Here is a 54,804-nt window from a genome sequence, read left to right as displayed (position 1 = left end):
GACCACAAGGAGGTGCTAGTAACCCGAGCCATGAGTGGAGTGGAATATTGGACTGATCACCATATGATCAGAGCCTAGTTCCGCGTTGAGATCCGTCCACGCCATCCAAGGAAGGCCCAAAATAAGAGACGGAACGGCAATGCTCTCAAACATCCAGTTGTCACAAAAAAACTCCCCCCAAACTCCCTCGACCCAAACAACACATGGACTGAGTTGCACACATTCATCCTAGAGGCGGCCTCCGAATCAAACCGGGTACACCAAAAATCTTCACTAAGACTGATTTTAGGAGAGCACTGTGCCAACATCCACACACTACTACAGACCAAATGCCTTGCCCACAAAGCCGTCCTTTCCGACCGAGACTCTGCCACTCTCCAGTGCTCCCTCTCCAAGGCCAAAGCAGAGTCCCAGTGCGCTCTCCATGCCATGGAGGACACCTGGTGGGTCCAAACAGCAGATGAGATCCAAAGCCGCCTCGCAGACACAAACAACACCCAAGAGTTTTATGATGCCGTCAAAGCCCTCTATGGCCACCAAAACAAGCCATCACCCCGGTCAGGTCTTCTTATGGCAACACGCTTTTCAAGGACCACCAAAAGATCTTGGAGAGATGGGCAGAGCACTTTTTTAATATCCTCAACCACATCAACCCCACAGACCCGCTCATCCTCGAGACACTGTCTGATATCCTGCCCATTCATGAACTCGACACTCCACCACCATTTTCTGAGGTCGACCAGGCAGTCAAAGGCCTGAAAAACAATGAAAGTGCTGGACCCAACGGCCTCCAAGCTGAGATGCTGAAGCAAGGGAGATACCTCCTCCTTCACTGCTTGCAACTTCTCATCAAGTCCATCTAGCTGTCCATAACCATCCCACAGGAATGGAAGGACGCGAATATTGTAGTTATCTATACAAAAAGAAGGGTGACGAAGAGGCTTGCGGCAACGCACAAAAACCAGACTCCAACAGTCCTTTGAACTGCAATATGCAGACGACTGTGCACTCATGGTTCATACCCCAGAATCCATGCAGCACGCCCTCAACCGGGTCTCCTCCTAGCGCTCTGTCGGCCTCCAAATCAATACTTAGAAGACAGAAATAATTGCCCAACTCTCATCCACATGCACCTCACTCCCTATCTTCATTATCGGTGGTATTCACCTCAAAATGGTTACTCCATTTCACCTATCTCGGTTCTGCTCTCTCCCCTACGTGCTCTCTTGACGATGAAATTGACACTCGCGTCAACAGAGCCTCCTTCCTTTGGATGCCTCCAGGCCAGGGTCTTCAAAAACTGTAAGCTCAAGACCCACACCAAGGTGGGAGTTTGCAATGCCGTTTTTGATTCCACCCTGCTTCATGGCTCAGACAATTGGACCTCATACAGGTGGCAAATTAAGATCCTGGAAGCCTTCCACATCAGATGCCTCCAGCGCATCCTAGGGATAACCTGAGAGGACAAAGTTCTACATACTGAGATCCTCACCAACACAAAGTCGTCCTGCATTGAGGTAAGCATGGCCACATGGACACCTCCACTGGCTTGGCCATGTGGTCCGCATGACTGATCACCTGCTCCCCCGTCGAGTTCTCTAACGCCAACTCAGCGCAGCTAAACGCTCCACTAGAGGACAGAAAAAGTGCTTCGAGGACCACAGCAAGGACCTGCTGAAGCACTGTAACATCAATTCCTTCAGCCTGGAACCCCTGGCGCTGGACAGGTCCAGCTGGTGGTCCACTTGTGGCAGAGCAATCAGCACCTGGAAGACGCCATCTCACAGTGGAGATGCGAGAGATGCACCCAAAGACACTCCCAGACACCAACGCACAGCTGGGATAACGCCATCCGAGACCCAACACACGTGTCCTATCTGCAGCAGAGTGTGCGGCTGTCGCATTGGCATCCACAGCCAGATGAAGTTTCACTAACGCCAAAAGTGCTAGCCCACCCACAAGAGGAGCAATCGTCATCATCTTTTTTTGATAGACACCCAAGAGAGAGATCTAGTAACTATAGTAGTATTTTTCGATACTCTTCGGTTCTTTCGGTAAAGTCACGTAGGTATAAAAATACAAATAAATAAATTAAATCACGACATTTCGATTGCAACACAAGCAATCATCATCAGGTGTTAAAACCACAGCAAGAAAATGTTTTGCTGAAGTGGGAGAGAGATACCGTGGTAAGAGGTTAAAAAGGTAAGAGAGGGGGGAGGGGGGTAGGGGAGCGTTGTGTGGACGCTAGGAGAGGGAGACGTGAAGCGAGGACGGGGGGGAAGTGGGCGGAGCTGGGAGTGGGATGCTGAGAGTGCTCGTGATACACCAGGGGAAGACGCTACTACAAAGCAGCAACAGTACCAATAAAGGCAACAACTCCATTGCAGTAGCAATGCCAAACGCTAGGGAAGCGATTAACTCAGCAAAATAGACTATTGGCCGGTAAATATGGTGCTGTTGTTTTCCCACCTGATGATTTGCTTGTGTTGCGATCGAATCGTCCTGATTTAATTTATTTATTTGTATTTTTATACCTACGTGACTTTACCAAAAGAACCAAAGTGTCTGGATCCCTGCAGTCATGAAAACTTAAAATCTAGTATTTTTCGACTGCACATTTCAAAGGGGAGGGAGGGGGAATAGGACATCAGTGGGGGCGACAGGCGAGGCACAAAGCACCAAAAAGTCTTCCAAACGAGCTACAAAGTGTTTTCTTAGCCCGTGCTGCAGACGTAATTGTGCAGTCTGGCTTGTCTCCATGCACGCTGTCCAGGATTATCCTCAGCGTGTGCTCTTGCAACAGTAACGGTGCAGTCTCCGGCTTGTCTTGATACAGGCTGCTCTGCAGTTTTCTCAGCCCGTGCTGCCAAACTGTCTTCATTGATTAGTTGCTATCGAGAGCCGCAGCTCCTCCGTTTGTTTTGCACGCCACAATGCTGCTACACTTTGTTTTATCATAGCATTTTTTCTCGTTAACAAAATGGCCACCAAGGCTTTGCGCCAGAGAACCTCCCGTCAAAACTAAGCAACCGTTTGCATTGCTCGAGGCAACCACGGATGTGCAGATGCGTGTCGTGGCTCGGTAATCATTAAAATCAGCATACATTGTAGTTTTATTTACTTTCTATTGGACCAAGGATACAAACAAATAGCGATTGTTCTTTCTGGGACCGAGTTTGTTGGCTTTGTGTACCTTGTTGAAATGTAAACAAGTTTGTTTCAAGTGTTATAAGGCAGACAATGACGTTAAGGCAGAGGGAGTGCGCATATATGGGTGCTTTAGACATTAATACAGGTAGGAACAGTCCCACACTGCCCACCAGGGATTGTCTGTCTGTCTTGCATAACCACGCCCTCGATTTGTATTTCATAGAGCGCTTCGGTTGGGCTCAGCACCACGTGACACGCCGCCCCACGTAGCTTGCGCCGCGTGACACGGATCGCACGAATGCGTTATGCAACCAAGTTCCGACCTGCCCACTCCGAAGGAACTTGTTATTACAAATGTTATCAGTTCAGGACAAAGTAACTTTATACTATGATATTTCAGGCGATACGTCACGTAGATGTTTCGTGTGCGATGTTTACTTTGACAGGTAGGACTTAAAAAGGAACATTCAAATCACCCCAAAAAATATAGTACCGTTTCATGCGTCATGTCAGTTATGCAGAATTGAACAAGTTCAGGAGAAATGGTCTTTACAGGTTGTCCGTCCTTACAGTGCGAGTACGTTGGGGAGAAACGCTAAGGTAGAATGGAGGCGATGTTCAGGGAGGGGGTCAAGGATTTCCAGGCCGTGTTAGACGCAAACGGTCTTCCTAACAGCAGAGTTTTCAGGTAGATGGTTTAAACACAGGTACCAGAGTTCAGGTAGTTGTAGACAGGGGACTCCGGGCTATCAGCATGTGTGGTGGTCATGCCCAAGGAGGTAAACGTTGAGGAACAGAGTAGAGGCAGAGTTTCTCCAGCATTCAGCACAATGCAGCTAGAGACGGACGCGTCGTCACTGCATCAGAACCCAGGGGTCTGAAGCACCAAGCCACTCGAGCACAAGGCCACAAAGAATGTCTAGTCAAGCCTCCATAGCGTTGTGGGGTGGGTGTCTTTTCCAGGGGAAGAGCACTTTCGGCAATGTCGACAGATGCTCTAAGGCTACAACCTAGAAAGTCAACCCAACCTTTACTTATAAAGCTGGTTAGAGTTGGCAGTATTCGGTTTCTCCCCCTTTACCCCACATTCTTGATGTACCTTTGAAATCGTTTGTTAGTGCGATGCAAAGTCCCTGGAACATAATGTCCACATTTGCGTGTTTTAGGGGGAAAGAAAGGATTCATCAAGTAAAAAAAAAATCTGGGATTTAGATTCTTTAAAGCATGGCAAAGTGCTCTTGTTTGAAGTCAATGGCCTAAACCTTAGTACAAGTTGCTGCTTTTGAGGGACTTGCCTTGGGGAAGAAACGTGACCAAATGCAGGACTAATACCGTCTACATATTGCACACATTCATCGTAAAAGGTCAGAACAGTAGTAGCGAATTTCAGCATTTTATTGTTTTGACCACAATGGTCTGCAAAAGATATGCAAGTTCCAGCAATTACAAGTAGTCATCAATAGCTACTTCCGCCGAGCGCCACAGCCCGGCTCCTGCGCCTCCTGACGGCAATGGCAGCAGACAGGAGCGCAATGACGCCTGTGGCAATGACGAGGAGAATGGACAGGGTCCCAGCCGAGGCCCACGACGAAGAGGGAGCCTCCAGCCACAGCAGAGCAGCGTCGTTAACAGGTGCTTCTTCAAAGAGCACGGGGCCCTGCAGCGACACCACGTGCTTTCCTACCACGCTGAAAGCGTCAGAGATGGCGTTGCGCTCTGGAACAAAAGAAATCGGTTGATGACCACTGGCCCATACAAAAGGACATCATATGCTGCAGGTCAAGTTCGCCAGAAAATCAAACGAGTATGTCATCATGGCATGCCACGGCGTGTTAAAAACCAGTCTGCAAAGTCACAGCAAATGTGCTCTAAATAGAAACGATAACATAGCAACATTACCACCAACATGAAAAGCCCTTTGTCATCTGGGTAAACAAGCGCAAGATATTCAAGAGGTCGCGGTGGTGCTCACGGTAGCGCCTGGTCTGTCCACACTGCCGATTGCACTCGGTGAGGAAGTTGGGGCTGGAGCTGTCGCACACCACGATAGAGCAGTGCAGGTAAACCTGTGGCAGACAGAATGCATCGTTCCAGCAAGTAAAGTATTCCATGTTTTACGTAGTCTTTTGTGTCCTCTCCAGTTGGACACAGTACACGTCATCACTCCATGGTGACCTGGTTTTTAATGGATGGAAAGAATCGGGCACTCACGAGGTCACGGGTGGTGCTGCGGTCAGAGTTCATGAAGGCGAAGGCCTGGAGTGCCAGACGCTTGTTGTGAGAAGGCAGTGGCAGGTCGGCGACACCAGGGAAGAACACACTGCAACAAGGAGACTGCACGGGGCAGCTGCACAGGAAAAAGTGCCGTTTACCCTCAATTCAAAGCAAGTGTCATGCATCGGATTGAATGCAGGTATCTGTATTTGCAATCTGCACGCAAGGATGAAGGCCAGCTTTACAGTCAAGACAGCCCAAATTCCAATAGGCAGTGCATCTGTGCAATGCAACCATCACTGCATGTAGTCGGGCCTTGTACAAACCACCAGCTCTGGGAGGCAGAGGGTGGCTGTGTTAACATCCAGAACATCAACCCAAGGAGCGTTGTGGCCATCGATATTTTGGACGGCACTGCAATCTTGCTTAAGCGATGCCAGTACATGAACTGTTGTCATTGAAGGCGACTTAATTAGCACAACTCTGCTTACGTGGGGAAACAAAAAAGACAACCAATGCCTCGAACCAGGTTGCCTCTGCAGGCCCTGCTGTGGCAGTGAGAAAGGGTTTAGAGAGCACTACCCCACCCAGCCTCACCCATCCACCACAAGCTTCCACTGCGTGGGGTCGGTGGCATCTGCCGTGGGCGTGGCCCAGCAGTCCTTCAGGAAGAGCACCAGCGTGGGGTCAGAGCGGTGCAGCAGTGACGCCTGCACGTAGAGCGGCGTTCCCAGCAGCGTTACCAGCGGGTACTGCCAGGGCTGGTACGGCGTGGTGTAGGAGTTGTCTGGTAGCGTGCAGACATGGTTAACAATGCACGTGGATTAGTGGTGTAAAGGTTCTGTTTAGAGCACATTGGACAAGGCACAACACAAAGCCTCTAAAACGCGCGCATTACTTTTGAATTGAACTAGGGGACATAGAAACCGTGGTTGATAGTTAATTTGTATTTTCATAATAAAGGCTGTCACCCTCACCTCCGCATGTTTGGCTACATAGTGTATACAACGGCATTTCTAAATGTCTGTAGATGCTGTAAAGGGCACGGTTTCACACGGAGGGGTGGGAATCAGGTGCTAATACAGTTGGCCAAGCTATTGACAATCATTCGTTCAAGCAAAGGTGACATGGACAAATGAGGCTAAGAAAGCTAGTCCAATTTTCCTTTAAACAATGACCTCAAGTAGACCGTTTTGGTTGATGGGTTGTGCAAAAAGACGCATTTTGTAGATCCATAGGAATTAAGGGCTTTGTTATCCCTTTCAATGGTGGCCCCACATTAACATGGTTTCAGCTGGTAGATTGAAAACCTCACCAGAAAATAGCATTTGAAGTTACACGTCGTACCATGGAGAATGTGCAAGTCGTTCTAGTTCACTTATGGCTAATTATAAACTCTGTTGGCAGGTTCACAATACTCTGGCAGCACAGCCTAGCACGTCGTCCGTTTGTTGGAGGGGTCAGCAGTTAGTCCAGCAGCCATGGCGAGGCATCCAAAAATTAAATGCAGCCAGCAATCAGGTGAAAATTAAACCAGGGTTGAGCTCTTAGCTCAGCACTGAAAAAAATAAGCATGACTTACAGCTGGCTTCGAGCCAGAGCTAATGTTGAATACAGACCCAAGTCTTCCCTGGGTAGAGCGGCATCACAACCTGTGTTCCCCTAAAAAAGGTTGGATTTGCCCGCTCAGAGCTGTAAAGGGTGTGGGAGAGGGCAGCACTCACCAGTGAAGACCTGGAGCAGCAGGGAGAGGGGCCCAGTGGCCGTGGCTGGAGGTGGCGGTGGAAGAGTGCTCACCTGCACTCCAAGCTGCAGGTCTCCACTTCCAAGGAAGCGGCATTGAAGAACCATCCTGGTAAACAGACACAACCAGCCAAAGGCATGCACAACGCCCTCACGGCAGCAAGAGATTGCAGGAGGGACACAGCGGACCGATAGTGTTTTGCAGACGTACCAGTATAGGGACCACCTTGGTTAATACCGTGTTTACATTAGCCACAAGCTATATTCCTACTACTTCAAGATGTTAAAGATTCCGTGACGAGGAAAAGGCGCCCTTGTGCGTTCAATGTCCCAATTTAATAAATAAATAGTTGAATAAGGAAGCTGATTTGTCACGGTTCTGCAAATATTTATGGTCGCAGGGACAGTGGACATTTATGGGGGTGGGTCTCCTCTGCAAGACTCATGCTTGACCCTGATGAGCATAGCACTTGCAGAGGGGTGTGGCAGTGCTTACTTGTATGTGGACGACTTGGTGATGGCGACGCTTCCATCAATGCAGAGCTCCCGCTCGGAGACCAACATCAACTCGTACACGAGCTCCTGCCCACTCCACTGGACACAAACGATAATGCCATTGAGCGATCAAGTAGAAGAATGATAAGTGGTACTGGCCAGGAGTCCAAATTAGCAACAAATTATATATTAGGAGCCACCCAAATTCTGCTTTAGCACTCGATTCATTTGACATTCAATCATAAAGTGACCTTGCTGTTCGTTATCAACTCGTGCACGATTGTGCTCTGCACATCAAAGGAGTTGTGCATCGTGAAGGGTCCCGATGCAGCACTTCAACAAGGTCAAACAACAACCATCAGGATGGGGGCAGGGCAAAGCAGAGTCCAGGAGCCCAGTACCTGCACAGTGGCACCACACGCTGCCATGGGTACGTCAAAGACTGCAAGGTCTGCAGACACCAGCACGGGGCTGCACTGCGCACTGCTACTGCCAGTCAGGTGCACGGTGCTCAGGTCCAGCGGCGGAGACGTTAGGTTCCGAGACACGGGCACCACAAAGCGCCCATCTGTGGTGCACACTGGGTGGAGCATGGCGGGGAGGGTAATGGAGATTTTGGTGAATCACGAAAGATGCCCCATGTAGCCCGGGGTGATGGAACAAGTTCAGGGAACCAGCACAGCAGGATGCTACCGTGCCAACACAGAACCTCACAGCAAGAGCCTAGTTTAGGTAGTGAATTATGGAACCTCTGTTTTGAGTCGGCTACGTACCAGCTTCATTGTAGAAGCAGCGGCGTAGAGTGGGGTCGTAGCAGCAGCCACTCCGTGCACAGACGTCCGTGCTCGGGACACTCTGCACAGAGTTGCATGGGAAGTTCCTGCTCTGACCAGAGCACGTGGCGATCTCTAACAGCAGCAGGAGCACAACAGGTCATCGTATAAAACCCCACACGTACTTAAAATAAAACGGCATCGTTTGAGCCACGTGTCAAGTATGTGAATGAGTGTTACTTGGCACATGACCAAATCACTCGGGCAATGCACCCACTTCCAGAAGCGGAGCAGGGTTGAGTGTATAGCAAAGAATGGAGAAACACCGTGCTCACTGGCTGTAAAAGGCTATGGCAGTGCAGCACAAATTGTTGCATTGCAGGTTAGTGCCACTCAACCTCGGCCAACAAGGAGCAGCGTGGTTATTCATGGTAAAACTAACCCTCAAGACCCAGGGCAGCACCAACCAGCAGTGCATTAGGATAAGGAGTTTATATGGTGCAATTATTGCAATCAGCCATTGGGGGAAATTGCATTGAAAAATGATTCAAAAGCAGCAAGTTTGTCCAGTAAAAGCCAAGGGCATGAAACGCATCATCATTGCAAAAGCACCAGGAGAGATGATCTGGGTCGATACAAAAAGGCAGCCGTTGACCCAGCAGACCCATTCTAGAGCACCAAGTCATAGGTAGTGCAGTCTGTGGGTCCGATTAGCAGCGTCAAGTCAAAGGTACTCACCGCCAGCTCTCGCCGATCTTAGGTTCTCAGGGCAGTCGATGGTGAAAGCCCAGACGAGTCTATTCAGCCCCTGCCGCATCTCCTGCAGCTCCACCTGGATCTTCCTCCTGCCGTCCTGGTGAAATCAGCAGCCCTCAACATCGGACTCGGGGCCAGTTCTCCAGGAAGGCTTAAACAAATCAGTAGATTGTGCATTCGACATTGATGGGCGAGGCCAGGCTAATGACAAGTAAAACTGTCAATAGGAAATCCGCCACCACCTGCCACCCAAATTAAGACAGGCAGACCAGACCGCACGTGGGGGTTGCTTTCCTGGGTCCGAAATCACTTTCCCAGGTTAACCCTTGTTATTGTACAAACGGATGCTGCGCTTATCTACGCGTGTTTAATACATTCTCCATATCCACCTTGCCACAAATACTCCATTATTCTTCCCACAAATTCACCCTTCACACGGGAATCACGATCCCTGGGCAATTAGCCCATTGGGTGGCAAATACACATTTATTATTGGTTTCACGTCTATGTCTTGTGCAAGTAACCCCAAGTAGCACACATCTTTCTGGCACAAGCTCGTATGTTGGTTTGGTCTGACAACGTTACATTTCATTGTTGTAGATCATACATGGTCAAGTAAGCCCCGTACGCAATATTTGTCAGCTTGGATAGGGACCTTCTGTAGCAATACAGAGCCGTTAATTCTATACCAAGTGTAGTAACGCTTATGACTCGTTCACACCGGAGTTGGAGGCACACTTGTTTATTTAACACCACACGTTGTGACATACACACTGAGGGGGTATCGGCCCCCTCACCCGTCTATCTGAGGACACACCTCTAGGCTAACCCTAGCCTGCCTCTGAGTCCTCCTCTAATGGGCTAGGGGAGGCTATCTTGGCCCGACACTGGTCAGTCGGGCCCGGTACCCAGAGTCCAGACCAGCACTGGCTCTGGCTCTGGTACCACGCCACTGGCTCGAGCCTGCGCGGTCCTGATAAGGACGGCGTGCCAGGGGGAGACCAGGGCTCTATCTAGGACGTCTTCCGTCTCCTCTTCTTAGCTAACACAACACTCCCGAGCCCCTCGATACATTCCCCTTTTATACCCAACCCCTCCCTGAGGGGTGGGGCCCCGGGGGATCATAATGACCGAATCGACCCCCCAGGGTGTCTGGCGCGGACGTCGCAGAGGGCACCTGCTCGTGCACACATGTAGCCCCGCCTACTGTGTTTGTTTACCATAGGCTGCCATGCATAACGGGCTCTCTCTCTAACACCCCTACATCAGCACACATCTTTCTGGCACAAGCTCGTATGTTGGTTTGGTCTGACAACGTTACATTTCATTGTTGTAGATCATACATGGTCAAGTAAGCCCCGTACGCAATATTTGTCAGCTTGGATAGGGACCTTCTGTAGCAATACAGAGCCGTTAATTCTATACCAAGCATCAAACTGCTCCGATTCCCATCTTTGCATTGAATAGTACTGCGAAAGCTGCATCCATTGGCAGACGTGAATTACATCAACTGAAAGCTTGTTTTGCCGTGTATTTTGTGTGATGTAAACACCAGTTAACCGTTCACACATTGCCTCTATTAAGGTGACCACTTGGGTGACATGGACGTCTAGATGGCATATCCTTTACCGTTAAGCACCGGAAGAGAACATTTATGCTAGAGATAAGACGGAGACTAAAGACAAAAAAGCAATGCAATGAGGCAAGGCCATGGGGCAAGAAAGGATACTTAGGATTGGTTTAAAGAGTAATGTAGCGACATGGCATACTACAATGAACAAGAGCACAAATGGCAAGTGCAAACCAAGGTAAATCTGATAAAAAGACAAAGATGGCATGATCTTGATAAGATATATGGAATGAGCATTGCATAGATTGTCCAGGGATACCAGTCAAGCGAAAGAGCTGCTGTATAATCTAGAAACAAAGTCGCTACCACCGAGAGATGATCAAAATAATAATACATTGTAGGAATAAATTTAAAAGGCAATGCAAACCAACTGAAAACAAATTCCAGAGTGGACGGCATTACAAAAAAAAATCTTTGAACTTTAAAAATAAATGCACGAGCTAAGCAAACGTGGAGGGGAAAATACCAGAGTAGACAAAATCAAATTCGATTCTGGCCAGACAATATCGGTGGGCACGTGATGGCCGATCGGTTATGGATTGCGAAACAATTTCGCTACTACCACAGCAGTCCCAGCAGGTACTAGCATCGACGCAAGTCAACGGTCTCCTCGTGTTCACCTCCACGCGCACGTGGCAGGCATCACCAGCAGCGGTGAAGTGGAGCGCAGCACCGTCCCTCGCAATGGAGAAGCCGCAGTCCCCGTGCACAGACTCCACATCCACGGCCTCATTCCGCACCGCTGGAGACATCAAAAACAAAATTAGAGAAACCTGCATTTGGATGGATTGCGCACCAAAAGTTCACGTGGGTAGCGTGACTGCAAGGAGAACAAAGTATGTCGTCAGTGAACGCGAATAGGAATTCTCCACGGTTCCAGGAACGTCTCCAGGACACAGGGAACTCAATACACTGCTGGAGTTACGCTACTCCCAAACCTGCACAACGACCTCGTCTAATAGCTGAGTGTCAGTTTTATCGACAAGAGCGCCTAAGTCGACAACGGAGGATTCCGGTGCGAAATGCAGACGATGCAAGTAGAGAACCAGAGTCTGACCGGAGTCACCAGGTTCAGTTTATAACAGAAGGTATCGCCTTGCATGACATGTTCCAATGAAAGGAAGGGAGAGCCCATTGCCTATGCAAGCAAAAAGGAGGCATTGATAAATAATGGATTCAACCGTTTAGTAAACACATGCACCATTAGAACCTCGTTTGCCAGTAGCAAAATATGATAATTGGCTCCAAGGAAAGCCGTCTCGGGTGTGGACCAATCAATTTCAAGGACAGTGCATACATTACCAGAGTTATGTTTTTGTTTGCATTCAGACTGCAGGTATTGTGGTCAATGCGAACATTACTCCTTGTAAAAAAAGGTGTCAGTTTTGTTGCCAGATAAAAGGGTAAAAAACCAATTGTCATAAACACACGCATTTATCCTATGGAAAAATAAGGGTTGATTGTCGTCTGCTGTATTAGACTAGTTGAAATGAACCCAATATTCTTAAATTTCCCATCGTTCATAAGAACTACATTTCACAACGCAGAGTGAACCAAAAAAAACCTAAAAAGCGACACCGAATAGGAAAACTGCAGAGGTCATAACGCATCAAAAACGAAGCAGTTGGGACAAACAAGTGGCCAGAGAATCTCAGCCCTGAATCAAGTTGCTAGGATCCTTGAGAAGCGTCATATAGTCAATCATACAATGGATCAAGACGATTAATTATGTCATCACGATTGAAGTGAAAGCTGGTGGACTCACTCCGTACAAAGACACGGTAGTCGCTGTGAGAGGAGCTGTTCCATCCCACAGAAAAACCAAGGGTGGAGGAGAGGCATTGCGTCAGCAGACCTGGGGGAGGCAGGTCAGAAATTAGGACGTCAACATCAACTGCACCTTATGGAGCAATTAAAAACACAGCCCGTGGCGGTTGCTGGGTGGGCGCACATCAGTCCCTTCCCTTTTCTGTGCACACAAGTCTGTAAGGTGTTGTTATTTGGCGCAAATTCAAAAGGTACGAGCACGACTCGACAGTATGAACCTCACACCAGGGATTGTCAGCCTGCAGCTTCGAAGCCGCTGGTTGAAATATGATATTTTGGTTGTAGACCCCTGCATTAGATTCTTGAAATTGTAGTGGAAAGTTGCCAAGGTAGAGCCTGATAAATGCAAATTATCAACGCGAGTGTACAGTTCGTTGTTACTACAATGGAAAGGAACAAGGCCATGATGATTTTGCCACGCGAGTTTTACTTATAGTCCTGCGCAGTCAAATGTTGTACAATTTACTATTTTAAGTAAAGTTGCAAGGGCCGTGCCAATCAGTCACCAGCCATATTTTTGAAAAAGTTATTATCGTAAAAAAGGAACGTGCAAGGGAGAGTTAATGTCCCCGAACGCCCCCTTTTCCATGCGCCGGAGGATTATTAATTATCCATGTGCCGGCCTATGCCCAACGGCAGCCATCACGTCGCGTTACGTGACCGCTCCAACGGCAGGCGCACAACAATTCACCCCCCCCCCCATCTCGTCCAGGCAGCGCTCTGGTTGGCAACTCGTGTCGCCGGTAACGCTTTTCCAGTTCACCGAGAGACGCCGCCATTACAGTCTTGTGCATGGCGGTGTCCAGACACACGATAGCGGTATTGAGAGAATGCGCGATGTGGTTGTCATGTGGCGACAGCAGCAGCAGAAGCGCCCCCTACCACTCGGCTCCCCCAGCATCCGCGGTCCCAGCGACTGTCGAAGCCTCGCGTGGACGGAGCCCAGGCAGAGGAAGCTGCGGGGAGCACGAGACACGTGACCGCCAAGACGAGAGAACGCAGGGGGAGGAGAGAGAGGCAAACACCGCACCCCCCCCACAAAAAAATAAGTGGCCCTGTAGCGATTTTAGGAAGGGCCTATTCAAGGGCCAGCACGGTGCACGAAGGAGTTGGTGTAAACAGCGCCACGCAAAGCCACCTTTGGAACCGCACCACCCACAATGGGGCAAGATAAACATTTCAGGACCGCATTTCCACATTTTTATCTCAATGCATTTCTCCATGCAGGTCAGTTACCCAAAGCGATATGGAAACGCCCTCTCTTACAAACGTACATAATACTTCATTATCCAGAGCTGTTGATGAACATCCCCGAACACCACTCAGCACGCCCCTCCGCCTCCTCACCTGGTCAGGAGCAGGAGAACAACTCGCAGAGCCGCCATCGTAAAACAAATCATCGGCTGCGTCGCTTCGCTTAGGCCATGGACCCCTTTTATATGGAGAGCCCTCAGCGATCCCGATCCAGATTGGATCAGATCCACCCACGCATTGTCTAATCAGCGAGATTTTATCAAAGCAGATCGAGTCACTCATTGTCTCATCAGTAGAGGTTTGCTCGATCTCGGCGCACGTGCATGGATAGGGGCTGCACCGCAAATCACGCGGCACGTACGCAGGAGGAGTTAATTGGCTCATTACTGAAACTGAATGAGGCCGCGCGCAGATAAAAGCCCCGAGTCGGGACAGTAGCTGCGTTGGCTCTGCTGGTGCCGTGCTAAGTCTCGGTTTTTTGTTGTCCTTGCGATGGAGACCACGAGGGCTTTGTTTGCGGTCTTGGGGTTATGTCTTGCCTCTGGTGAGCAGAGTTTGGTCGAAAGATTATTTTACAAACGTTTTTATTTGTCGTGTAATGTAACTGCCGTGTTTACTAATGTTAACACCATAATATACACGTACTAACGATGGGCTTGGTAGTGTGGCGTGGTGGTTAATTCACTGTTCTATATACCTGAACACGAATTTGCGTCCTGGTAATGTTAACATTTGCGAGATGTGTCTAGACCTGGGGCTTTGCCCTAATTCAGCCCGTACTGATCTGTATGGTCAAACTGACGACCGCAATGTGCGAGACTTGATCCAGTAGTGGATTGCCAAAACGTATTCTTAACCTGTCGTGACGCGTGTATACATTTATTGAGGTGCTACTGGGGAATTCGAACTCTTGTATTAGCAGCTCCGTGTGTGGATGATTGACTCGAGGCTCTGAGACTTTCTACGTCTTCACTGACCACCTGTGTCACTGTTTGGGTAACACTCGCGTCTCGTCCCGTGCGGCACCGCCAGCTGCAGTGGCCACCTCCGCCACGGTGAGTGTGGTGTGTGACGAGGCGACGCTCACGCTAACCGTGAGCAGGGACCTGTTCGGCACGGGTCACCTGGCCCAGGCGAGTGACCTGTCCCTGGGAGTACCAGCCTGCCCCGTCACTGGGAGCGACGCCCTCGCTGGGACGGTGACCTTCCTCTACGCACTGGAAAGCTGTGGCAGCAGCCTCCAGGTAACTGGCTGCTAGTGCTGCTGTAACATAATCTGCGCAATCCAACTGCTTTATGTTTTGGCAGAGTGTAGATGCAGAAGAATTACAATTCCGCATTCGAGTCGAGCCAGACTTCTTCAATAACAGCGGGGTTTGTCGCTTTGAAATCCTCTTGATATTTGTAGATCGATCATTGCATTATTGTGTAAAGGTCCGTTCCGGTTGACCAGTCGTACATTAGAACGTTTTTATTCTTCCATAATACATTGGGAATCTGCATTTGCCATGGTTTGTGTGGGTGTTTTTATGGGTGACATGAGCTAGGTGAATTATTTAAACCAAGGAACCGCTGCATTGGGTCTTTCACCAAGTAATAAACCCCACGTCTTCCTCCCTTCTTAGATGAGTGCAGAGCTGCTGTCTTACGAGAACTACCTCTACTACCGCCCCACGTCCAACACGGGCATTATCCGCACAAACTACGTCGCCGTGCCGGTCGTTTGCCGCTATCCCAGGCGAGTTCACCAGTAGTCTCGTTGAAATTTGCTTAATTTTGAAGTCCAGCTGAACGGCTTGCAATTCTACCGGTGTCTTTTATAACTTAATGCAATTGCGTGTTCTTGTGCTTTGCGAGGCCTGAGTTTCAATAAAGCCAATGTCAGCGAGTTAATCCACCGATGGAAAGTCTCCCTGTGCTGTCTGTCGTGGGGGTTTTTAGTGGCAACATTACTGATGGGTTCACATTAAACGCCTGTCATGGACTGCCTCAAACATCCAGCCTTGCAAGTGTCCACGCCTGAAGTGGTGCATGTGTAGGGGTGATACGCGCTGGCAGTAGGGATCGTGGGGCAGTGCGTGGTGATTGGCTGTGTAGTGGTGACGCGCGCTGACAGTGATGGATCGTGTGACAGCGCGTGGTGATTGGTCGACTAGGGTGGGTGCTCACATCGCGGTCCGCATAGGCTCCGTCTCCTCGGGAGCGAAGGACTATAAAAGGCGGTGCGCGCGGGCGCTCGGGGAGTTGGTGACCAGTAAAGACGGAGGAGGAAGAGATAGAGCCCTGAGACACCTAGTCCCGCTGTCCTTGTAAGGACCGGGACCCTGTGTGGCTCAGAGGTGGGACCTTGGGACCCGGGGCCGGACGTCCGTGTGAGGGCCCGGCCGCGGGACCCAGTGGTCGTGACCCATACCCAAGCTGGGGTGGGGTCTGTAGGTTCCCCTGGATGCTACGGGGCTGGAATGCCTGTGTGTGTAGCCGGGTGGAACGTGTCGCGTGAGCTGTAGTGACCACACGTGTTATTGTGGCAAAGACAAGTGTTAATAAAGTGTGCTACCCATCAAGTGGTCTCCTGCCGTAATTTACAATATTACACATGCATTGCATACTGTGTAAACCACGGTTCCCTTAATTATAGTCCATTCCCCCAAGTCGTCTACTTACTCTTATTTGGTCTTCGTCGGATAAAAGTCTTGCAAGTTGCGATGTTAACTATACTATGAAAATATGGTTCTGTATCTCTTCGCTTGTCTATTCGTTGTAAGATGTTAGCGACATTGCAATAATAATCTGGTCACAAATTGGTGCAGTTGAGCATCACCCACCTCTGCTCATTGTAGAGAATGTGTACCTGATCTCTTCCGGACTGCAGGAAGGGGAACGTGTCCAGCAATGCCATCAAACCCACATGGATCCCCTTCAGCAGCGCCAAAGTTATGCAACAGCAGCTGAGCTTCACGCTGAGGCTCATGACCGGTCAGTGGTGATTTGAGGACGTTGATTGCCTATTATGCAAATGGCTACTACCAGGATGGCAATTTAGACTATAAACCCTTCAAGATGTGTACTTGGTATTGAAGAATAGGCCAGATATATGCCTGAGGTCTCTATACTTTATCTGAGGTTTAAGAATAGGTTTACCCCTTTTTTTCTGGCACAAACTGTGCTGTTTGGATGTTAAAACACCAAACAGACCTTTTTTTACAAGGAATCGTGTCTACATTAACCACTAATTGTGGTCAGAATGCAAACAAAACAACTGCTAACATATGCATTGTCTTTGAAACCGATTGGTCCACACCAGACGGCTTTCTGTCGAGACGAAAGACTGCCAGAAAGAAAGCTGTCTCTGGTTTCCACCAAATGAGTTTCAAAGATGATACATATGGTTAATGCAGACATGATTCCTTTGTAAAACGTTTCAGTTTGCTGTTCTAACATCTTAACACATGTTGCCAGAAAAAAGGGAAACCTATTCTCATTTTGGTACTGGCAAAGGGAGGTACCATGATTTATCTTGGTTTCTTCCACAAGCAGTGGCGTGAGCAAGCACTTTCCTGGCTGCGCTTTTAGTCTGCACTCGGCCTTGGCAATTGTGTTTTGAAGATGTCTAATTGTGTTTTCTTTCATGAAGACGACTGGAGTGTGACGCGACCTTCCACCGTATACCAGCTGGGCCAGACTCTGCATGTCGAGGCGAGCGTGCAGACACTGAACCACGTTCCTCTCCGGATCTTCGTGGTCAGCTGCTTTGCAACCCCGGTTCCGGACAGGAACTCTCCCGTCAGCTACCAAATAATTTCTAACGCTGGGTGAGATTTCTCTCTTAATCCCACCTAATGCATGTTTATGCTCCTTGTCTTAAAGGTGACATTCCACTGCTTGAGTATATAACAGAGCCTCACCTTGGAATGCTGAAATCTTGCTCTGATGGTTAAGCCTGACCAGGTGTATGGTTAATGATTTTTATCATGTGGTGTCTGTCGGTACGTTACTGATGAGAGATGTGGTCAATGTGCGTCATTGGGGACTGATTTGGTTTGCGAGTGGGAGGGGCCCCTTAAGAGGTGGGCTTGGCGCACCCTCTGCCGTATTATACAGTGGAAGAGGAGTACTACGTCTCCTAGCGCTGGCTTTCTGCTGGCCTGCCCTATGTAAAGTCACGTGTCGTACATCTACGGTGCCTGTGCAGGTGTCTGGTGGATGGCAAAGTTTCGTATGATGCTCACCTTGCTTCTGGCTTCCTGCTCCGGCAAAGTGACAACGTCCTTCGCTTCTTCATAGATTCCTTCCGCTTCCTTGCGACGTTGACCAACAATGGCGATCAGGTGATCTACTGTCATGCAGGCTTCTACAGAAACCACCTTTTAGCAACGTGGTAGGCAGTGTGGTTGAGTAATAACCATCTTCCTCTTCTCGGTCCAGGTTTTCGTCTTCTGCCAGCTGAAGGTTGCAGATGTTGCTACATCTCCTACGGCTGTCAATAAAGCTTGCACCTACAGCCCCTCGGCTGCATACAGGTTGGTCTGCTTCCTTGCATTGCCCAGCAATTTGTTTTTTAGTGTCTTCATCCAATAGCTCAATCCATGCCTTGCATATGGCCTACATATTATTGCATGCCTGTGTGCTTAACTAATATCCCTGAGACCTGACTTTGGTTTCTAGCTGCAACTAGTATTAAAACATTTCCTGTGCAGTCCCACGGGTCTTCTCTTGTTTAGATGTATTCAGGTGATTTATTGGTCATAGCCTGCACTTGTCTTGAGTTTAGCAACTAGTGTAGCAGCCTGCAAACGACGTCTGTCATTCGTTTGAGCTCCTTTTGAAAAATCTCAGCCTCATAGCCAGAGTTCAAATATCACTCGTGGCTAATCTCGGGAGTATCAACCGAGCCTCGCCTTCATAGATTTTTTTTTTCCTCAAGCTGATCACCACTGTACGGTGCTTGCCCTGAACGGGTGCTCAATCGGCACTTCTCAAATGTGAACGGATACGAGTGTGCATTGCCTGTGTAACTACAGACGACGTTTGTGTGCAATGCAGGTGGGTCTCTGCTGATGGCTCGGACTCGGTGTGCAGCTGCTGCGAGTCCACGTGCCCCAGTGGAAGAAGGCGCAGGGATGTGGCAGCAGTGACTGGTGAGTACAACCGTCGTATTCAGCCATTTAGTCTTGTACAGAAAACCCTTGAATATCAAGGCAGTTACGTTCTTGGAAAGTGTCAGAAAAGCCAAACTGCGACATTCACTATGGTAAGCCTTGCCTAAATAATGGTGTTAGGTATGTGGCACTCAGGAATGGAGGCATCGCGATTGAAATAAGTAATGTGCCAAGTAAACTAAATAGAACTAATTTCGATTTAAAGCTTTTGTGACTGCAGGGATTCATATTCTTGGTTTATTCCGTAAAGTCACGTAGAAGGGAAATAAAAAAAAATAAACATTAAATTGTCATAGCTTTTGGATTGCAACACAAGCAATCATCATCAGTTGTGTATGGGCTTAAGCCTGGGCCTTCGCCACATTACTAATGTGGTCCTCTCACTCAGGACCGTCGTATGCGGTGGAAGATGTGATGCTGGGCCCCATCGTGATTGCCAAGCCCTTCTCAGATGGTGCCGAGCCAAGCAGCCCTGCAAAACAGCAGCAGCCACGGGTTTCTACATCTGCATCCAAAGGTAAAGCTACCAAATTCTTTTATGGCACATTTTTTCCAGTCTCGGTTAAAAACCATTTCTCATACTTTGATACTGGAAAAAAGGTCCCATGATGTATCTGCTCGCCCAGGGATATAAATGCTCTGATGCATGGACTGTCGTTGTACTGTTTGCCTTTTGGCGTATTCTGGTTCGACTCGGACTCACCCATAAAGAAGGTGGTCTGGTGTAGACCAATCCGTTTCAAAGATGATACCAATATAAAAGGAGCATGTTCACCAAAAGTACGTGCGGTTAATGCAGACTTGATTTAAAACCTGAACATCCATGAGGCAATGACGCTTTAAGGTTGAGCTCTCATGGTTTGGCAGTCTGTAATACTTAATCTCTATACGGAACTTTTTGCAGTTTGGGGAGGAAGCAATTTGTTTATGGAAGTCTGCTTTCTTACTCCTTTGAAAGGGCCTATGACATCCAACTACAACCCCCTTCCCCAATAACAAGTTGAAAAGGTACAAAACATTGATATTACAGCAGTGCCCTAAAAGGTATGACCAACAAATATTGCCATGATCCTCCTTAAATGTGCTTTGGTCGTCAGATGTAAATATGTTTACCATACCTAATATGATATTTGTGATTGCTTTTTTAATAACATAACATGTGACGTGCTGAACTAAAGCCATCCACCAGTGTGAAATGGCAAACCTTGGTGAGTGACAAATTTGAACAGTACGCCTTTCACACCTTGACCAAATACTTGGATAGGTCAAATGCCCCCACAACCTCCAGCATGTGGGAAAAAACCCTAGCTTTACGGCACCGCAGTTAACCACCAGCCCTTTCTCTCAATTGTTTTACAGGTGCTGCTCCCGTCCTTGGTCTGGGAGTGGCTGCGCTGGTGATGGCTGTCGCAGCAAGCGCCACGGTGGCTGTGTTTGTTTCGAAGAGGCGTCACACGACTCCTTCAAAGGGATTGGAAACGAGCTTCTGATCTTAAGTTGCTTTGCTTAAGTTGTGATAAATAAAACTGATGCATTACTTCTTGTCTTGTGGGGTCTTTGCTTGGCGTTTCGAGCACTTTGTGTAACTACACCATAGCCCAGTTCATGAGGGGGTGAGCATGGAAACAATTGTGGTCTCCAATTCATGCGTGCCAGGACTAGTAGGATGTACCTAATAATAATGGATAATGTTTTTTTTTTTTAAGCCTTCCCAATTGTCCAAACTGGCAGTCATTGTTGTCCATGTACAACGGAGCAGTTGAACAATTTCAAGTAAACAAATCCATTCCTATGTCACTTTAATCTTCCATAAAATGGCCCCAGAAGTTTTTAACCGTGGCAGTAATTGGGCATTGGTACATTACAAAGACGGATAATGTACAACAACCGTGCAAAAAATAGGAGCATTTACTATTGTACTTAAACTGGTTGGAGTTTTACATGTGGAAATTTGTTTCCAGAGTGCCCCCACGGCCTTAAATCAACATATTACCGGTAGGAACAACAGTTCAACACTGCCCACCAGGGATTGGTGATCTGTCTTGCATAGCCACGCTCTCGATTTGTATTTCGTAGAGTGCTACGAAATACTTGGCACCACGTGACGCGCCGCCCAACGCAGCTTGCGCCGCGTGACACGGATCGCACGAATGCTCTGTCCAACCAAACTCCTACCTGCACACTCCGAAGGAACGTGTTTAGTCATCCTCGGGATGTGAGCTCAGAATCTCTGTCCATTGGATGCATGTCAAAGTTACAACAACCAACAATACAAGCTATGGGAGTGCATAGTATCTTGAAGGTACATAAATTACACTATACAAAGTATATACGTTCAAATAGCATGAATACACCAAATCCCATGATTGTGCAAATTGGCCCCAGACCAGAGTTTTGTGGTGGTGGTTGTGCAAGGTGGAGTTGAACTGGGGGTGCGGGCTAAAGTAGTGCAGCGTTTGTGCTACCTAGCTTTACAACCGTTGCATTGGATAGACTTTGCATTGACGTTCTTGCCACAGCCGCCACAGAGGAAAAACGGGCCTGGATTCAATTCAAAGAACCCAGCAATTATCAAAAGCCAGCTCCAGTATGCTGGGAAGCCTGGGCTGGCTGGTGAAAAAACAGGAAAGTGCGAGGGGTGATGTTGCTATTTGCAAGTGCTTTCATAGTACTTGGTCTCTCCACTTTGAACAAGTGGTAACACTGGAGAGACTGCATGTGCAAGGAGTTATTTTCATAAGTGGGGCGTGTGATCCTTCCAGTTGACAAATGTAGTCTTTCGTGCTATGATGTGAAAGTCGGGAGCAGGGAATGTTGAGGTCTTGTTACTGTGCCACGTTAATACCCCCAAAGAGTCTCCTACGGACGAGGAGATGTTTGCCACATAGATCATTAACAAAAAGCTTGTCATCTCATGGAGTTTTGCAAAATCTAGGCAGAGCCAGCAGGCCTGGGGATATGTTTGTACCGTGACCAGGGCACCTTGGGCAGCCTGGTGAGACCTCTATGAATAATTCTTTCCTCATTCGTCAGGTATGCTCGTGTGTGAATTTAAACTTAATGAGTCTTAAGTGAGAGAGCTCTTGGAGCAACTCTTGGGGCTTGCCAGATCTGTCCATATCTCTGCGGTATAATCTCATGGGGCACAAATATGTCTATTTAACTCTTTGGTGCTTAAAACCAGTCAATGATTGGATAAACTAAAGCCCCAAGCTTCTTAACGAGGGATATATTTATGGCATCTCTAATCTGAAAGTCTCTGAAATTGAGAGTGGGGATATTATATCATCCGCAAGCTTTTGAAAGACATCACCCTCCCGTTTGCATGTGTAGTGACATAAGAAGGGAGGGGCTGCTGTGGGCTCTGGGACCCTGGGCAGGCCAGGCGCTTAAGCCTCTTGGCACCAGGTGCTGGGTTCCCAGGTGGATCCAGACGCTTAAGCCTCTTGGCGCCAGGCGTTGGGTTCCCAGGCACTTAAGCCTCTTGGCGCCGCCAACGGGGGGGGGGGGGGGGGCTGTGTGTGCTCTGTGGGATGTCTGGTGGCGCACACGGCCCCACCACTCGTTGGACTAGGCATAAAAGGGGAGTTCCCTGGACAATCAGGGCCAGTCGTAGCTCAAGACCCAAGACACAAGACCAGCCATTTGAGGACCCTGGGATGTTGTGAGAGCCAGTGGTGGGACTCTGGAACTCCCGACTCTACGACCTTGTGAGGGCGAGTTCCAGAGCGTAGCCAGAGTAGAGTATCTAGGCTGTGTACCTAGGCTGTGTACCTAGGCTGTAACAGAGTATCAGGACTGTTGGAGAGTTGGAGTGTTGGATTGTAATAAAGAAGTTACCTCTACAAGTGTCTCCGGAACCCGTTACATTTGGCGTCAGAAGTGGCAATGGAGACAAGAAGTAAGCCACGTACCTTCAGTCCTGACGGCGATGTCGAGGAGCAAGCGGCGACGGGGCAGCCAACTCGGGCCGACAACGACGCCGCACCACCGGCTGAGCAGCCGTCCACCACACCTGCCGATCCTCCTCCAGCGTCGGGAGCAGCAATGGAGGAAACGTTGCTTCGCCTCACTGAGCTGCTCCACGCCACCGTCTCCATCCTGGACGATATGCGTCGCTCACAGGCGGAGACAGGAGGGAGAGAGGTGGCGCAGCGGCCGCGCCATTCCGCCGGCTCCAACACAAGTATGGCAGCTGTTCCCGCCGCAAATACATCCGGGTGTGTCGTCACTTCTGCCGGGGGAGCAATGACCGCTGGGAGCGACGTCACTTCCGGGCCCAGCGTGGGCCAACCAAACGACGCCGCGTCATCAGCGCTGCATCCCTCACCGCCGGGTGACAGCTGTTTGCAACCAAACAACGCCGCGTCATCAGCGCTGCGTCCCTCACCGCCGGGTGACAGCTGTCTGCAACCTAGCAACGCCGCGTCATCAGCGCTGTGTCCCTCACCGCCGGGTGACAGCTGTCTGCAACCTAGCAACGCCGCGTCATCAGCGCTGTGTCCCTCACCGCCGGGTGACAGCTGTCTGCAACCTAGCAACGCCGCGTCATCAGCGCTGTGTCCCTCACCGCCGAGTGACAGCGCTGCGAACGCGAAGCCAGCTTCAGCCGGGTTGCCAGGCAACGAGTGTGGGGCTCACGTCCAGCAACGCCTGCCGGACCTCAAGGCATTTTCTTCAGAGGGAAGAGAGTGGGCAGCGTTCGAACGCCGGTTCGTCTCTCTTATTGAGACGTCCAGCTGGTCGGAGTATGAAGCGCTCCAGGGCCTCCCGGCCATGCTCGACGACGACTGTCTCGCAGCACTCTTTGAGGTGCCACGGGCGAAACGTGCCACGCTCACGGATGCCCTTCATCAGATGCGGCTGATTTATGGACCCCCGTCCGAAGCACGTCACCGCTTCGATGCGAGGAGGAAGAAGGCCTCCGAGTCGGCGATGGGGTATCGCAGCGCGCTGCTGGCCATGGCGCGGGTTGCCTACCCTCGCATGGATGAAGACGCTGTGGAGTCACTCGTGCTGCAGAAGCTCATGAGCTTGGACAGCCAGCTTCGAGTTGCCATGCAGACAGCCGACGACGACGACGACTTCATGTCGCTAAGTGCTGCCAGGTGCATCCAAACACACCTACATTGCGATGAGGACACGACCATCGCCGCCTGCACAGGCCCACCTGATGCACAAGCCTATGACGTGCTTTCGGGGCCTCATCAGGCCTTCGTGGCAACAGAAAATCGCGGATCGTCCAACTTGCGATCTCAGCGAGATCACCACCAGCGGGAGCGGCCAATCTCGCGCCAGGACGGGGCGTCCATCGTCTGCCACAACTGTGGCCTTCGGGGCCATGTGGCGTCCGGCTGCCGGGTCCCCCGACGCCGGTCTTCAGGACCTCCGTCGCCTCAGCCACCACCGTATCCTCGGCATACCCAGGCGAGTCACGACACCTCGAACTCTCGGCCCCCACTTACAACAAGCACGCACCCTCACACCACACAGGGGGGTCATGCTTCGGAGGAGGGGGAATCGGGCCCATCATTCAGCAACCAGGCGCTCGGACCAGGTCAATGGTCCGAGTTGGCCCATAGGGTCGTTGCTGCGGCGGCAGGGTCCTCTGCCGTAGTGGGTTCCATCGAGGGCGTTGATGTTCGTATGTTTATCGATACGGGTGCGTCGGCGACCATCATTTCAGACATAATTTATAACATTCTGCCCGATACATGCCGTCCCTTGCAGCCAGTTGATGCGCCATGCTATGCCGCAAATGGGGGTTCGTTGGGCATCACCGGACGGATCAATGCTCAGATCCGCATTGCTGATGTCCAATTAGTTGGGCCCATTTTGGTCTCATCAACCCTCGCCGTTCCGTGCCTCCTCGGAACAGATTTCTTGGGGAAGATGCCCATTAAAATTCTCATTAACAAAGGGTGTATTGAGCTCCCCTCCGGCCGACGCATGGCCTTCCTGCCCACACCCACTCGGTTGCACTCCGCATCTACGACGGTGCAGGCGTTGGCGGCCTGCACAATTCACATTCCTCCCGGCTCTCAGATGTTAGTTCCCCTACGGTTTCGTAAACCCCTTGACTATGACGCGTTCATGGGGGGTGCTGTGATCGGGCCTTCGCGTTCAGCTGAGCGTGTGTCGGACCTCGTGTGTGCACAAACGCTCGTGCGAAGCGACCACGACCCCTTTATCCAGGTCCTTAACGCGGGATTGGAAATGGCCGTTATCTGTCAGGGAATGGTGCTTGCTCACGCGACGCCAGCCCCGCCAGAAGATGTGATCGTGGGTCACGTAGGGGGCGAGTCTTCTTCCGTTGCCAAGCCAGGTCCTGACACAGGATAGCTCGACGCGCTTTGCTCCACTTCTGCCGATTTGTCACCAATACAGCATGCTAAATTACGCACGCTGCTGAGCGATTTCGCCGACGTTTTCAGTCAAAGCAAATTCGACATTGGCTGCACTAAATTGCTAAGCCACCACATCGACACGGGTGATGCCGCTCCAATTCGTCAAAACCCATTCCGGTTGAGCCCGGCTGAAAAGGAACATGTACGGGTGGCCGTCAACGATATGTTGGCGGCCGATGTCATTGCGCCATCAAATAGCCCATGGGAGGCGCCGATCGTTCTTGTTAAGAAGCACAATGGGAGCCTCCGCTTTTGTGTTGACTTCAGGAAACTTAATAAATTTCTGTGGCCGACGCCTACCCACTTCCCAGGATGGACGAGTCGCTCGATGCCTTAGCAGGTGCGCACTACTTCTCCACCTTGGATCTCCCCTCGGGGTTTTGGCAGCTACCCCTTGATGACGCATCCAAACCAAAGACGGCCTTTCGCACGCCGCAGGGACTGTTCCAATTCAACAGACTTCCCATGGGTCTTCACTCGGCCCCGGCGACGTTCCAGCACCTGATGGAGCTGGTCCTCGCTGGGCTCCAGTGGGATTCTTGCCTAATCTACCTCGACGATGTAATCGTGTTCAGCAAAACTTTTGATGAACACCTCACGCGATTGAAGGCAGTTTTCCTTAAAATGCGGGCGGCTAACCTCAAATTCAAACCGCAAAAGTGCCACCTCATGAGGGATTCGGTTCGTTACTTGGGCCATATTGTCAGCCGCTCGGGAATTGCCACGGACCCCGAAAAGACAAATTGCGTGCGCTCATGGCCAACTCTTACCTCTGTTGGGGAGGTGCGGAGTTTTATCGGCTTCGCCTCATATTATCGACGATTTGTTGCGGGATTCGCATCCATCGCGAAGCCCCTCCACGCATTAACGGCCAAAGGGGTAAAATTCCGTTGGGGAGAGTTAGAACAGGCATCGTTCAATGCCGTCCGAAAAGCACTGGTCGATGCTCCTACCCTGTGTTATCCAGATTTTACCACTCCGTTCATTCTGGATACAGACGCCAGCAACACCGGAATTGGAGAGGTGCTGTCGCAAATTGTCAATGGAGTGGAGCGCGTCGTCGCCTATGGCAGCAGGGTGCTGTCGCCCGCGGAGCAACGTTACTGCGTGATGCGCCGCGAATTGCTTGCTGTCGTTTTTTTCATAAAGCAGTACAGACCATACGTGTATGGCAGGCATTTCACAGTCCGCTCCGACCACGCGGCACTACAATACGCCTTGCGAGTGGACCAACCATCTGGACAGCTCTCGCGTTGGCTCGAGATCCTCCAGGACTTTGCGTTCACTGTCATTTACCGCAAGGGGATTCAACACGGGAACGCCGACCAATGGGCACTGTGCTTGTTTTTTGGGTGCGGGGCGTTGTAAGCAGCCTGACGGGGTACCGCCCCCATCCCTTGCGGCCGCGGCCGGAGATGGGGTCGGAGACCACGGGGCTCCATCCACGCAAGTTCTGCAGGACGCATTGCTGGGCCTCAGGTTGGACGACTGGGGACGTCTTCAGATGGAAGACGTCTCCCTCCTCAAATTGAAACGCCGCGCTAGGGATGCCGAGGGTCACAGGGGGCAGGGGGGCCCCGTATCATATGTCATCCGGGAAGGCGTCCTCATGCATTGGGATGGGGGGTCCCAATCCCACACGTTGGTGGTGCCCACCTGCCTGCGGGGGCGACTTGTGTGGGAAACCCACAGTCGCCTCTTGCACTTGGGTGTTCAGAAAACACTAGCTAAAATCCAATTGGAATTTTTCTGGCCGGGCGTGGCAAACGATGTGGCTGACCTTGTGCAAGGTTGCACAGAATGTGCACGGCGGAAACCACCTGCTAGGCCATCCTGCCCGCCACTCCAATCCATTAAGGTTTCCCGGGTCAATGAGATCGTCGCATTGGATATTTTGGGTCCATTTCCCGATACTCCTCGGGGTAGTAAGTACCTTTTGGTTGGGGTCGAATATTTTACCCGATGGGCCATGGCCTGGCCACTCCCCAACCAGTCTGCAGCAGCCATTACGGAGGCCTTCTTCCAGGGCTACGTCCTGGATAAGGGTGCTCCCGAACGCCTGCTGACCGACCAAGGGAAAAATTTATCTTCCACCCTGTTGCGGGATGTGTGCAACCTGCTAGGGACACACAAAATCCGCACCTCGCCATATCACCCCCAGACTGACGGTATGGTCGAGCTATTACATAGGACACTTACCTCCATGCTAAGCAACCAGGTGTCTGAGTCACAGACTGATTGGGATCTCCACATACCTGGTGTCTTGGCCGCCTATAGAATGGCGCCCCATGCTGCCACGGTATACTCGCCGTTCTATCTTATGTATGGTAGGGAGGTTTGCCCCCCAATCGACGTACAATTGCGCATTAAACAGCCCGCACCTAATGCTAAGATTGCCGACCACATCCGTGCTAATGTGCGTCATCTCGTGGATGCCCGGGAGGCTGCTCAAAATAACTCAGAAGCCCGTCAGCTTGCCAACGAGCGGTTGCGGAATCTCCGCACGTCCCGCCACGTTTGGGTAGAAGGGGACCGCGCCTGGCTCCACTACCCGCAGGTACCATTGGCTACTTCCTCAAAACTGCTTAAGCCTTGGAGAGGCTCAGTTGTTATTATTCGCGTTCTCCGCCCGCAGTGTGTCAGGATCCAGCATAGAAAGCGACGTTGGTTCGTGCACCCGTCACGTCTAAAACCTTACATTCAACCCTACACACCTCCTTCACTTCTTCGGGGCCGAGAGTGCGACATGTCTGACGAGCCGCGCCGCGATGATGTTGCTTCTAACTCTCGGGCAGGTCCCGCTGTCCCGCCCTCAGGTGCCTTGGGAATGAAACCCGCCACGGCCGACCCAGCGAGAACAAGCTTGCCCGCGGGATCAGCGACCCAGGACACAAGTGCAACAGCGGGTCGTCGGTCCCCTCCCGCCTCCGTCGCGACCGATGGACCTGCCACTCGGACTCGCTCCAAACTCAAACGATTTTCATGACCCCCGCCCAGGAACTCTCATCCCAACGCGACGCCACTCACCTTGCCATTATGTATAGTGGGCAATTGGGGCGTCCGTTCATCCTGCATATGTGTTTATACAGTGTTGTTCTGCATCGGTGACCACAGGAGGGGGAGAGGCGCTTTCTTCTCATTTTTTTTTCTTGATTTGTCACACACTCATTCTGATGGTTAACAAATAATTTATTGTACAATTGTATTTTTTTTTGACAGCCGGGTCGGCTGGAGGCTACGTAGAGGGGGGTAATGTAGTGACATAAGAAGGGAGGGGCTGCTGGGGGCTCTGGGACCCTGGGCGGGCCAGGCGCTTAAGCCTCTTTGCACCAGGCGCTGGGTTCCCAGGCGGGTCCAGGCGCTTAAGCCTCTTGGCGCCAGGCGTTGGGTTCCCAGGCTCTTAAGCCTCTTGGCGCCGCCAACGGGGGGGGGGGGGGAGGGGGCTATGTGTGCTCTGTGGGATGTCTGGTGGCGCACACGGCCCCACCCCTCGTTGGACTAGGCATAAAAGGGGAGCTCCCTGGACAATCAGGGCCAGTCGTAGCTCAAGACACAAGACCTGCCATCTGAGGACCCTGGGATGTTGTGAGAGCCAGTGGTGGGACTCTGGAACTCCCGACTCTACGATCTTGTGAGGGCGAGTTCCAGAGCGTAGCCAGAGTAGAGTATCTAGGCTGTGTACCTAGAGTGTTGGATTGTAATAAAGAAGTTACCTCTACAAGTGTCTCCGGAACCCGTTACACATGCAAGAGGTCATAAACCATTTCCAGCCCAGACTCCCAACTACAGTAGATTATCCGGTGGCTTAATGGGGAAGGGTATGCCCGATTTTCACGTAGTTATTTAAAATCGAAAAAATGTTGGGAAATTTTTGTATGACATGTTTTTTGGTGTGTGGATTTTTTTTTGTATTTCAAAAAATACTCGGAAATTGACCAATAAACATGCAAGCAGACAAAACAAATATCCGACTGTAAACAGTTACTGTATTTACTGTATCATACCACTGCAATCTCGAAGACTGAATAGGGTGATATACGTATTTGATGATCGCTGGACTGCTGCAGCTTTTTAGAGTGGTGCTCTAGTGAATACACTCATTTTTCTCCTGATCGCATGACCTATGTCGTGATTGTAGCATCACTACTGTGTACACGCACACGTGTGACGTCACTATGCCGGGAGCGTCACTACCACGTGGGTCTACACACACACATGACGTCATCCCGGCTGTAGGCGGGAATGACGTCAGGGCCGGTTCTGGACTCGGGAGACCACGGGGGTGGTGTGAGGTCGTGGCACGCTCTGTGATCCCGGCTGGACACGTGACCGGATACCAGTGGGGGGCCGGGGGTCCAGGGGGCACCTCGGGGGGCACGTGAACAGCAGGGGGGGGGGCTTCGAGAGGGTTCTCGAAGGGAGGCGTAGCCGGGGTGGGGCCCGGGCAAGCCGTGGCCCATATAAGCAGCCTCCTCACGAGGTTCGAGGATGCCCATGCCAAGAATGAAGATGCATCGTGAAGACGCCAAGAAGACTCAAGCCTCTAGTCAGCGGACCTGCCAGTAGCCCACCTGGCTGGGTCACGCTAGAGTAGCTGAGAGTTAGAGAAGTGTGTGTTAGCTAGAGTACGTTGGTGGTCACCACCCTATGTGTAATGTACAGTGTTATAATACTTACTGTTCTAATAAATGGGTGTTGCCTCCCAAGAAGTGTGTGCGCCTAAATTGAACCCACTGCATTTGGTGTTTAGAAGTGGCTAACGTTAGGTGTTATCCTAGTCAGTATAATATGCGCACGATTACTATAACTTACTTGGATGCTTTCACACGACGGGGACGGCGGGAAAAACATCTTCCGGGCGGCCCCGGGTTCTGCAGCCCCGGTGAAGGAGGGAGAGGGCGCTGCAGGTGGGGCAGCAGGACGCACATCACGTCGCTGCTTCGTTGCCATCGAGAGAGAGAGAGCGCCGGAGCTAGAGGGGAGAGGACGCCGCCGTTGCTGCGGGTGCCTGGGCAGGAAATTCGCGCTGGAAATTCGCGCGCACACCATGCACGCGCTGCCGCCATCTTGGCGGTGGGTTGGAACGCCGTTCCCGCCATTTTCAACACCTGCAGAGGGAGATCTTCGGCCGTCTCGGTGGCATCCTGTCGCAAGAGGATACCGTGCTCACCATCCAAGATTCTTCAAGTTCCACCCTGCCATCCTCACAGCCTCTAAGGCGAGTCGTGACACAATGAACCCGGCCCTAAAAACACACCTCACCCATCTTACGCATGCCGGGTTGCGTTTGCGTGTTGTTTCTTTTTTGCTTGCTGGGCTGTGGTACATGTTATTTTGGCTGTGTGAGTGTAGAATGAACGCGGCGTCTGTGCTCGTGTGTTGCTGTGGAACTTTTTTTTTGTGTGCGGTTACGGCATCGGATCGTTATCTTGATGGGGCATTTAATGATTAATTCATTGTCAAGTGTCTCGAGCTCCGTTAACGTCCTGTGGGTTGCCGTGTTAATGACTCGCGTTGTTACATCGTTTATGTTGTTGCGGAGTCGCGAATGTTATTGGGTATACTGTATGGAGCTTCGCTCGTGATTGTTCATGTGTGACTGTCAGAAACTTTGATTGTGATCGTTGTCAATGTGTGACTGTCAGAAACTTTGATCGTCATTGTTGCCAAGGTACAAACCATATGGAGCTTTGTTCGTGATTGTTATCAATGTATAGACTGTATCGATCCTTGCTCGAGAGTGTATGGACTGTTGGGTACTTGCTTGTGATTATTTACTATGTACGGATTGTCTGGGGTATTGCTTGTATGTGTTGTGATGTTGTGAAATTGCGATTGTGTGTGGGATGACTGAATGTTGCGTGTTTCTTGATTTGGGTGCCGAAGCCCCGTGGAAATCCCATGGTTGCCGTTGTGTAGGATTTTTGAATGACATGACCGGTGTAGTTCGAACTCGCTGATGGGTTCGAGGGTGCCCCTTGGATTCTGTGTGGTTCAGGAGTGCGTTGGGCTGTGGATTGCCGCCAGATGGCATCGCTCTCTCCGCTCGATTGTGTACAGCCGATTGCTGCAATGCAAGTCTTGGAGAGAGTGATCGATGTCTCCTCCCAGCTCGATTGTGTACAGCCGCATGATGCAATGCAAGTCTCCGAGAGAGTGATCGATGTGTCCTCTGTCTCGATTTTGTACAGCCGAACGCTGAAATGCGAGCCTGGTGAGAGACAAGCTTTAAAAATTCCCCCCCGATACGGCTGACGCGTGAAACTGGTTGTGACACGCGTCGGAAAGGCGGTAGGGTGGTAACATGGAAATTTCCCCCGATATGGCCGACGTGCACGGTTTTAGGATGGAGACGCCACGTCGGAAAGGCGGGGAGTGCTAACGGGTGACACGTAATGTCTGTGGTGGTCCTCAGTGAGGGCTGCTGGGACGCAAGCGCGGGAAACCACGGAAATGCGGTTCGGGGGTGCGGCCGCCACTTTGCACGAGCACGGGTAGCCTTGGAGATGCGGTTTGAGCATACGGCCGCCATTTTGTGCACGCCTGGGAGCCGCGGCGATGGTTGCGCGTTGGGCCGCCATTTTTTTTATGCGCGCGGGAAACCGCGCAGATGTTCGTGCGTTGGGCCGCCATTTTGTGCACACGCAGATAACCACAGCGATGTTCATGCGCCGGGCCGCCATTCTGGGCGTGCGCGGGAAGCCGTGGGGACGCGGGTTGCGCATGTGGCCGCCATTTTGTACGTACACGGGTGGCCTCGGAGATGTTTGCGTTGCACGTGTGAACTATTTCTGGGCAAGAGCAGGCATTTTTTTTTTGTGCCATGTCGATTACACATATTTTCACAAAAAATGTAGATACTGGGGCAACCCTGAAGTGAGACGTTTTTGCCCAGTACATGGGTCAGCCTGGAAGCATGACTTCCTTGACCCGGGATGCTGTAAAACATCCAACGTTTTACCTTTGGGTGCAGCATACTGGCTCGACCTTGAAGCGTGACTTCCTTCAGCCAGCACATGGGTCGACCCTGAAGTGCGACTTTTCGACCTGGGACGTAGGGAGACGTCTGGAATGTTAAGCAGTGTGTGTAGGTAGGTGTTAGACTTTCGGTCTTCGCCCTATTGCCACCTGTGGGGTGGAACGGTAGCGGAGCGGTGTGAGACCCTGCCATCCATGGGGTGGTTGTGTGATTTTGGTTTGATTACCGGTGTTGGTTGTGCATCCAATGCGTCGAAATCTATGTATTTTAGTTTTTCTGTCTTCCGCTGGGTGGAATACGATCATCTCCACTTCCCTGGGCCCGGGTGGCTGTCGTGTCCGACGAGCTGAGGCGCAGGCTTGTGGTGCTGTGCCTCAGGAGGTGGTTTCTTCTCGTCACAGAATTCCTGCACCTGCCGCCCTTGGAGTCGCCGGTTGTGCTGACCAGATGTGGACTTAAAGGGGGGAGTGGAGCCCCCGTACTGCTCATCCTGTTGCCCAACTCCTGGGAAGGGGCCGTGCCCTCTTTGGGCCTTTTTCAAGTTCCCCCAGGACCTCCAGGGAGAGCGGGCTTGCCTCCCCTGAGGGCTCGGCCACGCGAACTCCTTCGAAAGACTGGCCGCTGTGCATGACTCTGACGCCTTGTTGATTGCTTACACCGTTGTCGAGCAGTCACATTAACATGTCGGTCCGTGCGTACAATTTCACATGGATGGGCTGTGCTGAGGGAAAAGTGGGTTGACCAGTTCTTCTCGGTGAACATGTGTTGTTGTTGGTTCCCCTCGTTCCATACGTTTTACCCTTCCCCCCCCCCCTCTCGGTGTGTGTACATATGTTCTCGCTGTAATTATTATCGTCGCCAGTTATTTATTGATGTTGTTGTTGGAGACTGTTGTTTCTGTATTGTCACAGCCGGGATGGCTGTTTTTTACATGGGGGAGGGTGATGTAATGATTGTATTATTACTACTGTGTACACACTCACACGTGTGACGTCACTATGCCGGGAGCGTCACTACCACGTTGGTCTACACACACACATGACGTCATCCAGATATATAAACATAGACATAACTTCATCCGAGAAGATGGAAACAAATTGAGAAATCATTGGAAGGATGTTATTAACCAGGTATAACCTTAACTGCTTTATGGTGTGCCTTCATATCCGCATCTACAGTCTCTTACACCCAGCCCTACTCATTCCCATCATTCGGAAATTTGCCGTTGCATGTCGAGCTTGCAGCGCAGGTCATTTACCGCTCCCTGCTCCTCAGGTTATCTGCCGTCAATGTCATTTTTGCTTCCCCCCCCACCCTCTTTATCCTTGGCTATACCCCCCTCCCTCCCTCATTTATATAACCCCCTGTTACTAGCAGCTCTTTTGCCTACTTTAGCAACTGTTTTTTTTCTGTGGTTGTCCCACCTGATGACGGACGCTTGTGTTGCGTCCGAAACGTCGATGTTTATTTATTTATTTAGCTATTTCTTTGTGCATATTTTTATTTGCTTATTTGTTTGTTTGTTCCTACGTGACTTTACCAAAAGAACCAAAGAGTATGGATCCTTGCAGTCACGAAAACTTCAAATCTAGAATTATCTCTTCCACTCACTCCGGGTCATTAGCCGTTACCACCGGAGCATCCCATTCAGTGTCGAAAACTCAAGGAAATCCAAGACTTGTTTACCCCTTAACGATGCTTCATGGAACGTCCGCACCCTCCTGGACTCTGACGATAAGCAAACTACAGACCGCACAGAAGGACAGTCCTCGTGGCCCATTAATTCAGAGAATACAACATCAACATTGTAGCGATTAGTGAAATCCTCTTACATGGAGACGACTCTCTCACAGAGGCAGAAGTTTGTGAGGGCTACGCCTTCTCTGGAAGGGTGATCCAGAAGATGCTCACCACCTCCAAGGTGTGGGTTTTGCTGTGCAAAGCTCAATCATTTAATGCGTCGCTGAATTCCCTATTGGTATTATTGAGCTTCTGATGATGTGGCGCATTCCCTTGGCCGGGGGGCACTCTGCCAAACTCATCAGTGCTCATGGGCCTATGCTGGATGCAGACAATGATGCCAAGGAGGCTTTCAATAAAGCTCTCGTCACTGCCATTAAAAACACACTGCGCACCGACAAGCTACTCCTCATGGGATACTTTAATGCCAGGGTGGGCTCGGAACACCAGATGTGTGACCGTGTACTAGGCCGACATGTGCCGGGTGAGCATAATAGCAACGGGCTGCGGCGACTCTCCCTATGCTCCAAAGAACATCTTGTTCCGGTTTAAGCACAAACACAATAACTTATGGCAACACTCCCGCTCTAAACACTGGCACCTGCTAGATTACATCATCATCCGTCAGTGCGACCACAAGGAGGTGCTAGTAACCCGATCCATGAGTGGAGTGGAATATTGGACTGATCACCATATGATCAGAGCCTAGTTCCACGTTGAGATCCGTCCACGCCATCCAAGGAAGGCCCAAAATAAGAGACGGAACGGCAATGCTCTCAAACATCCAGTTGTCACAAAAAAACTGGACCACCAGCTGGACCTGTCTACAGACCAAATGCCTAGTCCACAAAGCCGTCCTTTCCGACCGAGACTCTGCCACTCTCCAATGCTCCCTCTCCAAGGCCAAAGCAGAGTCCCAGTGTGCTCTCCATGCCATGGAGGACACCTGGTGGGTCCAAACACGCAGATGAGATCCAAAGCCGCCTGGCAGACACAAACAACACCCAAGAGTTTTATGATGCCGTCAAAGCCCTCTATGGCCACCAAAACAAGCCATCACCCCGGTCAGGTCTTCTTATGGCAACACGCTTTTCAAGGACCACCAAAAGATCTTGGAGAGATGGGCAGAGCACTTTTTTAATATCCTCAACCACATCAACCCCACAGACCCGCTCATCCTCGAGACACTGTCTGATATCCTGCCCATTCATGAACTCGACACTCCACCACCATTTTCTGAGGTCGACCAGGCAGTCAAAGGCCTGAAAAACAATGAAAGTGCTGGACCCAACGGCCTCCAAGCTGAGATGCTGAAGCAAGGGAGATACCTCCTCCTTCACTGCTTGCAACTTCTCATCAAGTCCATCTAGCTGTCCATAACCATCCCACAGGAATGGAAGGACGCGAATATTGTAGTTAGCTATACAAAAAGAAGGGTGACGAAGAGGCTTGCGGCAACGCACAAAAACCAGACCCCAACAGTCCTTTGAACTGCAATATGCAGACGACTGTGCACTCATGGTTCATACCCCAGAATCCATGCAGCACGCCCTCAACCGGGTCTCCTCCTAGCGCTCTGTCGGCCTCCAAATCAATACTTAGAAGACAGAAATAATTGCCCAACTCTCATCCACATGCACCTCACTCCCTATCTTCATTATCGGTGGTATTCACCTCAAAATGGTTACCCCATTTCACCTATCTCGGTTCTGCTCTCTCCCCTACGTGCTCTCTTGACGATGAAATTGACACTCGCGTCAACAGAGCCTCCTTCCTTTGGATGCCTCCAGGCCAGGGTCTTCAAAAACTGTAAGCTCAAGACCCACACCAAGGTGGGAGTTTGCAATGCCGTTTTTGATTCCACCCTGCTTCATGGCTCAGACAATTGGACCTCATACAGGTGGCAAATTAAGATCCTGGAAGCCTTCCACATCAGATGCCTCCAGCGCATCCTAGGGATAACCTGAGAGGACAAAGTTCTACATACTGAGATCCTCACCAACACAAAGTCGTCCTGCATTGAGGTAAGCATGGCCACATGGACACCTCCACTGGCTTGGCCATGTGATCCGCATGACTGATCACCTGCTCCCCCGTCGAGTTCTCTAACGCCAACTCAGCGCAGCTAAACGCTCCACTAGAGGACAGAAAAAGTGCTTCGAGGACCACAGCAAGGACCTGCTGAAGCACTGTAACATCAATTCCTTCAGCCTGGAACCCCTGGCGCTGGACAGGTCCAGCTGGTGGTCCACTTGTGCCAGAGCAATCAGCACCTGGAAGACGCCATCTCACAGTGGAGATGCGAGAGATGCACCCAAAGACACTCCCAGACACCAACGCACAGCTGGGATAACGCCATCCGAGACCCAACACACGTGTCCTATCTGCAGCAGAGTGTGCGGCTGTCGCATTGGCATCCACAGCCAGATGAAGTTTCACTAACGCCAAAAGTGCTAGCCCACCCACAAGAGGAGCAATCGTCATCATCTTTTTTTGATAGACACCCAAGAGAGAGATCTAGTAACTATAGTAGTATTTTTCGATACTCTTCGGTTCTTTCGGTAAAGTCACGTAGGTATAAAAATACAAATAAATAAATTAAATCACGACATTTCGATTGCAACACAAGCAATCATCATCAGGTGTTAAAACCACAGCAAGAAAATGTTTTGCTGAAGTGGGAGAGAGATACCGTGGTAAGAGGTTAAAAAGGTAAGAGAGGGGGGAGGGGGGTAGGGGAGCGTTGTGTGGACGCTAGGAGAGGGAGACGTGAAGCGAGGACGGGGGGGAAGTGGGCGGAGCTGGGAGTGGGATGCTGAGAGTGCTCGTGATACACCAGGGGAAGACGCTACTACAAAGCAGCAACAGTACCAATAAAGGCAACAACTCCATTGCAGTAGCAATGCCAAACGCTAGGGAAGCGATTAACTCAGCAAAATAGACTATTGACCGGTAAATATGGTGCTGTGGTTTTCCCACCTGATGATTTGCTTGTGTTGCGATCGAATCGTCCTGATTTAATTTATTTATTTGTATTTTTATACCTACGTGACTTTACCAAAAGAACCAAAGTGTCTGGATCCCTGCAGTCATGAAAACTTAAAATCTAGTATTTTTCGACTGCACATTTCAAAGGGGAGGGAGGGGGAATAGGACATCAGTGGGGGCGACAGGCGAGGCACAAAGCACCAAAAAGTCTTCCAAACGAGCTACAAAGTGTTTTCTTAGCCCGTGCTGCAGACGTAATTGTGCAGTCTGGCTTGTCTCCATGCACGCTGTCCAGGATTATCCTCAGCGTGTGCTCTTGCAACAGTAACGGTGCAGTCTCCGGCTTGTCTTGATACAGGCTGCTCTGCAGTTTTCTCAGCCCGTGCTGCCAAACTGTCTTCATTGATTAGTTGCTATTGAGAGCCGCAGCTCCTCCGTTTGTTTTGCACGCCACAATGCTGCTACACTTTGTTTTATCATAGCATTTTTTCTCGTTAACAAAATGGCCACCAAGGCTTTGCGCCAGAGAACCTCCCGTCAAAACTAAGCAACCGTTTGCATTGCTCGAGGCAACCACGGATGTGCAGATGCGTGTCGTGGCTCGGTAATCATTAAATCAGCATACATTGTAGTTTTATTTACTTTCTATTGGACCAAGGATACAAACAAATAGCGATTGTTCTTTCTGGGACTGAGTTTGTTGGCTTTGTGTACCTTGTTGAAATGTAAACAAGTTTGTTTCAAGTGTTATAAGGCAGACAATGACGTTAAGGCAGAGGGAGTGCGCATATATGGGTGCTTTAGACATTAATACAGGTAGGAACAGTCCCACACTGCCCACCAGGGATTGTCTGTCTGTCTTGCATAACCACGCCCTCGATTTGTATTTCATAGAGCGCTTCGGTTGGGCTCAGCACCACGTGACACGCCGCCCCACGTAGCTTGCGCCGCGTGACACGGATCGCACGAATGCGTTATGCAACCAAGTTCCGACCTGCCCACTCCGAAGGAACTTGTTATTACAAATGTTATCAGTTCAGGACAAAGTAACTTTATACTATGATATTTCAGGCGATACGTCACGTAGATGTTTCGTGTGCGATTTTTACTTTGACAGGTAGGACTTAAAAAGGAACATTCAAATCACCCCAAAAAATATAGTACCGTTTCATGCGTCATGTCAGTTATGCAGAATTGAACAAGTTCAGGAGAAATGGTCTTTACAGGTTGTCCGTCCTTACAGTGCGAGTACGTTGGGGAGAAACGCTAAGGTAGAATGGAGGCGATGTTCAGGGAGGGGGTCAAGGATTTCCAGGCCGTGTTAGACGCAAACGGTCTTCCTAACAGCAGAGTTTTCAGGTAGATGGTTTAAACACAGGTACCAGAGTTCAGGTAGTTGTAGACAGGGGACTCCGGGCTATCAGCATGTGTGGTGGTCATGCCCAAGGAGGTAAACGTTGAGGAACAGAGTAGAGGCAGAGTTTCTCCAGCATTCAGCACAATGCAGCTAGAGACGGACGCGTCGTCACTGCATCAGAACCCAGGGGTCTGAAGCACCAAGCCACTCGAGCACAAGGCCACAAAGAATGTCTAGTCAAGCCTCCATAGCGTTGTGGGGTGGGTGTCTTTTCCAGGGGAAGAGCACTTTCGGCAATGTCGACAGATGCTCTAAGGCTACAACCTAGAAAGTCAACCCAACCTTTACTTATAAAGCTGGTTAGAGTTGGCAGTATTCGGTTTCTCCCCCTTTACCCCACATTCTTGATGTACCTTTGAAATCGTTTGTTAGTGCGATGCAAAGTCCCTGGAACATAATGTCCACATTTGCGTGTTTTAGGGGGAAAGAAAGGATTCATCAAGTAAAAAAAAATCTGGGATTTAGATTCTTTAAAGCATGGCAAAGTGCTCTTGTTTGAAGTCAATGGCCTAAACCTTAGTACAAGTTGCTGCTTTTGAGGGACTTGCCTTGGGGAAGAAACGTGACCAAATGCAGGACTAATACCGTCTACATATTGCACACATTCATCGTAAAAGGTCAGAACAGTAGTAGCGAATTTCAGCATTTTATTGTTTTGACCACAATGGTCTGCAAAAGATATGCAAGTTCCAGCAATTACAAGTAGTCATCAATAGCTACTTCCGCCGAGCGCCACAGCCCGGCTCCTGCGCCTCCTGACGGCAATGGCAGCAGACAGGAGCGCAATGACGCCTGTGGCAATGACGAGGAGAATGGACAGGGTCCCAGCCGAGGCCCACGACGAAGAGGGAGCCTCCAGCCACAGCAGAGCAGCGTCGTTAACAGGTGCTTCTTCAAAGAGCACGGGGCCCTGCAGCGACACCACGTGCTTTCCTACCACGCTGGAAGCGTCAGAGATGGCGTTGCGCTCTGGAACAAAAGAAATCGGTTGATGACCACTGGCCCATACAAAAGGACATCATATGCTGCAGGTCAAGTTCGCCAGAAAATCAAACGAGTAGGTCATCATGGCATGCCACGGCGTGTTAAAAACAAGTCTGCAAAGTCACAGCAAATGTGCTCTAAATAGAAACGATAACATAGCAACATTACCACCAACATGAAAAGCCCTTTGTCATCTGGGTAAACAAGCGCAAGATATTCAAGAGGTCGCGGTGGTGCTCACGGTAGCGCCTGGTCTGTCCACACTGCCGATTGCACTCGGTGAGGAAGTTGGGGCTGGAGCTGTCGCACACCACGATAGAGCAGTGCAGGTAAACCTGTGGCAGACAGAATGCATCGTTCCAGCAAGTAAAGTATTCCATGTTTTACGTAGTCTTTTGTGTCCTCTCCAGTTGGACACAGTACACGTCATCACTCCATGGTGACCTGGTTTTTAATGGATGGAAAGAATCGGGCACTCACGAGGTAACGGGTGGTGCTGCGGTCAGAGTTCATGAAGGCGAAGGCCTGGAGTGCCAGACGCTTGTTGTGAGAAGGCAGTGGCAGGTCGGCGACACCAGGGAAGAACACACTGCAACAAGGAGACTGCACGGGGCAGCTGCACAGGAAAAAGTGCCGTTTACCCTCAATTCAAAGCAAGTGTCATGCATCGGATTGAATGCAGGTATCTGTATTTGCAATCTGCACGCAAGGATGAAGGCCAGCTTTACAGTCAAGACAGCCCAAATTCCAATAGGCAGTGCATCTGTGCAATGCAACCATCACTGCATGTAGTCGGGCCTTGTACAAACCACCAGCTCTGGGAGGCAGAGGGTGGCTGTGTTAACATCCAGAACATCAACCCAAGGAGCGTTGTGGCCATCGATATTTTGGACGGCACTGCAATCTTGCTTAAGCGATGCCAGTACATGAACTGTTGTCATTGAAGGCGACTTAATTAGCACAACTCTGCTTACGTGGGGAAACAAAAAAGACAACCAATGCCTCGAACCAGGTTGCCTCTGCAGGCCCTGCTGTGGCAGTGAGAAAGGGTTTAGAGAGCACTACCCCACCCAGCCTCACCCATCCACCACAAGCTTCCACTGCGTGGGGTCGGTGGCATCTGCCGTGGGCGTGGCCCAGCAGTCCTTCAGGAAGAGCACCAGCGTGGGGTCAGAGCGGTGCAGCAGTGACGCCTGCACGTAGAGCGGCGTTCCCATCAGCGTTACCAGCGGGTACTGCCAGGGCTGGTACGGCGTGGTGTAGGAGTTGTCTGGTAGCGTGCAGACATGGTTAACAATGCACGTGGATTAGTGGTGTAAAGGTTCTGTTTAGAGCACATTGGACAAGGCACAACACAAAGCCTCTAAAACGTGCGCATTACTTTTGAATTGAACTAGGGGACATAGAAACCGTGGTTGATAGTTAATTTGTATTTTCATAATAAAGGCTGTCACCCTCACCTCCGCATGTTTGGCTACATAGTGTATACAACGGCATTTCTAAATGTCTGTAGATGCTGTAAAGGGCACGGTTTCACACGGAGGGGTGGGAATCAGGTGCTAATACAGTTGGCCAAGCTATTGACAATCATTCGTTCAAGCAAAGGTGACATGGACAAATGAGGCTAAGAAAGCTAGTCCAATTTTCCTTTAAACAATGACCTCAAGTAGACCGTTTTGGTTGATGGGTTGTGCAAAAAGACGCATTTTGTAGATCCATAGGAATTAAGGGCTTTGTTATCCCTTTCAATGGTGGCCCCACATTAACATGGTTTCAGCTGGTAGATTGAAAACCTCACCAGAAAATAGCATTTGAAGTTACACGTCGTACCATGGAGAATGTGCAAGTCGTTCTAGTTCACTTATGGCTAATTATAAACTCTGTTGGCAGGTTCACAATACTCTGGCAGCACAGCCTAGCACGTCGTCCGTTTGTTGGAGGGGTCAGCAGTTAGTCCAGCAGCCATGGCGAGGCATCCAAAAATTAAATGCAGCCAGCAATCAGGTGAAAATTAAACCAGGGTTGAGCTCTTAGCTCAGCACTGAAAAAAATAAGCATGACTTACAGCTGGCTTCGAGCCAGAGCTAATGTTGAATACAGACCCAAGTCTTCCCTGGGTAGAGCGGCATCACAACCTGTGTTCCCCTAAAAAAGGTTGGATTTGCCCGCTCAGAGCTGTAAAGGGTGTGGGAGAGGGCAGCACTCACCAGTGAAGACCTGGAGCAGCAGGGAGAGGGGCCCAGTGGCCGTGGCTGGAGGTGGCGGTGGAAGAGTGCTCACCTGCACTCCAAGCTGCAGGTCTCCACTTCCAAGGAAGCGGCATTGAAGAACCATCCTGGTAAACAGACACAACCAGCCAAAGGCATGCACAACGCCCTCACGGCAGCAAGAGATTGCAGGAGGGACACAGCGGACCGATAGTGTTTTGCAGACGTACCAGTATAGGGACCACCTTGGTTAATACCGTGTTTACATTAGCCACAAGCTATATTCCTACTACTTCAAGATGTTAAAGATTCCGTGACGAGGAAAAGGCGCCCTTGTGCGTTCAATGTCCCAATTTAATAAATAAATAGTTGAATAAGGAAGCTGATTTGTCACGGTTCTGCAAATATTTATGGTCGCAGGGACAGTGGACATTTATGGGGGTGGGTCTCCTCTGCAAGACTCATGCTTGACCCTGATGAGCATAGCACTTGCAGAGGGGTGTGGCAGTGCTTACTTGTATGTGGACGACTTGGTGATGGCGACGCTTCCATCAATGCAGAGCTCCCGCTCGGAGACCAACATCAACTCGTACACGAGCTCCTGCCCACTCCACTGGACACAAACGATAATGCCATTGAGTGATCAAGTAGAAGAATGATAAGTGGTACTGGCCAGGAGTCCAAATTAGCAACAAATTATATATTAGGAGCCACCCAAATTCTGCTTTAGCACTCGATTCATTTGACATTCAATCATAAAGTGACCTTGCTGTTCGTTATCAACTCGTGCACGATTGTGCTCTGCACATCAAAGGAGTTGTGCATCGTGAAGGGTCCCGATGCAGCACTTCAACAAGGTCAAACAACAACCATCAGGATGGGGGCAGAGCAAAGCAGAGTCCAGGAGCCCAGTACCTGCACAGTGGCACCACACGCTGCCATGGGTACGTCAAAGACTGCAAGGTCTGCAGACACCAGCACGGGGCTGCACTGCGCACTGCTACTGCCAGTCAGGTGCACGGTGCTCAGGTCCAGCGGCGGAGACGTTAGGTTCCGAGACACGGGCACCACAAAGCGCCCATCTGTGGTGCACACTGGGTGGAGCATGGCGGGGAGGGTAATGGAGATTTTGGTGAATCACGAAAGATGCCCCATGTAGCCCGGGGTGATGGAACAAGTTCAGGGAACCAGCACAGCAGGATGCTACCGTGCCAACACAGAACCTCACAGCAAGAGCCTAGTTTAGGTAGTGAATTATGGAACCTCTGTTTTGAGTCGGCTACGTACCAGCTTCATTGTAGAAGCAGCGGCGTAGAGTGGGGTCGTAGCAGCAGCCACTCCGTGCACAGACGTCCGTGCTCGGGACACTCTGCACAGAGTTGCATGGGAAGTTCCTGCTCTGACCAGAGCACGTGGCGATCTCTAACAGCAGCAGGAGCACAACAGGTCATCGTATAAAACCCCACACGTACTTAAAATAAAACGGCATCGTTTGAGCCACGTGTCAAGTATGTGAATGAGTGTTACTTGGCACATGACCAAATCACTCGGGCAATGCACCCACTTCCAGAAGCGGAGCAGGGTTGAGTGTATAGCAAAGAATGGAGAAACACCGTGCTCACTGGCTGTAAAAGGCTATGGCAGTGCAGCACAAATTGTTGCATTGCAGGTTAGTGCCACTCAACCTCGGCCAACAAGGAGCAGCGTGGTTATTCATGGTAAAACTAACCCTCAAGACCCAGGGCAGCACCAACCAGCAGTGCATTAGGATAAGGAGTTTATATGGTGCAATTATTGCAATCAGCCATTGGGGGAAATTGCATTGAAAAATGATTCAAAAGCAGCAAGTTTGTCCAGTAAAAGCCAAGGGCATGAAACGCATCATCATTGCAAAAGCACCAGGAGAGATGATCTGGGTCGATACAAAAAGGCAGCCGTTGACCCAGCAGACCCATTCTAGAGCACCAAGTCATAGGTAGTGCAGTCTGTGGGTCCGATTAGCAGCGTCAAGTCAAAGGTACTCACCGCCAGCTCTCGCCGATCTTAGGTTCTCAGGGCAGTCGATGGTGAAAGCCCAGACGAGTCTATTCAGCCCCTGCCGCATCTCCTGCAGCTCCACCTGGATCTTCCTCCTGCCGTCCTGGTGAAATCAGCAGCCCTCAACATCGGACTCGGGGCCAGTTGTCCAGGAAGGCTTAAACAAATCAGTAGATTGTGCATTCGACATTGATGGGCGAGGCCAGGCTAATGACAAGTAAAACTGTCAATAGGAAATCCGCCACCACCTGCCACCCAAATTAAGACAGGCAGACCAGACCGCACGTGGGGGTTGCTTTCCTGGGTCCGAAATCACTTTCCCAGGTTAACCCTTGTTATTGTACAAACGGATGCTGCACTTATCTACGCGTGTTTAATACATTCTCCATATCCACCTTGCCACAAATACTCCATTATTCTTCCCACAAATTCACCCTTCACACGGGAATCACGATCCCTGGGCAATTAGCCCATTGGGTGGCAAATACACATTTATTATTGGTTTCACGTCTATGTCTTGTGCAAGTAACCCCAAGTAGCACACATCTTTCTGGCACAAGCTCGTATGTTGGTTTGGTCTGACAACGTTACATTTCATTGTTGTAGATCATACATGGTCAAGTAAGCCCCGTACGCAATATTTGTCAGCTTGGATAGGGACCTTCTGTAGCAATACAGAGCCGTTAATTCTATACCAAGCATCAAACTGCTCCGATTCCCATCTTTGCATTGAATAGTACTGCGAAAGCTGCATCCATTGGCAGACGTGAATTACATCAACTGAAAGCTTGTTTTGCCGTGTATTTTGTGTGATGTAAACACCAGTTAACCGTTCACACATTGCCTCTATTAAGGTGACCACTTGGGTGACATGGACGTCTAGATGGCATATCCTTTACCGTTAAGCACCGGAAGAGAACATTTATGCTAGAGATAAGACGGAGACTAAAGACAAAAAAGCAATGCAATGAGGCAAGGCCATGGGGCAAGAAAGGATACTTAGGATTGGTTTAAAGAGTAATGTAGCGACATGGCATACTACAATGAACAAGAGCACAAATGGCAAGTGCAAACCAAGGTAAATCTGATAAAAAGACAAAGATGGCATGATCTTGATAAGATATATGGAATGAGCATTGCATAGATTGTCCAGGGATACCAGTCAAGCGAAAGAGCTGCTGTATAATCTAGAAACAAAGTCGCTACCACCGAGAGATGATCAAAATAATAATACATTGTAGGAATAAATTTAAAAGGCAATGCAAACCAACTGAAAACAAATTCCAGAGTGGACGGCATTACAAAAAAAAATCTTTGAACTTTAAAAATAAATGCACGAGCTAAGCAAACGTGGAGGGGAAAATACCAGAGTAGACAAAATCAAATTCGATTCTGGCCAGACAATATCGGTGGGTACGTGATGGCCGATCGGTTATGGATTGCGAAACAATTTCGCTACTACCACAGCAGTCCCAGCAGGTACTAGCATCGACGCAAGTCAACGGTCTCCTCGTGTTCACCTCCACGCGCACGTGGCAGGCATCACCAGCAGCGGTGAAGTGGAGCGCAGCACCGTCCCTCGCAATGGAGAAGCCGCAGTCCCCGTGCACAGACTCCACATCCACGGCCTCATTCCGCACCGCTGGAGACATCAAAAACAAAATTAGAGAAACCTGCATTTGGATGGATTGCGCACCAAAAGTTCACGTGGGTAGCGTGACTGCAAGGAGAACAAAGTATGTCGTCAGTGAACGCGAATAGGAATTCTCCACGGTTCCAGGAACGTCTCCAGGACACAGGGAACTCAATACACTGCTGGAGTTACGCTACTCCCAAACCTGCACAACGACCTCGTCTAATAGCTGAGTGTCAGTTTTATCGACAAGAGCGCCTAAGTCGACAACGGAGGATTCCGGTGCGAAATGCAGACGATGCAAGTAGAGAACCAGAGTCTGACCGGAGTCACCAGGTTCAGTTTATAACAGAAGGTATCGCCTTGCATGACATGTTCCAATGAAAGGAAGGGAGAGCCCATTGCCTATGCAAGCAAAAAGGAGGCATTGATAAATAAGGGATTTAACCGTTTAGTAAACACATGCACCATTAGAACCTCGTTTGCCAGTAGCAAAATATGATAATTGGCTCCAAGGAAAGCCGTCTCGGGTGTGGACCAATCAATTTCAAGGACAGTGCATACATTACCAGAGTTATGTTTTTGTTTGCATTCAGACTGCAGGTATTGTGGTCAATGCGAACATGACTCCTTGTAAAAAAGGTGTCAGTTTTGTTGCCAGATAAAAGGGTAAAAAACCAATTGTCATAAACACACGCATTTATCCTATGGAAAAATAAGGGTTGATTGTCGTCTGCTGTATTAGACTAGTTGAAATGAACCCAATATACTTAAATTTCCCATCGTTCATAAGAACTACATTTCACAACGCAGAGTGAACCAAAAAAAACCTAAAAAGCGACACCGAATAGGAAAACTGCAGAGGTCATAACGCATCAAAAACGAAGCAGTTGGGACAAACAAGTGGCCAGAGAATCTCAGCCCTGAATCAAGTTGCTAGGATCCTTGAGAAGCGTCATATAGTCAATCATACAATGGATCAAGACGATTAATTATGTCATCACGATTGAAGTGAAAGCTGGTGGACTCACTCCGTACAAAGACACGGTAGTCGCTGTGAGAGGAGCTGTTCCATCCCACAGAAAAACCAAGGGTGGAGGAGAGGCATTGCGTCAGCAGACCTGGGGGAGGCAGGTCAGAAATTGAGACGTCAACATCAACTGCACCTTATGGAGCAATTAAAAACACAGCCCGTGGCGGTTGCTGGGTGGGCGCACATCCGTCCCTTCCCTTTTCTGTGCACACAAGTCTGTAAGGTGTTGTTATTTGGCGCAAATTCAAAAGGTACGAGCACGACTCGACAGTATGAACCTCACACCAGGGATTGTCAGCCTGCAGCTTCGAAGCCGCTGGTTGAAATATGATATTTTGGTTGTAGACCCCTGCATTAGATTCTTGAAATTGTAGTGGAAAGTTGCCAAGGTAGAGCCTGATAAATGCAAATTATCAACGCGAGTGTACAGTTCGTTGTTACTACAATGGAAAGGAACAAGGCCATGATGATTTTGCCACGCGAGTTTTACTTATAGTCCTGCGCAGTCAAATGTTGTACAATTTACTATTTTAAGTAAAGTTGCAAGGGCCGTGCCAATCAGTCACCAGCCATATTTTTGAAAAAGTTATTATCGTAAAAAAGGAACGTGCAAGGGAGAGTTAATGTCCCCGAACGCCCCCTTTTCCATGCGCCGGAGGATTATTAATTATCCATGTGCCGGCCTATGCCCAACGGCAGCCATCACGTCGCGTTACGTGACCGCTCCAACGGCAGGCGCACAACAATTCACCCCCCCCCCCCCCATCTCGTCCAGGCAGCGCTCTGGTTGGCAACTCGTGTCGCCGGTAACGCTTTTCCAGTTCACCGAGACACGCCGCCATTAGTCTTGTGCATGGCGGTGTCCAGACACACGATAGCGGTATTGAGAGAATGCGCGATGTGGTTGTCATGTGGCGACAGCAGCAGCAGCAGCGCCCCCTACCACTCGGCTCCCCCAGCATCCGCGGTCCCAGCGACTGTCGAAGCCTCGCGTGGACGGAGCCCAGGCAGAGGAAGCTGCGGGGAGCACGAGACACGTGACCGCCAAGACGAGAGAACGCAGGGGGAGGAGAGAGAGGCAAACACCGCACCCCCCCCACAAAAAAATAAGTGGCCCTGTAGCGATTTTAGGAAGGGCCTATTCAAGGGCCAGCACGGTGCACGAAGGAGTTGGTGTAAACAGCGCCACGCAAAGCCACCTTTGGAACCGCACCACCCACAATGGGGCAAGAGAGACATTTCAGGACCGCATTTCCACATTTTTATCTCAATGCATTTCTCCATGCAGGTCAGTTACCCAAAGCGATATGGAAACGCCCTCTCTTACAAACGTACATAATACTTCATTATCCAGAGCTGTTGATGAACATCCCCGAACACCACTCAGCACGCCCCTCCGCCTCCTCACCTGGTCAGGAGCAGGAGAACAACTCGCAGAGCCGCCATCGTAAAACAAATCATCGGCTGCGTCGCTTCGCTTAGGCCATGGACCCCTTTTATATGGAGAGCCCTCAGCGATCCCGATCCAGATTGGATCAGATCCACCCACGCATTGTCTAATCAGCGAGATTTTATCAAAGCAGATCGAGTCACTCATTGTCTCATCAGTAGAGGTTTGCTCGATCTCGGCGCACGTGCATGGATAGGGGCTGCACCGCAAATCACGCGGCACGTACGCAGGAGGAGTTAATTGGCTCATTACTGAAACTGAATGAGGCCGCGCGCAGATAAAAGCCCCGAGTCGGGACAGTAGCTGCGTTGGCTCTGCTGGTGCCGTGCTAAGTCTCGGTTTTTTGTTGTCCTTGCGATGGAGACCACGAGGGCTTTGTTTGCGGTCTTGGGGTTATGTCTTGCCTCTGGTGAGCAGAGTTTGGTCGAAAGATTATTTTACAAACGTTTTTATTTGTCGTGTAATGTAACTGCCGTGTTTACTAATGTTAACACCATAATATACACGTACTAACGATGGGCTTGGTAGTGTGGCGTGGTGGTTAATTCACTGTTCTATATACCTGAACACGAATTTGCGTCCTGGTAATGTTAACATTTGCGAGATGTGTCTAGACCTGGGGCTTTGCCCTAATTCAGCCCGTACTGATCTGTATGGTCAAACTGACGACCGCAATGTGCGAGACTTGATCCAGTAGTGGATTGCCAAAACGTATTCTTAACCTGTCGTGACGCGTGTATACATTTATTGAGGTGCTACTGGGGAATTCGAACTCTTGTATTAGCAGCTCCGTGTGTGGATGATTGACTCGAGGCTCTGAGACTTTCTACGTCTTCACTGACCACCTGTATCACTGTTTGGGTAACACTCGCGTCTCGTCCAGTGCGGCACCGCCAGCTGCAGTGGCCACCTCCGCCACGGTGAGTGTGGTGTGTGACGAGGCGACGCTCACGCTGACCGTGAGCAGGGACCTGTTCGGCACGGGTCACCTGGCCCAGGCGAGTGACCTGTCCCTGGGAGTACCAGCCTGCCCCGTCACTGGGAGCGACGCCCTTGCTGGGACGGTGACCTTCCTCTACGCACTGGAAAGCTGTGGCAGCAGCCTCCAGGTAACTGGCTGCTAGTGCTGCTGTAACATAATCTGCGCAATCCAACTGCTTTATGTTTTGGCAGAGTGTAGATGCAGAAGAATTACAATTCCGCATTCGAATCGAGCCAGACTTCTTCAATAACAGCGGGGTTTGTCGCTTTGAAATCCTCTTGATATTTGTAGATCGTCCGTTCCGGTTGACCAGTCGTACATTAGAGCGTTTTTATTCTTCCATAATACATTGGGAATCTGCATTTGCCATGGTTTGTGTGGGTGTTTTTATGGGTGACATGAGCTAGGTGAATTATTTAAACCAAGGAACAGCTGCATTGGGTCTTTCACCAAGGTGTTTGAGCTTTTTTATTATTATTCCGCTAGAATTGCAATAAGTAATAAACCCCACGTCTTCCTCCCTTCTTAGATGAGTGCAGAGCTGCTGTCTTACGAGAACTACCTCTACTACCGCCCCACGTCCAACACGAGCATTATCCGCACAAACTACGTCGCCGTGCCGGTCGTTTGCCGCTATCCCAGGCGAGTTCACCAGTAGTCTCGTTGAAATTTGCTTAATTTTGAAGTCCAGCTGAACGGCTTGCAATTCTACCGGTGTCTTTTATAACTTAATGCAATTGCGTGTTCTTGTGCTTTGCGAGGCCTGAGTTTCAATAAAGCCAATGTCAGCGAGTTAATCCACCGATGGAAAGTCTCCCTGTGCTGTCTGTCGTGGGGGTTTTTAGTGGCAACATTACTGATGGGTTCACATTAAACGCCTGTCATGGACTGCCTCAAACATCCAGCCTTGCAAGTGTCCACGCCTGAAGTGGTGCATGTGTAGGGGTGATACGCGCTGGCAGTAGGGATCGTGGGGCAGTGCGTGGTGATTGGCTGTGTAGTGGTGACGCGCGCTGACAGTGATGGATCGTGTGACAGCGCGTGGTGATTGGTCGACTAGGGTGGGTGCTCACATCGCGGTCCGCATAGGCTCCGTCTCCTCGGGAGCGAAGGACTATAAAAGGCGGTGCGCGCGGGCGCTCGGGGAGTTGGTGACCAGTAAAGACGGAGGAGGAAGAGATAGAGCCCTGAGACACCTAGTCCCGCTGTCCTTGTAAGGACCGGGACCCTGTGTGGCTCAGAGGTGGGACCTTGGGACCCGGGGCCGGACGTCCGTGTGAGGGCCCGGCCGCGGGACCCAGTGGTCGTGACCCATACCCAAGCTGGGGTGGGGTCTGTAGGTTCCCCTGGATGCTACGGGGCTGGAATGCCTGTGTGTGTAGCCGGGTGGAACGTGTCGCGTGAGCTGTAGTGACCACACGTGTTATTGTGGCAAAGACAAGTGTTAATAAAGTGTGCTACCCGTCAAGTGGTCTCCTGCCGTAATTTACAATATTACACATGCATTGCATACTGTGTAAACCACGGTTCCCTTAATTATAGTCCATTCCCCCAAGTCGTCTACTTACTCTTATTTGGTCTTCGTCGGATAAAAGTCTTGCAAGTTGCGATGTTAAATATACTATGAAAATATGGTTCTGTATCTCTTCGCTTGTCTATTCGTTGTAAGATGTTAGCGACATTGCAATAATAATCTGGTCACAAATTGGTGCAGTTGAGCATCACCCACCTCTGCTCATTGTAGAGAATGTGTACCTGATCTCTTCCGGACTGCAGCAAGGGGAACGTGTCCAGCAATGCCATCAAACCCACATGGATCCCCTTCAGCAGCGCCAAAGTTATGCAACAGCAGCTGAGCTTCACGCTGAGGCTCATGACCGGTCAGTGGTGATTTGAGGACGTTGATTGCCTATTATGCAAATGGCTACTACCAGGATGGCAATTTAGACTATAAACCCTTCAAGATGTGTACTTGGTATTGAAGAATAGGCCAGATATATGCCTGAGGTCTCTATACTTTATCTGAGGTTTAAGAATAGGTTTACCCCTTTTTTTCTGGCACAAACTGTGCTGTTTGGATGTTAAAACACCAAACAGACCTTTTTTTACAAGGAATCGTGTCTACATTAACCACTAATTGTGGTCAGAATGCAAACAAAACAACTGATAACATATGCATTGTCTTTGAAACCGATTGGTCCACACCAGACGGCTTTCTGTCGAGACGAAAGACTGCCAGAAAGAAAGCTGTCTCTGGTTTCCACCAAATGAGTTTCAAAGATGATACATATGGTTAATGCAGACATGATTCCTTTGTAAAACGTTTCAGTTTGCTGTTCTAACATCTTAACACATGTTGCCAGAAAAAAGGGAAACCTATTCTCATTTTGGTACTGGCAAAGGGAGGTACCATGATTTATCTTGGTTTCTTCCACAAGCAGTGGCGTGAGCAAGCACTTTCCTGGCTGCGCTTTTAGTCTGCACTCGGCCTTGGCAATTGTGTTTTGAAGATGTCTAATTGTGTTTTCTTTCATGAAGACGACTGGAGTGTGACGCGACCTTCCACCGTATACCAGCTGGGCCAGACTCTGCATGTCGAGGCGAGCGTGCAGACACTGAACCACGTTCCTCTCCGGATCTTCGTGGTCAGCTGCTTTGCAACCCCGGTTCCGGACAGGAACTCTCCCGTCAGCTACCAAATAATTTCTAACGCTGGGTGAGATTTCTCTCTTAATCCCACCTAATGCATGTTTATGCTCCTTGTCTTAAAGGTGACATTCCACTGCTTGAGTATATAACAGAGCCTCACCTTGGAATGCTGAAATCTTGCTCTGATGGTTAAGCCTGACCAGGTGTATGGTTAATGATTTTTATCATGTGGTGTCTGTCGGTACGTTACTGATGAGAGATGTGGTCAATGTGCGTCATTGGGGACTGATTTGGTTTGCGAGTGGGAGGGGCCCCTTAAGAGGTGGGCTTGGCGCACCCTCTGCCGTATTATACAGTGGAAGAGGAGTACTACGTCTCCTAGCGCTGGCTTTCTGCTGGCCTGCCCTATGTAAAGTCACGTGTCGTACATCTACGGTGCCTGTGCAGGTGTCTGGTGGATGGCAAAGTTTCGTATGATGCTCGCCTTACTTCTGGCTTCCTGCTCCGGCAAAGTGACAACGTCCTTCGCTTCTTCATAGATTCCTTCCGCTTCCTTGCGACGTTGACCAACAATGGCGATCAGGTGATCTACTGTCATGCAGGCTTCTACAGAAACCACCTTTTAGCAACGTGGTAGGCAGTGTGGTTGAGTAATAACCATCTTCCTCTTCTCGGTCCAGGTTTTCGTCTTCTGCCAGCTGAAGGTTGCAGATGTTGCTACATCTCCTACGGCTGTCAATAAAGCTTGCACCTACAGCCCCTCGGCTGCATACAGGTTGGTCTGCTTCCTTGCATTGCCCAGCAATTTGTTTTTTAGTGTCTTCCATCCAATAGCTCAATCCATGCCTTGCATATGGGCTACATATTATTGCATGCCTGTGTGCTTAACTAATATCCCTGAGACCTGACTTTGGTTTCTAGCTGCAACTAGTATTAAAACATTTCCTGTGCAGTCCCACGGGTCTTCTCTTGTTTAGATGTATTCAGGTGATTTATTGGTCATAGCCTGCACTTGTCTTGAGTTTAGCAACTAGTGTAGCAGCCTGCAAACGACGTCTGTCATTCGTTTGAGCTCCTTTTGAAAAATCTCAGCCTCATAGCCAGAGTTCAAATATCACTCGTGGCTAATCTCGGGAGTATCAACCGAGCCTCGCCTTCATAGATTTTTTTTTTTTTCCTCAAGCTGATCACCACTGTACGGTGCTTGCCCTGAACGGGTGCTCAATCGGCACTTCTCAAATGTGAACGGATACGAGTGTGCATTGCTGTGTAACTACAGACGACGTTTGTGTGCAATGCAGGTGGGTCTCTGCTGATGGCTCGGACTCGGTGTGCAGCTGCTGCGAGTCCACGTGCCCCAGTGGAAGAAGGCGCAGGGATGTGGCAGCAGTGACTGGTGAGTACAACCGTCGTATTCAGCCATTTAGTCTTGTACAGAGAACCTTGAATATCAAGGGAGTTACGTTCTTGGAAAGTGTCAGAAAAGCCAAACTGCGACATTCACTATGTAAGCCTTGCCTAAATAATGGTGTTGGTATGTGGCAATCAGGAATGGAGGCATCGCGATTGAAATAAGTAATGTGCCAAGTAAACTAAATAGAACTAATTTCGATTTAAAGCTTTTGTGACTGCAGGGATTCATATTCTTGGTTTATTCCGTAAAGTCACGTAGAAGGGAAATAAAAAAAATTAAACATTAAATTGTCATAGCTTTTGGATTGCAACACAAGCAATCATCATCAGTTGTGTATGGGCTTAAGCCTGGGCCTTCGCCACATTACTAATGTGGTCCTCTCACTCAGGACCGTCGTATGCGGTGGAAGATGTGATGCTGGGCCCCATCGTGATTGCCAAGCCCTTCTCAGATGGTGCCGAGCCAAGCAGCCCTGCAAAACAGCAGCAGCCACGGGTTTCTACATCTGCATCCAAAGGTAAAGCTACCAAATTCTTTCATGGCACATTTTTTCCAGTCTCGGTTAAAAACCATTTCTCATACTTTGATACTGGAAAAAAGGTCCCATGATGTATCTGCTCGCCCAGGGATATAAATGCTCTGATGCATGGACTGTCGTTGTACTGTTTGCCTTTTGGCGTATTCTGGTTTGACTCGGACTCACCCATAAAGAAGGTGGTCTGGTGTAGACCAATCCGTTTCAAAGATGATACCAATATAAAAGGAGCATGTTCACCAAAAGTACGTGCGGTTAATGCAGACTTGATTTAAAACCTGAACATCCATGAGGCAATGACGCTTTAAGGTTGAGCTCTCATGGTTTGGCAGTCTGTAATACTTAATCTCTATACGGAACTTTTTGCAGTTTGGGGAGGAAGCAATTTGTTTATGGAAGTCTGGTTTCTTACTCCTTTTGAAAGGGCCTATGACATCCAACTACAACCCCCTTCCCCAATAACAAGTTGAAAAGGTACAAAACATTGATATTATAGCAGTGCCCTAAAAGGTATGACCAACAAATATTGCCATGATCCTCCTTAAATGTGCTTTGGTCGTCAGATGTAAATATGTTTACCATACCTAATATGATATTTGTGATTGCTTTTTTAATAACATAACATGTGACGTGCTGAACTAAAGCCATCCACCAGTGTGAAATGGCAAACCTTGGTGAGTGACAAATTTGAACAGTACGCCTTTCACACCTTGACCAAATACTTGGATAGGTCAAATGCCCCCACAACCTCCAGCATGTGGGAAAAAACCCTAGCTTTACGGCGCCGCAGTTAACCACCAGCCCTTTCTCTCAATTGTTTTACAGGTGCTGCTCCCGTCCTTGGTCTGGGAGTGGCTGCGCTGGTGATGGCTGTCGCAGCAAGCGCCACGGTGGCTTTGTTTGTTTCGAAGAGGCGTCACACGACTCCTTCAAAGGGATTGGAAACGAGCTTCTGATCTTAAGTTGCTTTGCTTAAGTTGTGATAAATAAAACTGATGCATTACTTCTTGTCTTGTGGGGTCTTTGCTTGGCGTTTCGAGCACTTTGTGTAACTACACCATAGCCCAGTTCATGAGGGGGTGAGCATGGAAACAATTGTGGTCTCCAATTCATGCGTGCCAGGACTAGTAGGATGTACCTAATAATAATGGATAATGTTTTTTTTTTTAAGCCTTCCCAATTGTCCAAACTGGCAGTCATTGTTGTCCATGTACAACGGAGCAGTTGAACAATTTCAAGTAAACAAATCCATTCCTATGTCACTTTAATCTTCCATAAAATTGCCCCAGAAGTTTTTAACCGTGGCAGTAATTGGGCATTGGTACATTACAAAGACGGATAATGT

General features: G+C 49.8%; 4 protein-coding genes across 9 annotated transcripts; 2 read left to right on the top strand and 2 right to left on the bottom strand.

The window, feature by feature from the left end:
* Positions 1-4,533: 4,533 nt before the first annotated feature.
* LOC144737594 (zona pellucida sperm-binding protein 4-like) lies at positions 4,534-14,087 on the bottom strand. The gene is made up of 13 exons (XM_078620352.1): positions 13,939-14,087; positions 13,474-13,547; positions 12,530-12,619; positions 11,385-11,506; positions 9,117-9,231; positions 8,379-8,513; positions 8,007-8,185; positions 7,607-7,704; positions 7,092-7,219; positions 5,965-6,154; positions 5,365-5,500; positions 5,126-5,219; positions 4,534-4,869 (listed from the first exon to the last, which is right to left on the bottom strand). The coding sequence occupies exons 1-13, from the start codon at positions 13,989-13,991 to the stop codon at positions 4,610-4,612; spliced, it is 1,674 nt and encodes a 557-aa protein (XP_078476478.1). The 5' UTR covers positions 13,992-14,087; the 3' UTR covers positions 4,534-4,609.
* A 159-nt stretch (positions 14,088-14,246) lies between these two features.
* Positions 14,247-20,543, top strand: LOC144737595 (zona pellucida sperm-binding protein 3-like). 3 transcript variants are annotated; one of them, XM_078620353.1, is made up of 11 exons: positions 14,247-14,389; positions 14,878-15,089; positions 15,471-15,583; positions 16,718-16,821; positions 17,480-17,657; positions 18,038-18,173; positions 18,271-18,365; positions 18,889-18,983; positions 19,393-19,521; positions 20,183-20,212; positions 20,364-20,543. In XM_078620353.1, the coding sequence occupies exons 1-11, from the start codon at positions 14,338-14,340 to the stop codon at positions 20,492-20,494; spliced, it is 1,275 nt and encodes a 424-aa protein (XP_078476479.1). In that variant the 5' UTR covers positions 14,247-14,337; the 3' UTR covers positions 20,495-20,543. The 3 variants fall into 3 exon arrangements, with proteins under 3 accessions (XP_078476479.1, XP_078476481.1, XP_078476480.1); XM_078620355.1 differs by lacking the exon at positions 20,183-20,212 and adding an exon at positions 19,909-20,012; XM_078620354.1 differs by lacking the exon at positions 20,183-20,212.
* An 18,625-nt stretch (positions 20,544-39,168) lies between these two features.
* On the bottom strand, positions 39,169-47,986 carry LOC144737597 (zona pellucida sperm-binding protein 4-like). The gene is made up of 13 exons (XM_078620356.1): positions 47,838-47,986; positions 47,373-47,446; positions 46,428-46,517; positions 45,284-45,405; positions 43,752-43,866; positions 43,014-43,148; positions 42,642-42,820; positions 42,242-42,339; positions 41,727-41,854; positions 40,600-40,789; positions 40,000-40,135; positions 39,761-39,854; positions 39,169-39,504 (listed from the first exon to the last, which is right to left on the bottom strand). The coding sequence occupies exons 1-13, from the start codon at positions 47,888-47,890 to the stop codon at positions 39,245-39,247; spliced, it is 1,674 nt and encodes a 557-aa protein (XP_078476482.1). The 5' UTR covers positions 47,891-47,986; the 3' UTR covers positions 39,169-39,244.
* Positions 47,987-48,145: 159 nt separating this feature from the next.
* Positions 48,146-54,464, top strand: LOC144737598 (zona pellucida sperm-binding protein 3-like). Of its 4 annotated transcripts, none has more exons than XM_078620357.1 (10): positions 48,146-48,288; positions 48,777-48,988; positions 49,391-49,503; positions 50,638-50,741; positions 51,400-51,577; positions 51,958-52,093; positions 52,191-52,285; positions 52,812-52,906; positions 53,313-53,441; positions 54,285-54,464. In XM_078620357.1, the coding sequence occupies exons 1-10, from the start codon at positions 48,237-48,239 to the stop codon at positions 54,413-54,415; spliced, it is 1,245 nt and encodes a 414-aa protein (XP_078476483.1). In that variant the 5' UTR covers positions 48,146-48,236; the 3' UTR covers positions 54,416-54,464. The 4 variants fall into 4 exon arrangements, with proteins under 4 accessions (XP_078476483.1, XP_078476487.1, XP_078476486.1 ...); XM_078620361.1 differs by lacking the exon at positions 54,285-54,464 and adding an exon at positions 54,104-54,156; XM_078620360.1 differs by lacking the exon at positions 54,285-54,464 and adding an exon at positions 53,829-53,929.
* The last annotated feature ends 340 nt before the right edge of the window (positions 54,465-54,804 follow it).

The sequence above is a fragment of the Lampetra planeri genome, chromosome 72 (genome assembly GCF_965212315.1).
Source record: "Lampetra planeri chromosome 72, kcLamPlan1.2.h2, whole genome shotgun sequence".
NCBI lineage: Eukaryota > Metazoa > Chordata > Hyperoartia > Petromyzontiformes > Petromyzontidae > Lampetra > Lampetra planeri.
The sequence above is the reverse complement of the archived record's forward strand: the minus strand, read 5'-3'. Positions and strand labels throughout refer to the sequence as shown.

What these genes read in the sequence shown, in the direction of transcription:
- LOC144737594 (XM_078620352.1), bottom strand. Translation starts at nt 13,991, where the DNA reads ATGATTTGTTTTACGATGGCGGCTCTGCGAGTTGTTCTCCTGCTCCTG. An exon ending in AAGATCGGCGAGAGCTGGCG is followed by an intron (nt 8,514 to 9,116) that starts GTGAGTACCTTT and finishes TGCTGCTGTTAG; the next exon opens with AGATCGCCACGTGCTCTGGT. An exon ending in GCTGCTCCAGGTCTTCACTG is followed by an intron (nt 6,155 to 7,091) that starts GTGAGTGCTGCC and finishes GCACGCTACCAG; the next exon opens with ACAACTCCTACACCACGCCG.
- LOC144737598 (XM_078620357.1), top strand. Translation starts at nt 48,237, where the DNA reads ATGGAGACCACGAGGGCTTTGTTTGCGGTCTTGGGGTTATGTCTTGCC. An exon ending in GGGGTTATGTCTTGCCTCTG is followed by an intron (nt 48,289 to 48,776) that starts GTGAGCAGAGTT and finishes CGGCACCGCCAG; the next exon opens with CTGCAGTGGCCACCTCCGCC. An exon ending in TTCTACATCTGCATCCAAAG is followed by an intron (nt 53,442 to 54,284) that starts GTAAAGCTACCA and finishes ATTGTTTTACAG; the next exon opens with GTGCTGCTCCCGTCCTTGGT.
- LOC144737597 (XM_078620356.1), bottom strand. Translation starts at nt 47,890, where the DNA reads ATGATTTGTTTTACGATGGCGGCTCTGCGAGTTGTTCTCCTGCTCCTG. An exon ending in CGTGTGGTGCCACTGTGCAG is followed by an intron (nt 42,340 to 42,641) that starts GTACTGGGCTCC and finishes GTTTGTGTCCAG; the next exon opens with TGGAGTGGGCAGGAGCTCGT. An exon ending in GCAGCACCACCCGTTACCTC is followed by an intron (nt 39,855 to 39,999) that starts GTGAGTGCCCGA and finishes TGTCTGCCACAG; the next exon opens with GTTTACCTGCACTGCTCTAT.
- LOC144737595 (XM_078620353.1), top strand. Translation starts at nt 14,338, where the DNA reads ATGGAGACCACGAGGGCTTTGTTTGCGGTCTTGGGGTTATGTCTTGCC. An exon ending in GCTGTGGCAGCAGCCTCCAG is followed by an intron (nt 15,090 to 15,470) that starts GTAACTGGCTGC and finishes CTCCCTTCTTAG; the next exon opens with ATGAGTGCAGAGCTGCTGTC. An exon ending in AGCCCCTCGGCTGCATACAG is followed by an intron (nt 18,366 to 18,888) that starts GTTGGTCTGCTT and finishes TGTGCAATGCAG; the next exon opens with GTGGGTCTCTGCTGATGGCT.